Consider the following 70,842-nt stretch of genomic DNA (forward strand, 5'->3'; position numbering starts at 1 on the left):
TGTTTCTGGTACGACTGCTATTGAGTTTCTCTTAGCAAATCCTTCTTCTCCCATAGGAATTTAAAAGTTGTAAATGAGATGTTAAATGCTCTTTCTCCAATATAGAATTAACATATTATGAAGAATGTTGCTTGATTAAATGTGGAACTTGAACCAAGAGAATGATTTTTTTTTTCCCCTTTATTCTTCTGATGCTGGGATGTGTATTTAATTTCTGAAATAGCTTTGATTCTGCAAACGAGAATATAAAAATGTTGAGGAACAGAAGAAAGTGAATAAGCCATTTCTGTATGTCTTTGATTTAATTAGGGATTTAAATCTTAATTACTTTTTAAAGGATATTAAGTTTATTTGATCTTTCTTATTTTTCTCCTTATTTTTTTCTTAATCATTGTAAAGTTTATAGGAGTATTTTTTAATTTACATTAAAGAGTTTTTTTCTCCTTCTGTGGAATGGAGATATCCTTTTTTGGTTACCGTAGTTGTCTTTCACTAAGATATATCTTTTAGAAAAGGAAGTATTTTTTCTTCCATTTATGTGCCACATTTTTTCCTACCCCAAACTAATAACAAACAGCAAATTAAAAGACAAATATCTTTTACTATTTTTATTGTAATTTTTCTGCCTTTTATGAGCTAACTTGAGTTGTTGGAATATGAGTGCTATACAAGATCAATAAATTATATATAATGGATATTTGCAGCTGCGTTTTATGCTTTTTCTAAAAGGCAGGATGAGTTGGGATCCAGGGAACAGTAAGGCAGGAGAAGCAAGTATTCCCATAGAAATGTAGTTTTTGGTTTATCAAAATATAAAATGCAAAACAATATATGAGAATAGGAAAGTAAGGGAGGAAAAAGAAAGGAACTATATTAATTTATTTATTTGATTTTATCAGATTTACTGTTTTAAATTGCGGATTTATATGTTGTAAGCTACCTTGAGTCACCATGGCAAAAAGGCGGCAATACAAATCTAATAAATAAAAGATATAAATGAAGAGTAAAAGGGAACAAAACATTGATTTGATTCTTTTTACTGTAGTACAGTAAGTTAATAATGTACATCCTCAACATTTTATATCTACATGATAATATATACTAGCTATTTCTATAACAACAAACCTATCTACAGTCTCATTAGGGACCCTTCCAAGTTACATCACTGAAAAAAGTGACTTTATGATCATTTCTCACACTTATGACCATCCCCTTTTGCAACCTTCTGACAAGCAAAGTCCATGGAGAAGCCAGATTCACTTAACAAGCATGTTACCAAGTTAACAACGGCAGTGATTCACTTAGCAACTGTGGCCAGAAAGGTCATAAAATAGGGCCAAATTCATTTAACAGCTCTCTTGCTTAGCAACATAACTTTGGCCTCTCGTAAGTCAAGGCTACCTGTAATCCTTTTTTTAAAAAAGTGGAACACAAACTAACAGGAGATATTTGGGGCATTCGGAAGGGGTGAAATACAGAATCCTCCTCCCACCTCCTCTTCTATGGAGCTGGGTAAACACAAGAGTCACCAATCTCTCCCTTCCATGCTCTCTGTCGCCTGTCTCCTGCCTCACGCCCAACTATCTCATATCCTAAGAATAAGCTGACCTCGCAGCTGCCATATTTGCTTCTTTAAAAAAAAAATTTTTATTGGTTTTTAAAAACAAACAAACAAACAAAACATAAAAACATCAAACTGTCTTCCATAGGTGTACATCGGTTGGTTTACAAATTGTTTTGTGCTTCCATTTTGTAGTCTTCAATTACAATTACATTACATATAATGTCAAATGATTGATGAATAATGATACTAAGGTATTTAGTTTTTGATTGATGCTATATTTGCTTCTTGATCAGATCCATTTCCTGGAGAAACATGAAGGTAAAACCGATTCAAATTCTCAAGCCAGGAAGATTCAAAGCCCTTCAAATTCTGGAGCCCTGAGCAACTTTCTTCCTCAGCTAATGCCTGGAAAAAAGATTTCTGAATCCCTCAGAATATTGCCCTCATAATTACAAGAATTTATTTTATTTGCTGTTCCATTCCCTGGAGTGGCTGCTTTTTCATCTCAGCAACGCAATCTGGTGTCCTGGTGCATGAAGAAGAAAAACCCATAACAGAATAATAAGTCTTGCGTTGCCATCACCCCGACTTTTCAGCTGAGGTTCTAGTCTCTCTTGAAGCATGTGAAGTATTGGTACCACTTTGTAAATCCTTAGTAAGGCCACCCCTGGGATCCTGCATCCAGTTTTGGTCACCACATTACTAAAAAAAAAAAGGTTGACACTTTGGGAAAAGTGCAGAGAAGGGCAACTAAAGGCCTGGAGACTAAAACATATGAAGAACAGTTTGCAGGATTTGGGTTTGGCCAGTCTAGGGACAAGAAGGAGTAGGGGAGAGATGAGAGCAGTCTTCCAGTATTTGAGGGGGTGCCCCAAAGAGGAGGGGGTCAACCTCTTCTCCAAAGCCCCTGAAGGCAGGACAAGAAACAATGGATGGAAATGAATCCAGGAGAGGAGCAACCTGGAAATATGGAGGAATTTCCTGGCGGTGAGAACTTGCCTTCAGAAGTTCTGACTGCTCCGTGACTGGAGGCTTTTAAAAAGAGACTGGACAGCCACTTGTCTGGAATGGTAGAGGGTCTCCTGCTTGAGCAGAGGGTTGGACTAGAAGACCTCTGAGGTCTCTTCTAGCCCTATTCTGTATCAAATGCTGTTGGGCAAAGTTTGAGAGTCTCCACTCAGTCAAATCAGGTGACATCAACTCTGGCCTTCTCAGGCTCCTGATTCTCTATCCAGCTGCTATGCACGACATAAAATCTTTGAAGAAGATTCTGTTTGCTGGGTAAGAATCCTACCTACACCAATGGGTGAACAAGATGGCTGGCTTCTTATTGCTGGATTCTCTCTGGAATGAAAAGATGGTCAACATATGCAGTGAAGCTCCAAAAAGTTATGAGATAGGAAAAAAAGGCGAACCAGGATTCCAAGATCTTCTCCCAACTCCAGGGAGAAAGGTTGTTATTAAAGTAATACATTATCACCTGGCCATTGTTAACCTTTCCAGGTTATCCTATCGCATCTGGGCGATAATAATATCCTAATTCTGCATCAATTTCCGGCAGGTTAGCTACAAACACGCCATTTTGAGATACGAAAGGCAGCAATTTGGGGAAAATTTTCCTTGGGGGTTGAAAAGATGACTCCAATTCTCTTCTTTTTGATGCTTTTTCCCTTCCCTACCTGAAAATATCAATCAATCAGAGGTATTTGCAGTCTACTTATCTGCAAGGAACATGGCCAAATCAGCAGAGGCAATGGCAAACCACTTTTGAAAAACCTTGCCAATAAAACTGCAGGGATTTATCTTGCAGTCACCATAAATCAGAACAATGGACCACAATAATATCTACCTTCCCTATCTAACCACCAAAGTACATGGCCAAACCAGCAGCGTGGAAGATCAGAAGCTGTCTCCTTAACTCTTAAGGCTGTTGGGTTGCCAATATGGGCTTTGCAAGGAAGGAAGGGAGTAATCCTGTCTTTTCTCCCAACTCTGCAACTTAAATGCATAGCTAGCCATTTGAAACCCTCAACCGAGGGATCCTGCAATTTAGAGCATGTCCTTCAATTTTTAGATGCGGCTGGACTTTTTGTCAAACTTACCTGGAAGTCCCTCTCAGCTACTTCTTAACCAACGATGGCAATAAAATCTGTGCTTGAAAAATAGGAAGTGCTGAGAAAACAGGTTTTGTGCATGTTTGAAGCACAGAGAAAGAGAGAGAGAAAAAATCAATTCCTTAGTTTTCAAGAAATCCAGAGGAAGAGATCCTGCTTGAATTGGAAAGACTTTCTTGGGGAAATAACATTTAGCTCTTGAATTGAAACAAAAGCTAGAAGGGATCACAGCAGAAATTCATTAGAAAGTAATTGGAATTATTGCTGCTTTGCCGAGTAACAAAAAATAGGAAGTTTGTTGAACATTTGAAATTTATTTATTTGACCAATGACTAGCAACACAAGGCCAATAAAGAAAAAAGAAATACAACCAAAATCAGCAAGAAGTGGGAGCAGTTATATATTGGCAACTCTAATATGGCATACTCTAAATGCCTTATTTTATTTTATTTTTGTAAATTTTATTGGTTTTTAAAGACAAATATAAAGAAACAAAACATAAAAACATCAAACTTTCTTCCATAAATATACAAGCAATGTGCCAGTTGGTTTACAATTTTTTTGTGTGCATCCATTTCGTGGTCTTCAGTTACAGTTACATTGCTCATATTATCAGTCAACAATTGAATACCCTAATATCATTATTAATCATTTGACCATAATTTTATTCATATTTTGCTAGGTAACCATAATTTACTTAGTTTATTTTATAACAATTCATATAATCCTCCCAAATCTATCCTAAAAACATTTTGTAGATATAATAAAAAAAGAAAAAATACATCTTTATATATTTATTATTTTTTAAAATTCTACATATTTCATTATTGTATTTTATTATCTAACCATTGATAGAAAAAGTCCCAAATTTTATAAAAAAAATTATCATTTTGTTCTCTGATTTCAAATGTCAATCTACTCATTTCAGCACATTCCAATATTTTCTTAATGATTTCCTCCTGCGATGGTATTTTCTCATTTTTCCCGTTTTTAGAAAATACAATCCTAGCCACTGTTAATACATTTGTAATCAGGTATTTCAAGTCTTTGCTATATGTATCAGGTAAAATTCTCAATAAAAATATCTCTAGTTTCAAATCTATATGTATTTTTGTCATTTTTTCCAACCACATGTGGATTTTAGTCCAGTATTTTCTAGCATCCGCACAAGTCCACCACATATGGTAATATGAGCCAGGTGTCTGATGATATTTCCAACATTTTTCGGATTTATTCTTGAATATTTGGCATACTCTAAATGCCTTATAATAATAATACCACATTTATTTATCTAACATTAATAAAACTAATATACTAAAACTATGAATTAAAATGCATGCCCTCTAAAATTTATTAGAGAACAACTAAGCAAAATAGTGATAAAATAAGGATCTTTAGTTCTTTAATTGGTTTTTCCTGATTATTAATTGCTGCAAAATAACAGCAATGAAATACAGTATATTGCTTTGGCTTCAATTCTGCTTGAATCCTGTCCTAAAAAAATAGGTCATAATGAAACATATTTTATGCTTAGTGATAATTACTCCACAAATTCATCTCAGCATGTAGAAACAACTTCAAATACAGGGGTCACGGATTATTCAAGTTAACTTCTAAATTACTGAATTCAAACTGCAATCTATCTGAATTCCTAATTAAAGCAGAAGTGTGTCCTCTAGAAACAGAGATGCGTATAAAATCAAAGAGCAAGGACTTTTAAAAAAATCATGCTTTTTTCCAAATGTTCCATGTGTAGAAATAGGAATTATGTGCCTTGTAGCATGCATCAGAATTCCAGAAATGCCAAAATATTCAAAACAGTTGGTGGCTAGGTGTTGTTTGCTTGCTCTTCTCTTTTTGTAATGATAATTTCCATTTAATGGGAGTGCTTTGCATATATAATTGAGCAATCCTTCCGTCCCTTAATTTGCAAGGAAGGGAGGCATTGGCAAGAAAAGATAAGGGGCTTAGTGCATATTCCTCACTTCCCTATGCAGAGGAGAGAACTATGTCTTAATACATCAGGGTGAGCCCCAAAGGGGCCTTTTCCAAAAGGCTGTTGGACTTTCTTGCTGGCTTTCCTTGAAAGCATTTTGCTTCTCATCTAAGAAGCGTCTTCAGTTTTGATGGTGGGGAAAAAAATCAACAATCAAGAAAATCCAGTTGCCTTTTGGAAAAGTACTTTTGGGACAACCATGACCTGGGTGATGGAGAATCTCCATAGACACTCTTTCTTGCTTTCTTGCTTTCTTGCTTTCTTTCTTCTCTTTCTTGCTTTTCTTCCTTCCTTCCTCCTTACTTTCCCTTCCTTCCTTTCTTACCTTTGTTGCTCTTCTCTGCACATGAATTCATGCAACCAGGTGGCCATAAAGGCTTTATGCCTGTGGATTTTCTAAATTTGGATTCCATGGTTTTCTGAATGAATGAATGAATGTAGTAATTTAAGCAAAATAGGGATTACTTCCATAAGGTCCCTTGTTGGTTCCCAGTTTGAGAAAGTGTAGACTTTAAAAGTAACTACAAGAAATATCCCATGAATTATGGCTGGGACCATTGAATATTGCTTGGCTGATAGGTAAAGTGAATTATCTGGATGCTGAAAAAAGAATTCTGTATTTCTGAGGAAAACAGAGTAGAATAGATAATAGAATGTAGAGTAGAGTAACAGTGGGAAGGGACTTCGGAGGTCTTCTAGTCCAACCCCTTGCTCAGGCAGGAAACCCTATACTCTTTCAGACATATGTCAGGAAATACATGCCGTGGAATTTAATGGATTTATTCTGTGTCTACAGTTGCTGATTTATCATAGTGCTTAAGGCCTCAGGGGAGAAACCAGGTGACTGAGTTCTAGTCCCATCTTTCACTCTTTCCCGGCCTTAGGAAGGAGGCAAAGGCAAACCACTTCTGAAAAACCTTGCCAACAAAACTGCAGGGATTTCTCACCATAAATCAGAACTGACAATGGACCAGAATAATATCTACATTTCCTAACTAACCATCTGTGTAGAGAACTAACGTATTATAATCTCTAATTATTCGTGTTTGCCAAGGCAAAGCAGCAAAGGAGAAGTGCAATTTTTATGAGAAAGGAAAAAAAACAAGACTCTTATATTCGAAGACTGGTGCCTTTAAAAATAAAAACCAACATTTAAAACTTCTAACAGAGTTGGTCATACGTGGCCCCAGCTGGCCACATTTTTACTGTTTGGGAAATATTGATCTGTTAGGATTTCAATGTTTTAAGGCTGTAAGCCACCCAGAATCCTTTCCATACGAAATGGGTGGCAAATACACTTAATTGATTCCAAATCTCAAGCAAAGTTATTTCAGGAAAAAAACATTGCATTAACATCCTTACTTCTTCCATGGGTTTGGTATTAAGTTAACCTTTCTTAACCTGGCGAGGGAAAGAACCCTGATTTTAAATAATAGTATCCTGTTGGCAACTGGCATAATAGTGAGTTACTGAAGAGAAAAAGTTTCAAAATGGTTGGCTTTAGAGAACTAAATAGCAGCAACTGAAAGAATCTTTTTATCTTTTCAAAACAACTTAAGGGCACTTTAGGCTTTCATTGAAGGTCATTTGGTTGCAAAATACTTTGGGGATCTTGTTATTTTAAGGTTAGAAGGAAGAAACTTGAAGAGACTTCCAAGGTCAACTTTCAAGTCTTGGGGTTTCTAAATAAAAGGAACATTTTTTTAAAGCTGTTATATATCTGCATTTCCAGTATGAGAAATATTTTATAGGTCCTGGTAAATAGTTAACAATTTATGAATTTACAAGTAGGACTGGCAGAAAATAAAACAGAGGATCTCTGGCACCTTTGACAACAATGGGCAAGTATTTCTAATTTTTTTACATTTAGCCCAGAATTCCTCCTGTCTTCATTTCATATTGTTTTCAGTGTAAACAGTATTGAATTAATCTTATTTGCTTTCAGACAAGACAGCTGGTATCAAAAATTTAAAAAGGAAGAAGTGATAAAAATCGCCATAATGATAACATTCACCCTTGTTTGTAGATGAGAGGATCTAATATTCTTTTTATTTTATGGAGATACGACAAATCTCTAAAAATAATTGGCATGCTACTCCACTGTATCCATATGTTTGAAGATGTTCAGAGAAATTGCTCCTATGTATAGTGCACATGTTTTTAGACACTTTTTAATTTAGTTTATTTTTTATTGAATATATCAAACTTCTTAGTCACCCATTGTCCTCTCACAGATGTAAAGGTTTTTAGGTGTAGTTCAGTCTTTTGCAAGCTGGCGCCTTCCAGATAAATAGCTGCAAGAAGAAAAAGGAATTCTTTTTTTTAACCCTGAAATACAAAATTTTGATGTGCTCCACAGATACATAAATTAAAGGCTGAATGAAAGGTTTTCTATCATCAATATCCTGTATTTTTTGAAATCTCTTTAAAAGTCTGGAAGTTATTTTGTTGCTGATTCTACCTGGATTTTCTTTTAAAGAGCCCCATAGCCTGATTAACAGATGTTATTTAAAGTCTTCATTTTTTGGTTAAGCGGGAGGTAAAAAAGAATTGAAGTTGTCTAGTCTAATTTAATATGTCAGGGGGGAAAATGCTACCAAACTCTTGATTTTTTTATCCCCATGTAGATGAACACGATTCTGCCCCAAGATTTTCTCTCAGTGATGGTGATGATTAATTTATTATTATTATTAAACAAATTTATACAGCCGCCCAACCCACACAGAGGCGGCTTAAAAATGACGGTGAATCTATTTACATGGTATTCCAGCGCCCTTTTGACCTATTGGCCCCCACTGTTCAGGACAAGTAGTGGTGGATGGTGAAGAAATGTTCCTTTAAATAAACTGAGCACCTTTGTGGAAGGATGTCTCAGCTGCTTTCAAAAGAGTTCTTAGTCTCCTTGTATCATTCCTGGAAAAGAATGATATCAGTAGCTTCCAGAAGGCCCAGCTCCTGGGGAGGTGGGGGGAATCTCATCATCTCTCAATGCTGAATTTCTCAAGGCCACTGAGCAAGCTGACCTGCCTTCTTGACTATTGCTTGAGGTTAACAGATTAACAGAGTTGGAAGGGACCTTGTAGGTCATTTAGTCCAACCCCCCTCCCGCCCAAGCAGGAGACCCTACACCATTTCTGATGGATGGCAGTCCAGTCTCTTCTTGGAAGCTTCCAGTGATGAAGCTCCCACAACTTCTGAAGGCAACTTCTGTTCCACTAGTTGATTGTTCTCACTGTCAGAAAGTTTCTCCTTGTTTCTGTGTTGAATCTCTCCTTGTTCAGCTCTCATCCATATTCCTTGTCTGGCCTTCGGGTGCTTTAGAAAATAGCTTGACCCCTCCCTCCCTGTGGCAGCCCCTCAAGTATTGGAAGACTGCTATCTTGTCTCCCCTGGTCCTTCTCTTCCCTAGACTAGCCAGGCCCAATTCCTGCAACTGTTCATTATATGTTTTAGCCTCCAGTCCCTCAATCCTCCTGGTTGCTCTTCTCTCCATTCTTTCTATGGCAGGGGTCTTCAAACTTGACAGGTTTAAGACTTGTGAACTTCAACTCCCAGAATTCTTCTTCCAGTTATATTAGCTCAGGAATTCTGGGAGTTGAAGTCCACAAATCTTAAACTTACCAAGTTTGAAGACCCTTGATCTGGAGTATCAACATCTTTTTTTATGTGTGGTGACTAAAACTGGATGCAGTATTGTGCATGTGGTCTTACCCAGGTTTTATAGATTTCTTGGGGTTTTTTCCCCCCTTGAAAATATTTCACTTCTCATCCCAGAAGCTTCTTCAGCTTATTTATAATGTACCTGTCTGTGGAGATTCTCAGTCATCCAGCTTATAGTTGTCTCAAAGGTGTTCTTTTTTCCCCCTCAAAAGGCAGCTGGACTGTTTTTCCTTGAGGAGGAGGAGGACTGTGGGCTCCTTGGTGCTCTTTAAGCTTGGTGGTTTTCTTGCAGACATTTCATGACCAACTAGGTAACATCATCAGTGCTAGAAGGGAGAAGGATTTGCAGAGAGGAGGAGGAGGAAGGAGGAGAAGTAGTAGTAGTAGCAGTAGTAGTAGTTTCATCTGTTGTGACTGGATGGTGGGGGGAATGGAAGGTAAGTCAGACTAGATCTTAATCATTCCAAGGTCCTAGATTAGGATCTGAATTATAAGTTTCCACCAGCTTTACACACACACAGGAGCATGCAAAGGCAGTCAGATATATAAACACACAACCTGGCCAGATTAACAACCACAGATTATTTAGCCTCACTGATAGGGGTTTGTACAAGGGATCAACTGGGACAATAGTTATTCCATTTCTTTCTCCTCCCCAAACTGAAGTGGCTCTTAAGGGTGAAGGAATTATTTTCACACCTTTTAATTTGATTGTTCTGTTCGTCTGCCAGACCTCAGCAATCAGCTGCCTTGTTATCAGCTTTTTACAAAGAGCCTCTCTGAGCAATTTTAAAGGGGTGGGCTGGGGTGGCGGGGAACACAGGTTCCTTGGAAAGATCACATTTATTTTCCTTTGGTTTAGCTGGGAAGCATTTTCCAACACTTTTAAGAACAGGAATGGTTGTTGTGGTTAGTAGTAAAATAGTGTCTGACCCATCGTGGTCCCATGGACAATGTTCCTTCCTATCCTCTACCATCCTCCAGAGTCCATTCACGCAGCATTTGGCTCTTCTCCAGTGAGACCTTCCTTCTCACTCGGTGGGCAAAGTATTTTGAGTTTCATCTTCAGGATCTGGCCTTCTAAAGAGCAGCCAAGGTTGATCTCCTCTAGGACTGACTGGTTGGATGGCCTTGCAATCCAAGGGCCTAGCAGGAGTCTCCTCCAGCACCTGAGTTCAAAGGCCTCCATTCTTTGGCACTCAGCCTTTCTTATGGTCCAACTTTTACAGCCATACATTGCAATTGGGAAAACCATAGCCTTGAGTCTATGCCCTTTTGTTGGCAGGGTGATGTGTCTGCTTTTTAGTGTGCTGTCTAGGTTTGCCATAGCTTTCCTCCCCAGGAGCAAGCGTCTTTTAATTTCTTGGCTGAAGGATCTCCAATTCCAACCAGTTCTTCCCACGCATCTTGGTTAAAAGCTTTTCAATGAAAAAATAAACAAAAACAAAACCCCTTTTCCTTTAAAAATGCATGCCCCTTCTAAAGGTCATCCTCAACATATAACCAGAATGGAGCCCAACATTTTTTTCCTCAAAAGTTTTTTTTTTCTCAATCTACATATACGCAACAATACAATAACAGTGTGGCATCAATATACCACACATTTTAGTGTAGACAAATTTAATAATACCAATCATATCTCTTAATACATATATTCACATTAAATCAGAATCCTTCATTGCTTATTTTCAGTACTCTATCCTAGTGCCAAACACCATATCAGTTAAACACAGCTAGTAATTTCATTATTCAATTTCCTCCTCAATTTTTTTTAAAATAAAAAATTCTCATTTGGCAAGCAGTGTGGTTCCCGGTTTCACATCTCAATACAAACATGACCATAGTTACCTATTCATTATATTTGTTTAGTTTCATACCACATTAACCTTATTAGTATTAAATATTAAACTTATCCAATTCCAATTCATATTATAACTTCATTTCATTTTTCTTAGGATATTCTCATATCTTATTTTACAATATTATTTAAAATTCTCATCTCATTTCTATTATCTTTTTCTGCCATATTTGCAATTTTATCGATCCTATTTTAATTCAAAATTGTCCCCTCTGGTTAATAATTTGAGCCAGACACCTTCAATCTACCCTAATACCATCTCCCTATTTATACACAACACAAATATACACTGCTCAAAAATATAAAGGGAACACAAAAATAAGACATCCTAGAGCTGAATGAATGAAATATTCTTATCAAATACTTTATTCATTACATAGTCGAATGTGCTGACAACAAAATCACACAAAAATTATCAATGGAAATCAAATTTAGCAACCCATGGAGGTCTGGATTTGGAGTTACACTCAAAATTAAAGTGGAAAAAAACACTATAGGCTGATCCAACTTTGATGTAAGGTCCTTAAAACAAGTCAAAATGAGGCTCAGTAGTGTGTGTGGCCTCCACATGCCTGTTTGACCTCCCTACAACACCTGGGCATGCTCCTGATGAGGTGGTGGATGGTCTCCTGGGGGATTTCCTCCCACACCTGGACTAAAGCATCCCCCAACTCCTGGACAGTCTGTGGTACAACGTGGCATTGGTGGATGGAGCGAGACATGATGTCCCAGATGTGCTCAATTGGATTCAGGTCTGGGGAACAGGTGGGCCAGTCCATAGCATCAATGCCTTCGTCTTGCAGGAACTGCTGACACACTCCAGCCACATGGCACACTCCAGCCACTGCTGACACACTCCAGCCAATGCATTGTCTTGCATTAGTAGGAACCCAGGGCCAATTGCATCAGCATATGGTCAACAAGGGGTCTGAGGATCTCATCTCGGTACCTAATGGCAGTCAGGCTACCTCTGGTGAGCACATGGAGGGCTGTGCGGCCCCCTAAAGAGATGCCACCCCACACCATTACTGACCCACTGCCAAACCGGTCACGCTGGAGGATGTTGCAGGCAGCAGAACGTTCTCCATGGCGTCTCCAGATCCTGTCAGGTCTGTCACATGTGCTCAGTGTAAACCTGCTTTCATCTGTGGAGAGCACAGGGCGCCAGTGGCAAATTTGCCAATCTTGGTGTTCTCTGGCAAATGCCAAATGTCCTGCACGGTGTTGGGCTGTAAGCTCAACCCCCACCTGTGGACGTCGGGCCCTCATACCACCCTCATGGAGTCTGTTTCTGACCATTAGAGCAGCCACATGCACATTTGTGGCCTGCTGGAGGTCATTTTGCAGGGCTCTGGCAGTGCTCCTCCTGTCCCTCCTTGCACAACGGCGGAGGTAGCGGTCCTGATGCTGGGTTGTTGCCCTCCTACGGCCTCTTCCAGTCTCCTGATGTACTGGCCTGTCTCCTGGTAGCACCTCCATGCTCTGGACACTACCCTGACAGACACAGCAAACCTTCTTGCCACAGCTCGCATTGATGTGCCATCCTGGATGAGCTGCACTACCTGAGCCACTTGTGTGGGTTGTAGACTCTGTCTCATGCTACCACTAGAGTGAAAGCACCGCCAGCATTCAAAAGTGACCGAACCATCAGCCAGAAAGCATCGGAACTGAGATGTGGTCTGTGGTCACCACCTGCAGAACCACTCCTTTATTGGGGATGTCTTGCCAACTGCCTCTGCTTTCCACCTGTTGTCTATTCCATTTGCACAACAGCATGTGAAATTGATTGTCAGTGTTGCTACCTAAGTGGACAGTTTGATTTCACAGAAGTGGGATTGACTTGGAGTTACATTGTGTTGTTTAAGTGTTCCCTTTATTTTTTTGAGCAGTCTATATATATATGTTTTTGTCAGATTCCGCATTACATTTTCTGTTACTAAGTGAAACGGAAGTGAAGTGAGTTTTTACCCTGATCTTATGATCTTTCTCGCCATGGTTATTAAGTGAATCAACTGCCATTGGTTAAGCTAGTCACACGGTCATTAAGTGAATTCATCTTCCCCCCCGTTGACTTTGCATCATGGGAAGGTTACAAAAAGGGACACTGACCCCCCCCCCGGGGACACTGCAACGGTCATAAATATGGGTCAGTGGCCAAGGGATCATGAATGTGGATCACCTGAGCATGGGGATGCTGCAATGGTCTTAAGTGGAAAATGGTCATAAGTCCCGTTTTTTAACTGCCGTCGTAACTTTGAATGGCCACTAAATGGACAGTTGTAAGTCAAGAACTACCTGTATTATATTTTCCACAAGAAGGGAACCCAACAATGAATTAAAAACAGTCAGAAAGCACTGGTAGAAATGATCCTTTTGAGGGTGGAAATCAAGAGAACCTAGGATAGGAATGGAATGGAATGGAATGGAATGGAATAGAATAGAATAGAATAGAATAGAATAGAATAGAATAGAATAGAATAGATATTGGAATGAAGAATGGAACGGTACGGAACAGAACAGAATTCTTAATTGGTCAAGTGTGGTTAGACAGATAAGGAATTTGTCTTTGGTGCAGAAGCTCTCAGTGTACGTAAAAGCTACAAGGGATAAATCATGATCATATTGTGCTTAAAATTTTGCAGATTGTTAAGTTCCTATCATCAGCATTTCTTGGCTTTATTCTTTTTTAAACAAAGGACTTTAAAACAGTGTTCGGATCACATTATTACTGCTCCCTATTATTCTGTAAATTAGAATTGTGTGGTCACAATTCAGTAATTTTAAAGAATGCAATTTTAGAGTACACAATTGCCTCTTATAAACTTCACAGGAAGGAAGGAACAGAGGGAAGGAGCGAGGGAGGGATGGAGGGAGGGAGGAAGGAAGGAAGGAACAAAGAGAGGGAGGAAGGGAGGGAGGGACAGAGGGAGGGGGAGGAAGGGAGGGATGAAAAGGAGGGAGGGAGGAACAGAAAGAGGGAGGAAGGAAGAGGCAGAGGGAGGGGGAGAGAGGGAAGGAGGGAGGAAAAGGAGGGGAGGAAGGGAGGGAGGAAGGGAGGACAGGGAGGGGGGAGGGAGGGAGAAACAAAGTAGGGGGAAGGAAGGGAGGGAGGGAGAGGGGGAGGGTGGATGGATGGATTTGACCACAAAGCCACATCCAAAGTGGAAATATGCCACGCAGGGTCTTTCCTTATGCAGAGTTCAAGTAGTTTCTTTCCTAAATGCTATTCTCTGCAGTTTGCCCTTCCAAAATTCCAGCTTTCTTTATCCCTAGAGATAGGACCAAAGGAAGAAGGAATTCCTCTGGGAGTATCTGTGGAGATTCTCAATCCTCCAGGTCCTGGTTGTCCGAAAGGTGCTTTTTTCAGGAGGCAACTGGACTTCCTTGTTTTTCTTTGAGGACATTTAGCTTCTCATCCAAGAAGCTTCTTCAGCTCCGACTAGATGGTGGGGAATGGAAGGATTTACGCTCCTTGCAGACAGCTGGTCATTTGCATCCTTTTAGAGGGTCATTGAGGCCACTTGGAGGTTGATCTGTGTCCTCAGGGTCACCAGAGTAGTGCAAATGGTTCCTGTAGTCTGCAATTTTTCCCTCTGGAAAACCATTCCTATTCTCATACCTTTCCAAGGGCGCCCATCCCAAATTGTATAAATCTTTCCATTCCCCACTGTCCTGTCAGAACTGAAAAAGCTTCTTGGATGAGAAGTAAAACGTCTTCAGAAGAAAAAGAAAAAAACAAGAAAGTCCAATTGCCTCTTGAAAAAGCAGCTTTAGGACAACCTTGACCTGGATAGGTACAGTCACAGATATATGAAGGAAAAGGGAAATCTCCCTTGGCTGTATAATATTCTATGTTTTATAACAATGTCTATTTTAAAGAGCTGGTCAAAATAATTTTCCTGCTATCACCAGTGGAGTGGTTTTACTTTTAAAATAAATTTCCCCTAGACCTTTAGGTGTATTGCTTTTCCAAACAAATAAACACACACACTAATAAATTAGTCCTACTAAAGGGGCCAAGTTCCCATTGTGATTATAGTAAAAAAATTACTGTCTATATTTTGCTAATGTTCGTTTAGTAGAATTCTTCAACCCAACATTAGGGAATCAAGAGTTCAAATCCATTACAGATTTCTCTATATAAATTAGGAGTCCCGCAGCTCCCTAAAGCAGAGGTCGCCAACCTTTTGGACCTCAGGGACCACCAAACTCATCATTTTAAATCCTGCAGACCAGAGACCCTGGGAAAATCCCCCCAAAAGTCTGCAGGAAAATTCCCCACCCCGTTTTCCTACTGATCCATTGTTCTTTATTTGGGTTCGCAGGATACCATCTCCAGCTCTGTTCTCGGGGGAGGGGGAGAGAGAGAGAGAGAGAGAGAGAGAGAGAGAGAGACTGACTGACTGACTTCTGGCTCACTACCTTGTGTTGTTTGCAATGCAAGAGATGCAAGCCTTGTGTTCCTGCGCAGCCTGGATTAATTGCTTTGGGGGTGATGTTTCTCTGGGGACCACCAACATTTTCGTATGGACCGCCAGTAGTCCCCAGCCCACTGGTTGGTGACCACTGCCCTAAAAGCTAACAAATATATTGTAATGTAAGATTTCATCATGTAGCGCCTTTCATAACTGGTTTGTAATCCATGAAATCTTACACAATCATGGATTTTGTAGTTTAGAATGAGTCAGGATCCCTTGCTCTTTGATGTTGCTTGAAAAACAAATCCCAGTGGGAAAAAAATCAACCCAGTAGTATAAATGTGGCCCTTTACGTGTTTGTAATGTCAGCCTTAATGGACATGTTTTATCTGCAGTACAAGGACTGATATTGGTTGAAAATAAATTTCCAAGGCTTAAGGAGTTTGCCTATCAGTTATTCGGTGAATAGCCCTTAGAGCTGTCAAATACATACATTCTTTGAGAAAAGGTTGGGGATGTTATCTACATCTTTATTTTTTTTAAAAAAAGATCTGAGTTCATTTCCAAGCCATGCAATATACAGGCCAACGTATAAAGCACATCCAGCGCTGTATTTTTAATTCTGGCAGACCATTGTTACCTGCATCGTTACCATTTTCCATCCAGCAGTTATGAAATCACGTTAGTAAAAAAACAATCTGATGTCACCAAAGTGGGAAGCTGGGAAGATTGTTTGGCAGAATTGAGGGATTGGGTCTCCCCAACCATTTTTGCAATTTTAATCTGTTTTCATATTTATACATGCTTGGAGATTTGTATAGTTTCTCTTATTTTCTATTGGTCTAGACTGGTGTAGGATTTCCTGTTTGAGCAGGGGGTTGGACTAGAAGACCTCCAAGGCCCCTTACAACTCTGTTATTCTCTGTTCTAAGCCACGCAGTGTTCCCTTGATTGTGAGATAGGGGGAAAATAAATTTCATAATAATAATAATAATGATATTAGACTTTGCAAAAACCAAACACCCACATTACTCAGAACTGCCTATAAGCTCAGATGTTATCTTAACAGCTCTTTTAAGTCCTTGGTTTGAACAGCTTGAACTATTACATTTTTACCAATCCTAGATTGAACTGAAGATTAAATCATCATCAACAATAATAATAGACAATTCACCATCAGTTAATTGCAAAACGTGGCTTTACTTGGAACAGCTTCTATCCTGTGATGATATCTTTAAATCCATCAACCATTCCCAGGTCCTTAGGGAGGACTTGATAGGTAGATAAAAAAAAATCCAGTCTGAACATGTGACGGACCATAATAATAACTGGAAACATTTTATGGATTTTTTGCTAAAGGAAGAAAAAAGTGAAATGACGATTTATGGATTTCAGATAAGAATTAAGGCTCTTGGAAAAGCTAAGAGGATGAGGAGAAAATAGGCTTATTAATATCAAAGAGAGAGTTGGAAGTCGTATTTTGTAAGTTTACTTTATGCTTTTTTCCCCTTCTCCTGCACTTCTTTCTTTTTTCTTCTTCTTTCCTTCCTTTCTTTGCATTTTTCTTTATGCCAAATCCTTAAGAAATATAAATTACCTGTCCCTGCCTAACATCCCTGGATTGTTCTAATCCGAGATAGATTCTTAATGCCTTTTTAAAAAATTGATTGCAAAAGACAGAAAATTGGATTATCTGTGTCAGTCAAAGGAGGTTTTCTTTGAAAATTAAATGACCCTGGAATACTGTGAGAGATAAGCATGGGAACCTTGAAAGAGAAAGAAACGATTTCTTTCTAAATAGTTTCAAGATTATTAGTTCTTTTTCGGAATATGGAACTCTGAACTATTTATCATCTAATGCAGCCAAAGAGGTTTACACTTCCAACTAGATAGATAGATAGATAGATAGATATAGATATAGATATAGATATAGATATAGATATAGATATAGATATAGATATAGATATGTATGTATTTATTTGTAATTCCAGAATTTGTATTTCTGGTTTGTTTGGAGTGCTTGGAAAGGAAAGTTGAAACATCAGAAAACATAGGTAAAGGTAAAGGTTCACCTTGCACATCCGTGCTAGTTGTTTAGGGCTCTAGGGGGTGCTGCTCATCTCTGTTACAAAGCCGAAGAGCCAGGGCTGTCTGAAGACGTCTCCGTGGTCATGTGGCCGGCGGGACTAAATGCTGAAGGAGCACAGAACGCTGTTACCTTCTTCCCACCAAAGTGGTCCCTATTTTCCTACTTGAATTTTTTACATGCTTTCGAACTGCTAGGTTGGCAGAAGTTGTGACAAGTAACGGGAGTTCACTCTGTAACGCAAGTGCTAGGGATTCGAACTACTGAACTGCCGACCTTTTCTGATCAACAAGCTCAGTGTCTTAGCCACAGAGCCACGTGTAGACCTTCAAAAGGTCCTTCATGGCTTTAGGAGATCTGAAAAGGCTGGACTGTTTTAACAAGTCTCAGGAGCCAGAAGCCTCTGGATTTCATTTGATCTTTTTACAGCTCATTTAAAAACATTGCTCATGAATGGTTCAATCTGTTTATGAGTGGGGAATCATACACCATTCAGAGTTGGAAAGGGGAATTATAAATCTAGGAAAAATAAATAAATGTATAAGTGGGATTTCTCTCCCAGCTTCACCCCAGTTCCACAAACCTCACCTTCACTAAAAAGAGTGAAAGTCAACAATGATGAAAACCATCTTCAACTATACTATTATCTACTGCTACCGTACAACTTGCATAAGGACCATTCAACCACGTAGAGGGGCTCTGCATTTTGGTGCTTTCGAACTGGGGTGTAGGAGAAGATTCCTGAGAGTCCCTTGGACGGTGAGGGGATCCAGTCAATCCATCCTAAAGGAAACGAACCCTTCTTTGGAAGGAGAAGATCCTGAAGCTGAAACTCAAATACTTTGGCCACCGAATGAGAAGAAGAGGACTCCTTGGAGAAGAGACCCCGATGTTGGGAGAGATGGAAGGCGAAAGGAGAAGGCGACAGCAGAGGATGAGATGGCTCGATGGTGTCATTGACACAATGAGCACAAGTTCAGGCAAACTCCTGGAGATAGTGGAGAATGGGGGCCTGGTGTGCTATGGTCCATGAGGTCATGAAGAGTTGGACACAACTGTGACTGAACCAACAACAACTGCTCCTCAGAGACCAGGGAGGGGGCCTTAACCACAGCTTGTCACAATGGGGATCCTTTATGGATAAGAAGGGTGAAAGGTTAGCTTTGCACATGACTTCTCAGGTCAAACAACAAAGGAAGGGAGATAAAACAAGAGAAATATAGAAAGACCAGCCAGGAGTGATAGGTGTGGGATACTGACACGAGGAGGTGGCAATCATTTGACCTTCTGGATAAGTGTAAACACACACATACACACCTTTACGGCAGTGTGAGAAGTAGAAGTTCAACAGGCAACCTCCATCTAGCCATAACTTCACTAGGATAGTGCTCAGTCCTACACCTAGGAATTCAAAAACCTTCCAGCTCTATTCTGATTGATTGAATTCCCAGCTCAAGGAAAGATGTGGAGTACTGTAAGAATAATATTAAATTAGAATACTTTTTTGGCCAAATGGGGTTGGACACAGAAGTGCTCAATGTACTTGCAAAAGCAAGAGAAATAATAATAACGATAATGATAATAACAATAATAATCTATTTTATTCATTAAACATGAAACTCAGTCAAAATGATATTTTTGATACACTTTTAAATCTTCACTTGACTGAGTTTCATGTTTAATGCATAAAAGCAATAATAATAGTAATAAAAAATAAATAAATAATACTGAAAGCATCCAACCAGTAGAATGGAGAAATACAGGTACTTCTCCACTTACAACACTTCATTTAGTGACCATTTGAAGTTATGACACTGAGAAAAGTGACTTACGCCCGTTTTCCACACTTAACCATTGTGGCATTCCCAGGATCCCATAACCCAAAGCTGAGATATGCTTGGCAGCTGACTCACAATTGTGACAGTTGTGTAGAGTCCCAGGATCACACAATTCCCCTTTTGCAACAGATCCGCTTACCAACCGGGCCACTATCTGAACCACTGCAGCAATGTACTTTAACAAGAAAGGTCATAACCAACGTCTCGTCTCGCTTAGCAGCCTAAATGTGCGGCCCAGTTGTGGTCTGTAAAGTTGAGGACTCCTCTGTTTTACACGTTGTGGGAATGACACTGCAGGGTAGCAGAGCCGCTTAGGTATCCAGGAAGGAAATGGCGTCAGGACATTTCATTTATTTGCCTTTGTGTGTGTTGGTTTCACATCAGGTGACTGGAGGAGTCACGAAGGAGACAGTCTCAAGGTTTATATTTAATTATTTCCTGCTTCAAAGGGGAGGGACCTGGCAGCTTGTCTCTCTGATCCCAGGCGCTATTATTGTCATCTATCAACTGATTATCTTCTGTTTGCTGAATTATTCCTGCTTAGCACATCGCCTGGGGCCTAAAATAAAATATTAAACCCCGCTTTCAACCCCATTGTCTTTCAGGCAAATTAAACATTGGTCTGGCTTCTGATGGAGCAATTGATTGCCTGCAAACTGTTGGGGTTTGTTGGCTAAAGAGGTGGCTCTTTTGATTTAGGAAGAAATGTCAATCTTTAAGAAGGAGCCGGGTGTGTCTGGCCTAGGGAAGAGAAGGGTGAGCAGTCTATGATATGATAGCAGTCTTCCAATACATGAGGGGTGTCACAATTGTGAGTCAGCTGCCAAGCATATCTCAGCTTTGGGTTATGGGATCCTGGGAATGCCACAATGGTTAAGTGTGGAAAACGGGCGTAAGTCACTTTTCTCAGTGTCAAACTTCAAATGGTCACTAAATACTTGAGGGGTTCAGTGAAGAAGATGGGGGTCAGTCTATTCTCCAAAGCCCCTGAGGGCAGGACAAGAAGCAACGGGTGGAAACCAGTCAACGAGAAGCGTTGCTGCAATGTCTACAAGAAAGAAAAAATGGTTACAGAATTATAGCTGTGAATTTGTACCAATTTTTAGAGATAGAACAATCTTTGGAAAATGATATTTACACACATACTTATTGGCTGTCCACTCATATAAACCAGGGAGTGGCACTAGCTGTTTGAGAGCATGTATGTTTTTATCCACTATTAATGTATTATAATGTTTTTATCCACTATTAATGTACGGGATGTTTTTATCCACTATTGATGCATTATAATGTGTCAGTATTATTTTTTAATGTATTGTAAATAGTGATGTCTGTTGCTAGTCTAAGACTGTAATAAAGTTATATTCTTCTTTTTCAATCAAGGAGAGAAGCAACCTGGAATTAAGGATGTCCCAAAAGTGCTTTTTCAAGAGGCAACTGGACTTTCTGGGTTGGTTTGTTTTTTTGAAGACATTTCATTTCTCACCCAAGAAGCTTTTTCAGCTCTCAGATTCAGAGCTGAAGAAGCTTCTTGGATGAGAAGCGAAACGTCTTCAAGGAAAAACCAGAAAGTCCAGTTGCCTCTTGAAAAAAAAAAAAAAAAACCATCTTTGGAGCAACCTGGAGATTCTCCAGAGAAAACTAGAACTTAAGGAATTTTTTTTCCTGAGAGCGAGAACAATTAATGAGTGGAAAGGCTTTCCTCCAGAAGTTGTAAATGCTCGAACACTGGAAGTTTTTAAGAAGAGATTGGGTAAGCATTTGTCTGAAATGGTAGAGGGTTTCCTGCCTGAGCAGGGGGTCGGACTAGATGACCTCAAAGGCCCCCTTTCAATTCTATTGTGATGCATAATTGGGGCTCCCCTCCTCCAGTTTGTGTGTATGAACATGCACACGTATCTTTGAGCCAGTTTTTGATTTCTGGCGGTTGTCTGGGCAAGTCCCTGCTGTTTTCTTGACCAGATTTCTGGGTGTGATTTGTCATTTCTTTTTGCCAGGACTGAAAAAGAATATAATAACTCATCCAAGGACACACAGTTTTATTACAAAAGCCGGGATTAAAATTCATAATCTTCCAGCGCTTTAGTCAACTACACTGATTTGATTTTAGTGATAATGTACACTTCTTAATGCAAATGATCCTGAGGTGGAATTCAGGGGGTGAATGACAAAACCAGGGAGGGGAAAAAGAATAGACACAAACAGTGTTAGGAAAGAGAGCTAAAGTTATTTATTCTGAGTCTTAGGCTCTCCAATGTCTTTTAGAGTCATTTCTCAATGCATTTGTGTGCGTTCTGAGATTGTGAGTCAGTAGGGTGCACTTCGGGGACACAATACAAGGCCTCCAATTTAAAACTCAGTTATCGGTGGCTTTATAATAAGTGATGGTTTAATTTTAGACCCTCAGGATTCTCGTTCATTTCTGGCCATCCCTCTCAGTGATAGCTCCATAAAGAGCTACTCTGCGTATTTTTTTTTGTTGTTGTTTTCTGACCAAGATTATGGAAAGTTTTCACTTGGAGTTCAGCTTAAACCTGGAGAAGAACAGCTGCCTAATTTGCAAAGGCAATTCTCTCTCCAAGAGCACCATCTTGAGACTTGAAGCTGTTCTACAAAAGATTCTCCAATAGTCACATGATGGAAATCATGACTCACCTTGTTGAACTGATAGGGATCTATTCATGGTACACCCAAACTGAAAATGCAGACAGGCAGGAATTTAGTCAATCTTCCAAAGAATCAGAGTCAAGCTGGGAGGGACCTTCTAATCTTCAACCTCAATGACCCCTACTACATATCCCCTTTTAGCCCGATGGACCAAGAACTGACAAATTGGTTCCCCCTTCGTGAACTGTTGAGGTTTACCTGTATAAAATGTGGCCAAAATACTGCAGTGTGAAGCAATAGAAAAAGAATGGAATAGAATAACAGAGTTGGAAGAGACCTTGGAGGTCTTCTAGTCCAACCCCCTGCTTAGGCAGGAAACCCTATACCATTTCAGACAAATAATTGCCCAATCTCTTCTTAAAAACTTCCAGTGTTTTTGAGTGCATTTACAACTTCTGGAGGCAAGTTGTTCCACTGATAATTGTTCTAGCATTAACACTTCACAGGATCTGGATGCTATCACTCTGTTGATGCAGCTCAGGATTGCATTGGCCTTTTTGGTGTCTGCAGCACATTTCTGGCTCATATTTAAGTGATTGTCCACTAGGACTCCAAGACCCATCTCACGGTTGCTACTGTTGAGCCAGGTACCTGTAGATTTGGGGTGTTTTCCCCGCTAAATGGAGGACATTTACTTTTCTCACCACTTGTCCTACCGACCACAAGCCAGGTGCTCCACCTCAAAACTGATAGATACCTTTTCTTTTAAGAAACCAAGAATGGCATGTTTTTAGGACATCATCCCAAAGTGTATTGATGGGGAGGACAAATTTATATCCTGACCTGCATGAATAATATACTCTGTTGAGGGTTATAATAAAATAAAAGATGTGAATGTGATGTTACATCATTCAGACAGAGGGAAGGGGAGGAGGAGTGTTGAAATCTGGGCTTTTATCTCCCAACAAGGAGAGGCAATGTGGCCTAGTGGTTGAGGCTGGAAATCAAGAGACTCTGAATTTAAGTCTCACCTTAGGTTTGAATGTCAGCTGGGTAACTTTGGGCCAGTCACTCTCTCTCTCTCTCTCTCTCTCAACCCAACTCACTTTGCAAAGTTGTTGTTATTATGAGGAAAATAGGAGGAAGAAGACATATTAGATATGTTCACCACTTTGTTGTTTATAAAAATAATACGGGTGGGATATAAATAGAGAAGTTTAATCAAAATTGTTGAGAATCCCTGTATCTTGTCCTTTTCACCGTTGAATACCCTACTTCCATATTTTTCTTTCAATTTTTAATACATTTCATCTTTCCAAGGTTAAAAATGAAACACAATGGGGGGGAAAAACACTTTTTTTTTTTTGGTTCCTATAGAACAAAGCTATTCATGTTTGCACTTTTAAAAAAATCTGTCCCAACGCAAAATGTTTTTTATGGAAATGCTCCCCCAGGTGTTCCTTTCTGGAATCCCCCCCTCAACTTGCTGCTTTCAATCAGGAGAAATTGAAAATGTTCTGAAATTGCAACTTTAAAGCAATACACACATCTCAGGGCCAAGGACATTTTTTTCAGCTCCAAATTTGCAAAACTGCAACCTCCAAAATGAGAAGTGAATATGTGCCAAGATTAATTCTCCAGAGCAACAAATAAAAATTAATGATTTTATTGGAACAGGAAGTAAACAGACAGACAGAAAATAAATATAGTATATGGTAACAGGTAAAGGTGATTATATTATTAGTAGAAGAGGACTTTGTTTTTTTTAAAAAAACCATAAAGGTGGCATAATTAAAAACTAAAAAAAGTCACTTTGATTCCTCACCCCAGAACAAAAAGTATGTTTATTAAGCCATGTTTGGTCCAGTGGTTAAGGAGGCCCTGAGTTCAAATCCCAGCTTCATCATGAAAGCCAACTGGGGGTGGATTTGAACCAGTCACTTGCTCTCTCTCTTTCTCTCTCTCTGCCCAACCCCCCTCATAGGATTGGGGTCCCCCCTTTTCCCCCCCCTCAAATATTTTTATTTTTATTTTTCAATATGAACATTCATATTTTGTGGGCATTGCATTGACAGGGTCAAATCCTTTTTAAGCAACAGTAACATGAATAATACAAATAAGTATATGTAATTCTAATCTTCCAACTTCCACAACTTCAACAAAGCTAATGTCTTTCCATAATCCATTTCTCCTTTTCCCATTAGTTCATTTAAGCATAAATAACATTTCTTTGCGCCTTGTATTTATAATCCCTAAACACTATTATTTAATATTTTTAAGAATTATTCATGTTTCCACCATAATGTCAATATTCCAATTGCCTAGGGTTAATAATAACGCTAAATATTACCAGAGAAAAAGCTACGTAGGATTAGGTTAACAACTTTTAGTGCCTTTTTGGCTATGTAGTTACAGTGGGCTCTAGCACTTAGGTCATTAGAGATGAGTACTCCAAGATCCTTGGCAGGGTTTGGATCATCAACAAAGTCTTGACTATTCAGCCTGTATTTTATTTTCTAATATTTTTTTTGCCAATATGTAAGACAGAGCATTTGTTTGTTGAGATTTGAAGTTGCCATTTGATTGACCATTCTGATACACAGTCGAGGTCCTTGGGAAGTTGGTTGCCTCGCCAGGGAGCCTTAAGCACCCGAGTGGTTTTGTATGTATGTATGTATGTATGTATGTATGTATGTATGTATTTATTTATTTATTTGATTTGATTTGTCAATTGTTTACAAGATAATAAGTATAAGTGTATACATAGTTATGAATACATGAAATGGGTACATATAAGATAAATAAAAGAAACTTCTCCCATTTCATAGAAAAATAAAAAGAGGGACGCTTCCTCCCCCCCAAAGCCCTCTCCGGAGAGAAAAGGCGCAGCAACCCGCGCCGCGCTCAGCATCCTCCGGACTGCCGCCAAAGAAGCCGCAATCGCCCCCCGCAGAACCAGCCCGCCGGCGCGCCCGCCACCCGTCCTCGCCCGACCCGGCTCTGCCATTCCGCGGAGGCCAAGGCGGAGCTCGGAGCGGCTCCTCCTCGGGGCCGGCCTGGCAAAGGCTCTTCTTCTTCCGTGACTCGGGCAGCCGTGAGCAGAGCCAACCCGGAGGAGAATGGCATCCCGCTCGGCGTCCGCCGCTCGGTCTCAAAACCCGGCCACCTACTTCCGAAGGAGCCGGCCGTTTTTCGTGGCGGTGATCGCGGGCGCGATGCTCTACTACGGGGTAAGGAGGGGAAACAGAGAGAGAGAGAGGGAGAGGGAGAAAAGAGAGAGACAGAAAGAGAGAAAAGAGAGACACAGAGAGGGAGAAAAGAGAGACACAGAGAGGGAGAGATAGAAAGAGAAAAGAGAGAAGAACAAAGAGAGAGAGAGAGACAGAAAGAGAAGGGGGGAGGGAGAGAGGGAGAGAGAGAAAAAGAAGGAAGAGAGAGGCAGACAGAGACAGAAAGCGAAAAGAGAGAAGACAAAAGAGTCAGAGAGAGAGGGAGAGATAGAAAGAGAAAAGAGAGAAGAGCAAAAAGAGAGAGAGACAGAAAGAGAAGGGGGAGGGAGAGAGGGAGAAAAAGGAAAAAAGAAAGAAAGAGACAGACAGAGACAGAAAGAGAAAAGAGAGAAGACAGAAAAGAGACCGAGAGAGAGGGGGAGAGATAGAAAGAGAAAAGAGAGAAGACAGAAAAGAGACCGAGAGAGAGGGGGAGAGACAGAAAGAGAAAAGAGAGAAGAGCAAAAAGAGAGAGAGAGAATGAGAAGGGGGAGGGAGAGAGAGAGAAAAAAGAGGAAAAGAGAAAGAAGAGAGAGAGAGAGAGACAGAAAGAGACAGAAAGAGAAGGGGGGAAGAAGAGAGAGAGGGGAGTGAGGGAGGGAGAGGGAGATAGAAGCCAGGGTGGAAGCCAGGGAGACAGGTGAGCCAGGTGCAACATCCTTTGAGAAGGGTGCCCCAAACCCTTTGCCCTCCTGTCCCCACCTGCTACTTCTGGGTGGGGGCGGGGAGACAGGGATTTCCTCCCCCAAACAACAAAACCCCAAGCTAAAAATACATTCACCATAAAACATCAGCTACAACATTTAGTGATAGTTATAGGCTACCAAATAAGCAATTACATAAATCATACTAGGTTACGAAGTAAACCATTTAAATCGTGAAGATACAAGCGACAAGTGTGCACATTTTACAGGTGCACATTTTATAACCCATGTCTTCCCCCCCCCCACCCATTTTTGGGGGTTGGTTTATGTTACAGGTTACGGAAAAACATAATAACAGCAGAACCTCATTGTCTTAGCACTCTGTAAAATTTGGTTGTGAAGGTGAGAAGGGGATTGAAAAGGCAACCGGTGTGAAAGTTGGAACGCTTCGTTGAGAAGCTTGAGTGATGCTTATAAAATGGGCCTTCTTCTTTTCCCTTTTCAGTGTGCTGTCTTGGCACCTTTAATAATCCCCTATGACAGTCTTGGTCCATTAGGAAGATTCACAAGATATCTGCAGGAGAACCACAGAACTGTTTTCCGTGGAGGGTAAGTTGACTTCAACACTTGGGGACCCACTTCCCTTGCAGGGGCTATTTAGCTCTTAGCAACAGCAATAGCCCTTAGACTTATATACCGCTTCACAAGTGCTTTCCAGCCCTCTCTAAGCGGTTTTGAGAGACAGCCTCTTGCCTGCGACAATCTGGGTCCTCATCTTACCCACCTCAGAAGGATGGAAGGCTGAGTCAACCTTTAAGAGGAAGGAAGGAAGGAAGGAAGGAAGGAAGGAAGGAAAGAAGGAAGATAGCAATAGCCCTTAGACTTATATACCACTTTATAGTGCTTTCCAGCCCTCTCTAAGCGGTTTTACAGAATCAGCCTCTTGCTCCCAACAATCTGGGTCCTCATTTTACCCACCTTGGAAGGATGGAAGGCTGAGTCAATAACAATAACGATAGCCCTTAGACTTATATCCTGCTTCATAGTGTATTACAGCCCTCTCTAAGCGGTTTACAAAAATAATAATTTTCCCAACAATCTGGGTTCTTATTTTACTGACCGCAGAAGGATGGAAGGCTGATTCAATAGCCATATAGCCCTTAGACTTATATACTGCTTCACAGTGCCTAACAGTCCTCTCTAAGCAGTTTGCCAACCTCAGAAGGATGGAAGCCTGAGTCAACCTCAAGTCAGTCAGGATCGAACTTCAGGCTGTGGGCAGAGTTTGCCTGCAATACTGCATTTTAGCCACTGCACCACCATGGCTCATAACCAAGCCAGATGTTTATGTGGACATGTGGGAAAGTTGGTTTCCAGATGGTTGGGAAACGGACAGACATTACAAAAGTAATATGCATCTTCAGACAGCTTCTCTTGCTGCGGAAAACAATGTTTTTAGGAGGATGGTATAGGACAGACAGAGCCCGAAGGCAGAGTCAAGAGAGTTATCAGCCTGGAATCATTACATTTCCACAAATAATGATCTGTGTCCAGTCCTCTTGAATTCTGTTCAGTCTTATCGAATACCAATTTAACACTGATCTTAGTTGACCAGATTCTTGTCTATAGATATGAGCAAGAGATCAACTTAACTGGAATTTAACACATGCTTGACAGGCAGCAATGCAATGAAATGGGAAAACCGGTTACCTTTGCCAAGAGAAGGCTGGGCTCTGATCCATTTGAGGTGGTGTTTCCCAACTTCCAGAGGTGTTTGTTGCAACTCTCAGAATTCTTAGCAGTGCCTTGACTTCTGGGTTTTGAAACCTAGTTTTGTAAAGTCTAGGATTATGGGGAATGATGGAAATCCAAGATTTTTCCCCACCAGAATGACGTTTCGAGGTCAAGCCATCCCAACACAGGACATAGAAATATATTTCTATGACCAAACATCCTGTTTTGGAAGTCATGAGAAACAAAACTCAGAATGGTTTTCTGAGTTCCATCAAATGTGGACAGATCCCAGAGAGGTTTTACAGGACAACCTGGGACACATATTTCTCCTTCTCTTCCTTTTTCCATCTACTCCCCTTCAGGCCTTCTTTCTTCTCAGCCCTTTCCTTCCTTTCCTTAACTGATGCCCCCGGTTGGCTACACTTTTTCAATGACCTGAGGCCAAATAACAAGGCAAATTCCAAAGTCAAATGAGATCAGAAGACAAAAGAAATCTAGAACCTGGGCAAATGCAGACTCATTCAACCTCCCAGAGAAGCAAGACCAGTTTCTGGTCATCGTAGGAGTTAGAGACATTCAAAGTTGAGGAATCAAACTTAGAAAAGCTTCCATCTTAAGAATGCTTCTGTGGAAGACTTCTGGGGAAGATGGGGGAAAAATATACTTGCCAAGTGAGTGTAGATTTAGAATCTGGGGTAACCCATCACCCAACAGTGGTTGACTCCATCAAAGGGGTTATTCTATGTGGTGGAGAATGCAATGAAAAGATAACCTAGGGTAGAACTCAACTCCCAGTATGTTTTGGCTTTAAGAATTGGTTTTAAAAAAACAAATATTGCTTCCAGAGCAGCTGGGAACTTCTCACAGACATATTTCACTACACAACTATAACAACTAGCAGGGCAATAATTTGAATTTGGAGGAGAAAGATTAAGAGGGATGAACACGCATACACTTTTCATACTGTCTTAAAACGAGACTATCCGTCCCTGATGCTGGACAAATCCAGGAAAAGTTGTTTTTCAAAGTGTTGTTGGAAAACCCTCTGGTACCCTTTTTTTAAAAAAAATAAAAATTACTGTATAACCCTATGGGTGATTGAGACACAATGGAGAGTTTCACCTTTTTCCTTTTCTGAACTGACAACTAATTTATTCTTGGCAACCCTGATGCTGTTTTTCTTAATTACAGATATGCGGTGGCTTGGTTAATTCATGTCGGAGAAGCGTGTTTAAGTATCTGGTTATGCAAGTAAGTTCTTCTAACTTCTTCAGGAGTTGAAGGCGACACACTTTGAGTTGGGTTGGTACGGTAGTTTTCTACTTCTAGAAATACTCTTTGTGAACAGAATAGAATATAAAACAGAACAGAATAGGATGCAGAATAGAGAATAGAGTCGAGCCAAGTCGAATAAAATGGAAATAGAATAGAAATAATGGAATGGAATATGGAATAAGAATAGAATAGAATATGGAATAAGGATAGAATTGAATTGAATTGAATTGAATAGAATGCAAAATGGAATGGAATGGAATGGAATGGAATGGAATGGAATAGAATAGAATAGAATAGAATAGAATAGAATAGAATAGAATATTCTTTATTGATCAGGCGTGATTGGACGCATAAGGAATTTGTCTCCAGTACAGAAGTTCTCAGTGTAGGAAGGAAGAAGTGATAAATCATGATCATAATCATAAAATTCAGTCATAAATCTATAAGACATAATGCTCAGTGGTAATCATAGAATACTAAATAAACATAAATCATGAGATAACAAACAACAAAGTTGTCATAAGAAGCTAAGGAATTAGACAAGAGGAAAGATGAAAAGATAAGAAGGATAATGGCTAATACAGCCTTACTAGGTGGTTTGACGTCCCAGGGTGTAAGACCGTGTTGTAGGAATTCATTGTTTAGCAAGGGGGGAAAAAACTGTCCTTGTGTCTAGTTGTTCTGGTGTGCAGGGCTCTATAATGTCGTTTTGAGGGAAGGAATTGAAATAGTTTATGTCTGGGATGTGAGGGGTCTGTAGATATTTTCACAGCCCTCTTTTTGACTCGTGCAGGATGCAGGTCCTCAATGGAAGGCAGGCTGGCTGCAGTTGTGTTTTGTGCAGTCCTAACTATCCGTTGGAGTCTGGGTCTGTCCAGTTTGGTGTCTAAGATAGGGACAACTGCCTCCCACATCTAAAAGGTTGCAGGAAGGACTCCCACATTAATTGTGGAATAGACGTGTGGGAAATATTCAGAAATAATACGATTTTCCACTCCAGTACACATCAGTCCTCGACTTACGACCCCAATTGAGTCCAAAATTTCTGTGGCTAAGCGAGACCGTTGTTAAGTGAGGCTTGTCCCCTTTCCACAAACTTTATGCCGTGGTTGCTGAGGGAATCACTGCGGTGGCTCAGTTAGTAACACCGTTGTTAAGTGAATCTGGCTTCCCCTTTGGCTTGGCTTGGCAGACAGAAGGGCAAAAGGCGACCACGTGACCCTGGGACACTGCAACCATCATAAATGTGAGTCAGCGGCCTGGGATATGAGTTTTAATCAGGTGGTGCAACAGTTTTCGTAAACGTAAAGAATGGCCCCAGGTCAGTGCTGTTGAAACTGCTGTAAGTGGACAACGACTTGTACTTTCATTGCAAGCTTGGATCTGTAAACAAAATATGGTTACTTAAAGACTTAAATTGCTCAGTGTTACATGGAGATTGTGTGGAGATGAAACCACAGGTAGCTGATCTCAGTTGACCTGCCTAACAAGTTCCCTTGGAGGAGACCTCTTACTCAATAGAAGGTGGAGTGTGCCAAATACGGCAGATACCTTTGTGGGATTTCACAACCCTCTTTTGGCACGTTATATTCATCTTGCACTTCATTTCTTTCCCATCCTTTATCTGAGCCCGCAGAAGCAATTACTGGCCCAACTCAGGATGTTCTCGTTGCACAAAAACACATTCATATCTCAGTTGATTTTTCTGCAGGTTGCATGCTTACCAATAATTAATGCAAAGGAATTTAATCTGAAAACATAAGCAGGGTAAGAAGTTGGGTTATACAAGAAGGAGCAGAAGAAGCCGATGACTGTTGGGGGTCCTTGGTGATTTTCTTGCAGACGTTTCATTAACCAAACCTAGGTAACATCATCAGGTCCTTAGTTCTGAGTTTGGTGGTTTTCTTGCAGACGTTCCATCACCAGACTAGGTAACACCATCCGTGCAATTTTCAGTGCAGAATAAGAAGAATAAGGAAAAGAACTGAAGGTCCTCCAGATTTATATGCAGATCCAAAAGAGGTTTTTGTAACTGGGAATTAGGTCCCACGCTGTGAAGAATCAGGAAGGAGGTTAGCGTAGCTTGTTTTTCTGATCGCGGAAATACGTGCCCAAGATCACACGTCTTTATTTAAGCTTGAGCTATTTTCCCAACTCAATAACTACCACTGTCATGCGCCTCTCTTTTTTTTTTCCTCACAGTAAGAAAGGCATCACGGACAGCAAGACGCAGCTTTTGTGGTTCATTCAAACGCTGCTCTTTGGCTTCGCTTCGCTTTATTTCTTGGTAGTTTACAAGCCACCCAAGAAAACCCAGTGAAGAATTGGAAGCGGAAAAGGAAACCGAAATGGGGTGATATATTGCCCTAAACACCGAAGGATCTCTCGGTATTTTGGCATTTCACCGAAAACACCTTTCAACTGTTGCCTGGAAAGACAAAATAAATAAATAAACTTTGGTTTGGGGGCACCCTGGTGATAAACAGACTAGCTGCTAAAGGGGAAATCACATTTTAAATGGGGAATCAAAAGTCCTCACCTTCTTACAGAAGACCTGCTGTTGAAAGGTGGAAGTATCCTGCCTTTTCTATTCTTGTCTTTAATAATAAAAAGAGACCTCGGTATTAGGGTGAGAGCTGTTACACTGTTAATTTGGGGAAATAAAATCCTGTTTTCAATACAGGTAGTTCTTGGCTTACAACAGTTTGCTTAGTGACAGTTTGACGCTAGAACGGCACAGAAAAAAGTGACTTATGACCAGTGGTGGGATTCATTTTTTTTTTTACTACTGGTTCTGTGGGCGTGGTTTGGTGGTGTGGCTTGGTGGGCGTGGCAGGGGAAGGATACTGCAAAATCTACATTTCCTCCCCACCCCACTGCCTGCTTTCCAGCTCTGTTCTCCTGTGCAGGGCAACCAAAGGAGACCCAGCGGATCAGCTAGGACTCGATGGGAGGCAGAGAAGAGATGGGGTTGGCGGGGCCAGTCAGAGGTGGGATTGGACGGCTCTCCGAACTACTCAAAATTTCCACTACCGGTTCTCCAGAATTGCTGAATCCCACCTCTGCTTACGACCATTTTTCACACTTAATGACCATTGCAGGATCTCCATGGTCAGGGGATTTACATTCAGATGCCTGACAACAGACTCATATTTACGACGGATACAGTGTCCCTACCTTTTTTTGTGACCTTCCAACAAGTGACATCAATGGGGGGAAACCAGATTCGTGTTAATGACTGTGTTTATTTAATTTAATTACTAATTTAACGAGGACCCAAATTGTTTGGGGGCCAGAGGCTGACTCTGTCAAACTGCTTAGAGAGGGCTGTGAAGCACTATAAAGCGGTATATAAGTCTCAAGCAGGAAGCATCCTCACTCCCCTTCGGAATGGCAGCATTCCGAATAGTTCATCGGAATGCTGGATATGTAAACCGACTCAAGGAACATACTATCATACGTGGTGGACATGCCCAGTAGCAAAAAAAAAATGTTGGATAAGGATAAGAAGGTGGATAGAGGAAATGATCAAACAACAAAGAGTGAAAACCAGAGATATTCTTACTAAGCATACCGTGTTTCTCCAAGAATACGGCCTCCACCAATAGGAAGGCCCAGCATGTTTTATTGGCATAAAATCAAATTAAGCCCCTCCCCCCCAAATCAAGACCTATATTAAACATGCAAAATGGGGTGGGGGGCTTGCCGTTAGGAAGTACTTTTGTTGCATACCTGGATATGGTGCTGCCTGCATTGGTGGGGCACTTCGTATCGGGAGACCTTCCGCCACCATTGTTTTCCCTTCTCCCTTGCTGCCACTACAACAAAGCCTCCCCTGCCCGAGAGGGCAGCCCAACCCCACGTGGGGAGGCGAATCTCCCGGGGCCGCAGCGCAGGATCGGCCCACCTTGGGAGAAGCACCCAGCCACCATCCCTGCCTGGCGCCATGCAGAGCGCGAAGAGCTTCTCCTGGGGCACCCAGCACAGCTGACAGGCGGGCCCTCCTTCCCGGCAGCTTAGCTCTCGCCAACGCAGTGAGTGCCTCCCTGCTGGGCCCTTCGCTCATCCCACCAGGACTGTACCAGAGCCATGCGGGCTGGGCAGAGCTGGGAAAGCGAGCCATGGGTGCGTGCCCACTGCCAAGTGAAAGAGCTGGGCCGACCCAAGCTTGGCTTACTTCCCAAGTCCCTCCAGCCCAAACCCGAAGGGGCCACCAGGAGAGGCTGCCCGAGGCAGTGATAGCACCCACCCATCCGTGGACAGGGAGGCAAGGAGACTGCCTGCGCCGCGTTCTCCGAGCTGAGCCCTGCCGAGTCAGCACCTCTGCCTGATGCCCGTTCCATTGCAGCGTTTGGAGCTGCGGGGGCATTTGGAGATGCGTGGGGACGGGGACGGGCTGGGCAAGGGGTGGAAAGGACGAGGGGCTTCGGGCTCTCTCCGATGGCCAGGGAAGCAGCGCTGCCATCACCTTGTCTCCCTGTCCGCAGATGGGTGGGCGCTATCACTGCCTCGGGCAGCCTCTCCCGGTGGCACCTTCGGGTTCACGCTGGAGGGACTTGGGAAGGAAGCCAAGCTCAGGTCTGCCCGGCTCTTTTGCTTGGCAGGCGGGCGCACACCCATGGCTCACTTTCCTGGCTCTGCCCAGCCCGCATGGCTCTGGCGCAACCTTGGTGGGATGAGCAGAGGGCCTGGCGGGGAGGCGCTCTCTGCCTTGGTGAAAGCTCTGCTGCCGGGAAGGAGGGCCCGCCTGTCAGCTGCACTGGGCGCCCCAGGAGAAGCTCTTCACACTCTGCCCGGCGCCAGGCAGAGATGGTGGCTGGGCACTTCTCCTGAGCTGGGCTGATCCTGCGCTGCAGCCCCGGGAGATTCGCCTCCCCATGTGGGGTTGGACTGCCCTCTTGGGCAGGGGAGGCTTTGTTGTAGTAGGGCGTCGTTTTTAAAATAATTGGCTTTACCTTCGAAGGCAAAGGGAAGGCGGCGACAGGAGCACCTGAAGCCAAGTGTCTCCGCCGGGCACCGGTTGCAGGGAGGAGCCCTGGCTGGCCGCACGTGGCTGTGCCAAACACCGTGGCATTGCTCTAAATGCCACGGCAGCAAGGGAGAAGGGAAAGCAACGGTGACGGAAAGTGTCCCAATACAAAGTGCCCACCAACGGTGAGGTCAACATCCAAGCTGTTGCCGTCTGCCCACCCAAGGATGCAAGGGGCGGGGAATTAAGTCACCCCCGAAAAGACGGCCTAGCCGTTTTTTCAGGGGTCAAAAAAAAAAAAGGCCCAGCCTTATTTTGTGAGAAACACAGTATTATTACATTGCTCATTTTATAAAAATGCACGAGGTTTCATATTCCATTTTTTAAAAACTAAATTTCAGATCTATCAAGCTTATTTTACATACAGAGGTTGCTAGTCAACGAGTATATTTAGTTTCTTTGAAGGTAGCCAAGTCTTGTTTCATTGGTTGTAAAACCTGTCATAACCAATCATTTCTTAAATTATCATTTTCAAATTTTGTTGATGCAAGCTAGGCGGAGTCATTCTTGCAGCCAAGCAGCCTCTAAATCTCATCAAGAAATAAAAAGTAGCAATAGCTAAACAATCGAGATTTATTTTATTTTATTTGGTCGAATGTTTAATTTCTATCTTCTTTAAGTGGAATTGGGGTCATTGGCCCGAATAAACGGACTAACCAGAGCTGTCTAAACTACAGTGCATTGGACGGAGAGCTGTCTCACAGAATTACTGCTGTCAAGAAAAATTGGAAGAGCTATGCTTCCTTGCAACCCTATACAAAAGGCAGAATATGAATCTAACAAGCACATTATAGTTCCTGTTCAGCTCCAAAGTATCCTTTTTACAGGTCTTTTAAGAAACCCAAAACATTTTCAACAGACAGAGAACATTTTCAACAGACAGAGTTTGCATCTTCTTAGGATCCCCAAACGCAGTAGCCAAACATAATTTAGGTAGAGAATGATTTTTAGTGGGGGGCGGGGAAGAAATTCTTCAGGTCATGCAAATAAGTGGGATCTTTAGACAGTTCAAGAGAGTAGGGAAGTTTGCTAAATTGCCTCAGGCAAGACTCAATTTTTCAGCCTCAGAAATTGGAAATGGTGACAAGTTCAACAATTTACCGTAGATGAGGAAAGAACAAGCGATCAACTTACAACTCAGAAAGAGGTGACTTTGTGCAATTAATTTTGTGACTTTGTAATTAGCATACACACACATACACACACACATATTCATACATACGTACATACATTAATTACAAAGTCAGTTTTAATTTATATATAAATATCAAGAGCAATGGACTCAGCTGTGTTGGCAATATCAATAGTTTGCTACCATCGACTAAGTAGTAGCAAACGGTTGATGTTGCCAACACAGCTGAGTAAGTACTAAGTAACAAAAGTGGCGGCAGCCTCAACTCAGATATCTGCAGATTTTGGAAATTGCACCCAATTGTGGCTTTCTGTGTTGAGAAACAAAATGTGAGTTGATTACAAGCGACTGAACTTTCTGCCAAGAGTACATAAATGTGGAAATCCTCATGTGGTCACCACCTTAATGGGTTTACTTATTAATTTTCCTTCTTGAATGTTCTCTCTTCCAATCAGGCTGAAACACAAGGCAATATCTGCATGATTTGACTCCTTAGGAATAAACTTGCTTTGAAGTCTGAATGTATTTTACCTTAAAAACAAACAAACAAACCGAGAGCAGACTCCTAAGGAAACCTCTAACCCAAAATGTAGCCCAGTGTTTTCTTTAAAAACCTAACATTTTAAATTGAGCTGTGGCAAGGTTGGGCCCTAATACAAAATACTTGCCAGGTCCAAAATGGTGAAGAAAAGATTAAAACAATTCAGACTTGGGAAAAAGTATTTAAGAGATCAACTCTTCTAAAAGATGAAGAAGACAGATCGTTTTCTTCCAGACTGGTTGCCAGAAATAACTAATAATAAATGTTCAGATTAGTAAACATTTAACTTGTAATTTTTAGGGACTACTGAAATAGCAATATTGGACTGACCCAGAAATTAGGAAGATAGAATGATGAACTGGAGTTTAATGTACGCCATTTATAGATCTGTGCGAAAACTCTCTTGAATGAAATAAATAAAACTACTCTGTACTGATAGTTCTTTCAGACTGCAATCTGTTGTGGAGATGTACGTCAACTCTGTCACTGATGGCTCACCAAGTATTAAGATGTTCTAGGAAGAAATGCTACTTGCAATATATTTAGCTTTCCATGTATTTCTTTTTTTTAAAGTGGAGCTTCTCATCAGCTGTCATCATCTTCACCGTTCCACCCATGTTATCATCGGGTAACGATCTGTGAGGATCTTTCTTAATTGAGTAGTATGGCTTCTGTCTCTGGTTTCTACCACACAGGACACCTGGGAAGGAAAAGTGCATTACATTTCAGTAAACTAAATCAGGGCTATTGAGAACTTTCTTTTTTCTTTTAAAGACTCTGTAATCCCTCGCATCAAGGCAAAGTGAATGGAGCTGAGCGTTTGCTTAAAGCTAGTCAAAACCAAATGGATGGTTTCAGGATTAACTGACTAAAAAAGGATTATTTATGGGAAAAAGGAGACCAAGATATGTACTTTGGGAGGATGAAGATAATGGCACTTATTTCCTTTGTTAACTGCTGCAAAAAACATTAGAGATTGTCCTGGATATTTCCCCCTTTCTTTCTGTTTTTCCTTGACTTCGACTGTCTCGCTTTTCTTTCTGTTTTTCTTCCTCATCTTTGACGTGTCCATAGTTTTAATCTGACGTAAAACTTTCTCAGCCAAAAAAAATTACATATTAAAAAGGCGGCTCCAATCAATTTGCAAGCCAAATACTATCACTGGTTGTGGATGGAGCCTGTAATTTAAGAAGACTTCATGCAGCTTTCAGCTTTCTCATCTTGAATGCAAAGCTGTTTAACTGGATTGCTAGAAACCTGACTCTCTAGCCAGCTCAGAAGCATTACGTGAAGAACTTGGTATAGCTCAAGTTAAAATGGAATTTAGCCGACTTTCTCATCTCTTGCTTACCTCACTGGTGAACAAATCAGTTCTCATGTATGGCTGCTCCTGTTTCATGGTCAAGATTCTGGAACAAAGAGATGTTTTTATGTAAGGTTGTAGCTAGTTCAGTCTCACAAGCATGAGGCAATAATGGAGTTTTTGGCAGAATTTCGGCAAACCACCTCAAGGCCAGTTTGAATAAAGAATAATGGAAATTTAAGACTTTAAGACTTTAAAGAAAGTCTACGCCAGACCTTTCTGTGGCACTGTTTCCATTGCTTAGACAGTAAGATTATTTTGTCAAAGCATTTCTTGGTTTCTGTGTATTTGTGTTAAATGCAGATTTTTTTTAAAAAAAGAAAAATATGAAGTTTCTACGTGGAATGGACACCTTCAATTTTCTAGACCAGCGGCCTTCAAACTTGACAGCTTTAAGACTTGTGGACTTCAGCCCCCAGAATTCCTCCTCCAGTCATGTTCGCTCAGGAATTCTGTGAGTTGAAGTCCACAAGACTTAAATGTGCCAAGTTTAGAGACCCTTGAACTGGGAACTAGGGCAAATAAACTTAGTGACATTTTCATCTCCAGATGCAAAATGTCCTTTCTGATGTCCTACTTGTGCTGGCAGAGAGGGCCTACTTTGGATCCATTGGTCAAAGAGGTCTAACTTCTGTGGTCCAGAAGAAGAGTCTCTGCTGTAGCTCTTGTCCTGTGGAAACATCTTAAGCAAGATCCACTTCCACCCATCTATCTTTTCACAAGAACCTGAAGTTGGTCTTGGGTTCAAATGGGGCCGTTCCACACTGGAGGTGTCTGCTGGATTGATGGCAGATCCCACCTCCTTCCTTCCCCTCTGCTCTCCACCCATCCATTGGTTATCATACTGGTGTATTCTTATGGTCTACTTTTGTCAATTGTTTGTTTTATTGTTCTATTGTTTTACTTCTGTTTATATGCCTTTCCTTTTCCTTCCTTTTTTTATTGTTGTAAGCCGATAATAGAGTAGCCCCCATGACAAGATAGGAGGCAAATAAATCTAACAAATAATTAAATGTTCTATGCATACATGTATTCTAGACATGGAGGATTTTCATGGGCAAAACTTGACTTCCTCCACTAAAGATGACAAGATACCAAGCCAACTTCGGGTCCAGGTTGGGAGATTATGGTTTCCATCAAAATGAAACCACGTTTAGATTACCTTGCCTCCTCACGAGCTAAGGTCTCCAGTAGCTTTGAAATCTCTCCTGGACAATCAGTGACCGTGACCCTGAATTTGCACACTCTGTTATCAAGAGTAAGGGCCTGATCGATGCACTGCTTCATCAGAGAGAGCTCGATGTTTCCACTGCTCACAGCCACAGCCACTCTGAAACAAGGGGAGAAAATGAAATAGACCACTTTTCCCTTTAGGCAAACACATTTCATAGCTTGTTTGATAGACCTTGTTTGATAGTTTGACAGCTATTTTCTAAAGCGCCTGTAGGCCAGACAGGGAATAATGGATGGAAACTGAACAAGGAGAGATTTAACCTGGAAATAAGGAGAAACTTTCTGACAGTGAAAACAGTCAACCAATGGAACAGAAGTTGCGGGAGCGCCATCACTTGAGACTTTCAAGAAGAGATTGGACTGCCATTTGTCAGAAATGGTGTAGGGTCTCCTGCTTAGGTGGGGTGGGGTTGGACTAGATGGCCTACAAGGTCCCTTCCAACTCTGTTATCTGACTTAATAGGATCAAGGATTAAAATACGCCGTATGGTTTCCTTTTGGCCATCTCTAACGATAGTCTTCTACTAGATAAGTGTGCATAAGCGCACAATCATGCCTTACCAACCCTATTGTCCCCTATTATTAGTTCTTCTTTCTTATATTTAAACTTATGTTTATTCTTATTTCTATTATATTGTAAGCATTTGACAAAATAAATAAATAAATAGGTGCCTGTTTTATAACCCTTCTAGATTTGTAGACCTTTTTTCTCCATATCTGCCCAGCTTCTTCTACATTCTACATATGTAATGATCCATTTATTTGGATTTCAATTTCCATCATTCTGTTCATGTGGGCTCAACTACCAGAAGAATACAAGGCTGGGGAAAAACTGGTCTCCCAGTAAAAATTAGTTCCTGATTTTCATTCCTTTGAATAAATCCTGGACAACCAGAAGCCAACAAAGCAGGAGATTTTGGAGAACAACGTTATCCAGAGTGGAACGGATTAAAATCTCTCTTCCTCTTGTCTCATTCTAAGTCAGAGTCCTTCACCCATTTTTTTAAAAGAGGAAAACGTATAAAGAAAAGCAACACAGGTTTTGTTCCATCTTATTATTATTTTTTTACACCACCTGGGAGAGTAAAGATGTCAACCTAGCAAAGAGATGAGGGACATCATTGAGTCCAAGTCAACTCTCTTGGGATGGTTTTGCCATTCTGCAGTCTAGGGTACAACCTTGACATTCTTCCTTGGGTAGTCTTTCCAGTCCAACAAACATACAAAACCAAGCTTTCGGGTAGATTGTATACCTTTTGCCCTTTAATTCTGGCAGTTTCCCAGACACGAGAGCAGCCAGCGCAAGGGCTCCTTCGGCGTCAACAGCCACGTGTTCGTATTCCAGCAACCTCAGCATAGAAATCAAGACGTCTTCTTCCCTGAGGATGGGGGAGAACAGCTGGGTCAAACAGAGGGGCTTCTGCCCCCCCCCCCTTTCTCCCCCATGAAAATACGACCACTTGAATGAGTCAAAACTATTGCACGGAGCACAGCAAGCGAATCGGAATGGTTCGTTTTTGTAATGAACCCAAGTTTGGGTGACCATCTAGCCAAGATTCTGTGCAGTTCGGTGCACCCGTAAATCCCACCCCTGGCTGACTCCGCTTCCCCTCCTTGGAGTCCCCACATGGCCCATTTTGGATGCCAGGTAAGTCCCGTGTGGAGGCGCAGGGAGGGTGAAAAACAGGCCTCCCAGAAGGCCGGAAACAGGCCTGTTTCTGGCCTCCAGAGAGCCTCTGGAGCCCAGGGGAGGCTGTTTTTGCCCTCCCAGAGGCTCAAGGAAAGCCTTCGGAGCCCAGGGAGAGCGAAAACAGCCCTTCTGGTGTGGTGCAAGAAGCCGACTAGACCACACCCACCATGGCCACAGCCACTCATCAACCAGGCAGAGAACCGATTGCTGAAATTTTTGAAGCTCACCCCTGGTCATGCCCAATGCGGGCAGTCCTCAACCACAAGGGAGCCCAACTTTTCTGTGGCTAAGCGAGACTCTTGTTCAGTGAATGTTGCTCCATTTTACGACCTTCCTTGGCAAGGTTGCTAAGTGAATCCCTGCAGCTGGTAAGTTAATAACCCAGTGGTTAGGCAGATCTGGCTTTTCCATTGACTCGTCAGAAGGTCGCCAAAGGGATCATGTGACCCCAGGGCACTGCAACCATCATAACTATAAGTCAGTTGCTAAGTGTCTGAATTTTGATCACATGACCATGGGGATGCTTCAACGGCCATAAGTGTCGAAAAAATGGTCGTAAATCACTTTTTCAGCGACATCATAACAGTTACTAACTGACCTGTTTGTAAGTCTTGTCTCTTTTCTGTAATCAATGTGCTGCTAAAACTCTCATTCCTCTAACCTTTAAACTGGGCAAAATAGCTCTTCCTATGGCAACAATTTTTGAACCAGCGTACACCAAATGGGTGGGACGTGGTGGCTCGGTGGCCAAGACACTGAGCTTGTCAATCAGAAAGGTTGGCAGTTCAGCGGTTCGAATCCCCAGCGCCACGTAACGGAGTGAGCTCCCGTTCCTTGTCCCAGCTACTGCCAACCTAGCAATTTGAAAGCCGGTAAAAAATGCAAGTAGAAAAATAGGGGCCCTTTTGGTGGGAAGGTAACAGTGTTCCGTGCACCTTCGGGCATTTAGTCATGTCGGCCACATGACCACGGAGACGTTTTCGGATAGCGCTGGCTCTTCAGCTTTGTAACGGAGATGAGCACTGCCCTAAGAGCCAGAAATGACTAGCAAGGATGTGCGAGGGGAACCTTTACCTTTACAGCAAATGGATTAATTTACAGAAGGTGTCCAAAATCTGGGACTTACTATTGAACATGAAAAAGCAAAGTCCCATTTTCAAATTCAGAGCAAGTGGGGGAAGGCAGGGGGACGACTAAACCTTGGACGGTGAAGAGCCTCAAAAGAGACAAGCTTAAGATGAGCATTTTTTAAAAAGGTTCTTTTAAATTCCATGTTTTAAATTGCCCCCCCAGACACTAAACAATTGATCTACTCATCTAAAGACTGCCAGGGGAGGGGAAAATGTCCTTTTAAATCTGTTTATCTAGATGGCATATGCAGAAAGGAAAAGCCACTGGTGTTATACGAAAAGATTTTTCAAGAGTTTGAGTAAACTAATAAAAATAGTTTTAAAAGCCTTACAAAAGACTTGGACAAACATATCTCTCTCTATGCTACCATGTGGCCATCAGACTTGACAAAAATCACACTGTTTATCTTGCATTGTTCGCTAATCCAATCTTCGTTACGTTGCAAGGTAAGGTGTACCCCAGTGGCCTTTACTGGTGTTTGCTTACAAAACGGTTGGGGATGGGGGATTCCTTTGTGAGTGCCTCCCCCCCCCCCAACCAGGTACTTTCCCTACACTGTGTAAAGTCTTCTCCTGAGTAAATTCTTTTTTCCTGTTCTGCTGGGCGGGGTGAGGAATTGAGTTCATTTTCCAATAGTCTTTTTGGCAGGATATATACGTTTTTCACAACTACAACTACACTTGGTTTAAGGCCTGGTGGCTGGCTGGCTTCCTAAAAATGTTTTTTTTTTTTTTTCAAATTGGGGGGTGATGCCCTTCAGGACATTGGCTCTCAAGATCAATGGCCTCTAAGTTTTACTCTGAGGGGTAGAGCTTACAGACTAGTAACACTGCAAATACCATGCCTTCCTGCAATGCTGCACCTTAGTCACCCCAAAATATAAAATCCCGATCAATATTTTAGACTGCCCAAATCCTTGGAGCAGATATGAGAAATACCAGTTAGAGGATCCAAAATGGGAGGCTTCTTGACCTCAGATCTTGTAGCTGCAGTGGATTTTAATTCTAGTTTTTTTAAAAAAAAAAAACTTAAGTGATTTGAATCACTTCATTTCCTTCTTCTTAAAGCTCTGTGGTCTGGACTTAAAGAGATGATGTTCATGTACTGCATAGCTTGCAATTACAAAGGAATTGCACTCACATCTGTGAAAGCAGTTCGGAACTGGAACTCAGATGTGGGATATTCAAGTTTAAAGAGGAAGTGACATAAAGAGGGTGCAACTAACCATAAATGGTACGCCCATCCTTAAAATACAAGGTTTTCCTGCATAACTAGGGGCAGAAAAAGAGCAGGAACCCTGTGTTTAGTAGGGACACAGTGCACCTCCTGGAGGCCCAGGGAAAAGTGCCAATGTTCTGTTGCTTCTTCTCACTCCAGTACTTCTGGATATGAATCTAGCTTAGATTCTAAGGTGAGATATGGCAGGTTTCGTGCAGTTGCATCGAAAGAAAGATTGTGGGTTTGTGGAGTACCAACCATTGGAGAACACTGGACACATTCATTTTGACTGCAAACTGTACTCTACAGAAAGGGCTGCTTACTTAGATTATTTCAGAAATAAATAATACTTGGGGCACCTGGGGAAAACTTTTTAAAAAAACTTTTGGCAGGGAACAAGCCTGCATATCACGAAGGATAGATTCCTAGGGCTGGAAGGGACCTGGAAGGCCTTCTAGTCCAACCCACTGCCCAAGGCAGGAGTCCTTATAGCATTTCTGGATAAATGGTTGTCCAATCTTTTCTTGAAAACTTCCAGCGATGGAGCACCAGACGGCATTGGTATTCCATTGATGGTTCTATCAAGGAAATTCCTCTCTAGTTCCAAGCTGAATCTCTCTCTGAGCAACTTCGATCTGTTGCTTCTTGTCCTTAGATGCTACGGAGAATAAATCGATCTCTTCTTCTCCGAGATAGCCCTTCAAGTATTGGAAGATGACTACCAAGTCAAAGGCCATTTCAAAGAGGGTGCAATATTTAGATCAGATTGGGGTTACCTTGCAGGGATAATGACTTGTTGTGAACATGTCCTATTTTCTGTGGATTTTTATTAGCTGTATCTTTGTGTATTTGTATTAGTTTTATATTTTAAATGACTACATCAATGAAACTTCTTTTCTATGCTCTACTGGATGTCAATCAATCATCTTGCAATTTCCCTGCTGCCAATTTCCTCCATTAAATTCAGATCTATTTTGTACCCAAGTCAGAAAACCCAACTTATGTGGATTGGGTTTTAAGGTCACCTGGAAATGTCCAAGAAAATAACCACACCCCAATGCTAATTTTTAATCAGAAAAAGCATTGCCTTTACATACCTCACAGTTACAACTTTATCAACCCAGTTCCCTGTCAGTTGAAAAGAGTTGGTGCCAAAACCACTCAATTCTGAAAAATGAAGCGACAAAAAAAAAAAAAAAAAAAACAAGGAATGTGTGAATGGTTTTACTCACTGGTTATAAATAAACGCTAAATCAGTGTACAAGGTTTGACCATTTTGTAGTCTAATTCAGGCAAAGCTTCTTCGAATGTCAAGAAAAATTATCAGCAGTTATTCTGAGACTGAGGAGAAGGATCAGTCAAAAGAGGAACACAAAATAGGACATAGGAGGGACCATCAAGGCAGAAAGACACCAGAGGTGTAAAAAGATGGAGAGAAATTGGGAATGGGAAAGAAACGAATACAGCCATCTAGATTTAACAGTGACAATTGCATTTCGAAGCAGCCATCGAAAGCACTGTTCTTAAGTCCATGGCATCAGTATTAATGAAAAATATTTTGGCTATGTTTCTCAGAGTAATCCTTTTGCAATAGAATATAGTGTTTTATAAACTTATTTGCTTTTTAGCCACATGCACAGAGGGAGATGAGGAGGGAAAAAAAAACACTTGAGAGAACATACTAAGCCAAACAATAGACTGAAGGGAAAAAAAGCAAGATTTTTTTTCTGCAGTGGCCCTTGCTTTGTGGAACATCCTCCCTTCAGAAACCAAAATGGCCCCAACACTGTTAGTCTTTCATAAGGTCCTAAAAACTTGGTTATTTTCCCCAAGTCTGGGACACTGAATGTGCCAAAGGACTAGTTTCCTGGCTATATTTGCTAACAAGCCCAATATCTTGCTCTCGTATATCTTGAATTGGCTGTTTCTAATGTTTTTACTCTTTTTGTTTTAAATAGAGCAAAATAGAATAATAGAGTTGGAAGGGACCTTGGAGGTCTTCTAGTCCAACCCCCTGCCTAGGCAGGAAGCCCTACACCACTACAGACAAACGGTTATCCAACATCTTTTTCAAAAAAACAACAACAACCTTCCAGGTTTAGAGCATTCACAACTTCTGGAGGCAAGTTGTTCCAACAATTAATTGCTCTAACTGTCAGGAAATTTCTCCTTGGTTCTAAGTTGCTTCTCTCCTTGATTAGTTTCCACCCATTGCTTCTTGTCTTGCCTTCTGGTACTTTGGAGAATAGCTTGACTCCCCCTTCTTTGTGGTAGCTCCTCAAATATTGGAAGACCGCTATCATGTCTCCTCTAATCCTTCTTTTCATTAAGTTAGATAGCAACCATTCTTCATATGTTTTAGTCTCCAGTCCCCTCATCACCTTCGTTGCTCTTCTCTGCTCTCTTTCTAGAGTCTCAACATCTTTTTTACATCGTGGCGACCAAAACTGAGTGCAGTATTCCAAGTGTGGCCTTACCAAAAATGCTTTTGTTTTTTTTTTTCATTTTTAATCATAATATATTTTCTGAATTACAAGATGTCCAGAATCATTGACTGAGATGAGTGGCCATAGAAAAGGAACAAACAAATCCTTGTTTGGAGAATGAACTAATCAAAGATTTAAAAGATTGCTATCTTTTTTGATAGCAATCACTTGAATCTTATATATAAACCATCACTGGTGGTTTTAATTATAGCTCTGGAGTTTAAGATGTGGGAAAGTAGATTTCAATGGAAAACTGGGTGGAAAACTTCCTAACAGGGTGACCAATTGTTCACAGAATAACTGTTGCTGGAAAGCTATCAATACTATCTATTAACTTAGTAAGTGAGGAGTGTAATATTATGCAATTCATTTTGTTAGTTGTTAGTATATTATTGTATTTATTTGGTTCACTGTTTTTGTTCTTTTTCATTTTGCTGGATATTAACTGAATAAATATTACTGACTGAGCATCATTTGAGATTAGAGTTTAATTAGATTCCTGCCCAGAGCAGAGGTAGAATCCCATGAGATTAAACAGCCTTTCATTGTTGTAATTGCATCATTGTTGTAATTGCATTTTTAGCAACTGAAGAATTGCAGTTGCTAAAAATGCTACTACATCATAATGTTTAGAACTTCAATTGCCTGCTGTGCAGAATTCAATTTTCTCATTTTTTCATCTTTGGCATGTTTCCCTGTTTAAAAGCTGTCTCAAACAGGTAACCTGAAATAGGGTGAAAAAGGGACAGACTGCTTCTATTTTCCCCTCTAGTTTTTACTCACAGTAGAGTGAGACAGAAACCACAGTTCAGGGGCTCTAACCAAGAATTACCCGTTTTAAATAGTGCTATAAAAATAAAACACTGCATATAATATTGTAGCACAAAATGTTATTTTTGCCGTTTTGTTGCAACAAAGTAAATAGGTATTGAATCACTGAAAGTCCTTTAGCTATTCACTGAATTAGCCACAAGTGGTGCTTAAATTCAAATTAAACCAGAGATTTCTATAGGATATGAGCAGTTTCTGCAAGCTAAACTAGCTGAATGAAAGAAATCCATCCCTGCGACTGTTTCTGGTAGGAAAATTAAACATCTAAAACCGGAGGCGTTTCTGCTTTTCAAAGAAGAATTTGCAATAGGAAATCTCCACCTTCTTACAACTCAGCCTAAAATCTGCTACAGACTCTCACCAAACTTTCTAACGTTAAACTTGGTTTCTGCAGCTCAAACAAGTGGTTTTAGTTGGGGGTGGGGAACCCACCCATTCCCCACCCATCTGGCCACTTTAAGCAAAACTTCACGGTTTCTGTAATTTAAGGAAGCAGTTGTGTCTGAAAATCCCAGCTTTCTGCTCCCCCCACCTCCAAAAAACCCCCAGCATTTTAAGTACACAGGACCAGTTTTTCCAATCTACAAGCAACACCCTGGAATGCTCAAAATTTATAGCTGACTGAGAACACCTCACATCTGTACGTACCAACCAGGGGAGAGCTGGTCCGTCCTAAGAATTTAGAGCTGTAGAGAATTGATCTTTCCCTCTTAGAGGCCGAGTTCCTTGTGCTCTTTAAGCTGATTTGTTTGGAAGGCTGAGTAAAGGGAGAGTATATTTGGAGTAAGCTACTTTCTCCTTTTGGGGAGCAAAGGACTGGAAGATGGAATCGTGAAGCCCCTCCTCTCTGTAATTTTTTCTCTCTCTCCCATCAGGGTAAATGCCCCCAAATTGCATTTTTTTAAAAAATTTACAAAACTTCCCGAAACTTGGCTGTGGGTGATTTTTCTAGTTGCTGCAGAAAATTAGGACTGGCTGTTAAAAATCCTTCTATCTCCAGAAGACTAATTTGAAAGTTATACTCTGTTTGTGCTATGATACTTATTTATACATCTTTCTGTTAGTTATCTTAAAATATATTTTTCAAATGCTGGCAAACAAGCAGTTTGTTTTCAGGCAGACTACTGCCTGGCCTTCTTATTGAAAAACATCGTGCAACTTTTTAAAAAACCCAGTTTTTCTTTAATTGCTATGAGAAAGAAAGAAAGAAGAAAAGAGGTAGAGAACAAGAAAGGAGATAGAGAAAAAGGAAAGGAGATGGAAGGAAGCAGGAAGCAGAAAGAAAAAGAAAGAAAAGGAAGGAAGGAAAGAAAGAAAGAGGAAAGAAAGAAAGAAAGAAAGAAAGAAAGAAAGAAAGAAAGAAAGAAAGAAAGAAAGAAGAAAAGAAGTAGAGAACAAGAAAGGAGATAGAGAAAAAGGAAAGGAGATGGAAGGAAGCAGGAAGCAGAAAGAAAAAGAAAGAAAAGGAAGGAAGGAAAGAAAGAGGAAAGAAAAGAAAGAGAAAGAAAGAAAGAAAGAAAGAAAGAAAGAAAGAAAGAAAGAAGAAAAGAAGTAGAGAACAAGAAAGGAGCTAGAGAAGAAAGAAGTAAGAAAGGAAGGAGAAAGAAAGATAAAGAAGAAAGGAGATAGAGAACAAGAAAGGAGACAGAGAAAAAAAGAAAGGAGATGAAGGAAGAAAGGAAGGAGAAAGAAAGGAAGCAGAAAGAGGAAAGAAAAAGAACAAAAGAGAAAGAAAGAAAGAAAAGAAAAGAAAAGAAAAGAAAGAAAGAAAGAAAGAAAGAAAGAAAGAAAGAAAGAAAGAAAGAAAGAAAGAAAGAAGACTTTCTCTCTAAATGGTGGGGTTGTAATCCTGGAAGACCAATTACCTAATAACTATAAATATAAAGTTATGGTCTAATGTCAATTGTTTTGTATGTCTAGAGATGCCGTCAAAGGCATCTTTTAAAGAAAGAAAAACTGTAGCTCAACTTAGCAGTAGCTGGTCCTGCTAACTAAATCTGTTGTCAGATTTCAATTCTAGGAAAATAAAGTCAGAATTACTCCAAATATTAGTTACACCTAGAACTCTTAGCCCTGTTCTGTTTACAACATGGGGTGAGCAGAAGAATGGGCAGTGGCAAGTTGCAACAAGGCAACTCGGATTAATTGCCTTGCCTTCCATCTTATCATGAAATGGCCCCTTCTTTTATGATTTAGAATTACATTATGAAAGTTAAGCTGTCTTTAGGTTTTTCTCAGTGGCTGAATGTTCTTCACTTATCTGTCCTTCAGTTGGCAGAAATTCCTCAGTGTCAAATTCCTCACTTCCCAATCACTCCAGTCTCCTGATTTTCCTCTGAAGTCATAAGGGATGAAAACTCAACAACATTTATAGGCCTTCAGGATGTCCTTAGAGAGGGCTGGAAGAATAGGGAAATATCTTCAGAGATGCTGCTGAGCCTCATGGGCTAGGGAGTTAGGAGGAAGACAACGTTGTATGGGCACAAAAGAAGTCCTCGGGAATATTTGCACAACTGCTACAGTCAAGAGAGCAAAGGTCCAACTCTCTTACCTCTGTAAAATTGAGGATGGCTGTAGGTGTGATCTTCAACAGGTTGTCCCATCTTTAACGACTGCTGATCTACAGGGATGTTCTCCAATTCTACACCCTGAGAAAGAGGAAACAAATAAGAATGATGCTCCAGTTGAGCTCATGTGTATCGCACCCTCAAATGTCAGTGTCTTCTACATTTCCACAGATTTCCAAATATTTTACATTAAGAATACTCTTTCACGAATGAAGGTGAATACATGTCCCAGGATAATAGCATTCTAGTATCTTTCCATTCTTTGGAAGTTGTGGGTGCTCCAACTCTGGAGTTTTTAAAGAAGAGACCGGACTTGTCTGGAATGGTCTAGGGCAGGGGTCGTCAAACTTGACAGCGTTAAGACTTGTGGACTTCAACTCCCAGAATTCCTCCTCTAGCCATGTTCGTTCAGGAATTCTGGGAGTTGAAGTCCACAAGTCTTAAACTTGCCGAATTTGAAGACGCTTGGTGTAGGGCCTCCTACTTGGGTGGGGGGGTTGGACTACATGACCTACAAGGTCCTTTCCAACTTGATTATTCTGACCCATATATCTAACCCAATCTGGTTTGACCCAAGATTAAAAGCTGAAGTATAGCCTTCAAAATGCACACACACGCACACACACGCACACACACACACACACACACACACACAAACACATTAAAGCTGTACGGGTACCTACCACCACAAAGACTTGCTGGTTGAGATGTTTCAAAATAGCAGAGTTGCTGGCCAGCAATCCACTGGGAATCCCTGCTGGCAATATCACCGCGTCCAGTTTAGATACCTGTTCGTAGATCTCCAAACCCATGGTCCCCAGCCCTGATTGATAGATAGCACTATCATCTCTGCAGGCACAAGCAGAAAAACAAAGAGCAAATACCATAAAATTTACCTTCCCAATGTTACACACCTGTTTCCTTAACCTACCTCCTTCTGCCTTTCTTCTTCGGTTGGCGTTCTCTGGACAGGTGAGGGCACTGATATGGTACGTCTCAAACCAAAACTTGCTGGGCCAAGGTACAGAGGGTTCTCCCATTAGAAAGGCGAATATAAAACAAGGGCAAACCCTACTCCCTCCTGATGATATTACCTATTTTGGTCATGAAACGTCTGCGAGGAAGAGAACGTCAAGGACCACATATTCAACCCACAAAGCTACAAATATTCTTTCCTATCAGAAAGGCTATTGACTGTGAACTCCCCCCAACTCCCTATATGTTGAAACAGTCTGGCTGGTTTTTTGATGTGGATCAGGACACAACACAGCTTTTAAAGATTTTACTCTTGTGACTCCTCCAAGCTCCACACTCTGAAGAACTGTTCCATTTGATTTGTTGTTGCTGTTTTGACTCTTCAGTTGGGTCCTACTCTTGGCAACGTCATAGGCCAGTGCTCTCCGTGCTCTCCCTGTCAAACACAGCTTCTTTCAGTTGTTGGATGTTCACCTTTGCATCAATTTGATGTTATCAAGCCAGCGTACTCTATCCTTGCCCCTTCTTGTTCCACTAACCATTCCTAGCCTTCTCCAATGAATTTGCACCCATGTCATGGCCAAAGTAAATAAGACCTTGTCTGTGTTTTTTGGTTTCTAATAATGTGTCTGGTTTTAACACTTTAATACCATTTTTGTCAGTTTTTCTGGCTGTCCATGGTATATTCCATGATTTACGCCAGCCCCACAGTTCAAAGGTGTCAATTCTTCTTCGATCAGCCCTTCTTAGTGTGCAACTCTCGCACCCATACATCGTTATAAGGAAGGCCATTGCTCTAACCTGCCTGCTTTATTTTTTGTATTTATATCAATATCTCTGCTTTTCCAGATCTCATTCATGCTTTGCAGTGCGGCCTAAGGTTATCCTGCATTTGATTTCAGGAGTAGAACTGCCACGGTGAGCAAATTTGGATCCAATTGTTCCATTTGATTAGGCTAAGGCAATTCTGCATGAGAGGTTCACAAGTTACCCAGTTCAGGAGCATCACAGAAAAACTTAGTGACTATTAAGCAAGGTTGCAAGTTTTGTACAGATGCATGCAAAGTTTAACATTTTTCCCTCTTGCAAAAGAGTTTGTTTGTTTTTATAATTTTGGCCAATTGCTTCTATGGGCATAAGCCCAATACAAACTTTAAGCATGGTATTGGCATGGCATCTCTCTCTCTCTCTCTCTCTCTCTCTTTTTTTTTTTTCTTTCTCTCTTTCTCCCTGCTATCCAAATAGCAAGCAAGAGAAAACTCAGCTATTTTTTTTTTAACACTTTCCGTCATTCCAGGAAGAGAGTTAAAAACAGCTTGGCATAAAAGGTGGCCAGGAATTCAAAAGAAACACGTTTAGTCCATTTTGCACGTCAAGCTCAGCTATGTAATGCTTTCCACTCTGCAGAGCCAAAATCTGAAGCTTTAACCTCCATCTCTGAAGACTTTGATCTTAAACTGGTCTTTTTTTTAAAAAAAATGGTTCTACTGAAGAAATTATGAATAAATACTAGGAAGAAAGTTTAAAAGTCAGGATAAGGGGGGGGATCAGAGCTGGAACATGTAACAGACTATTTCCAAAACATAATATCTCCTGTTTTAGTGTATTGACCTGGAGCAAGGTGGGAAACCTTCGAAGGCCCCTTTATGACTTGTGGACTTCAAGTCCCAGAATTCCCGAGCCCAAAGTCACCTAGATGCTACAATCTGCAGGTAAGAATGAAAACTGCTACTCAGGCTCTTCTGCTGTGCTCATTTCAAGGATGGGTTTTGTGAACACCATCTATAACTGAGTTCTCCAAACAGAAGTGGCTATTCAGCAGGTTCGGACCAGTTCTCGAGAACCGGTAGCGGAAATTTTGAGTAGTTTGGAGAACTGGCAAATGCCACCTCTGACTGGCCCCGCCAACCCCATCTATTCTCTGCCTCCCTTTGAGTCCCAGCTAATCGGCTGGGTCTTCTTTGGTTGCCCTGCACATAAGAATGGAGCTGGAAAGCAGGTTAGTGGGGTGGGGAGGGAATGGAGATTTTTGCAGTATCCTTCCCCTGCCACACCCACCAAGCCATGCCTACCAAGTCACGTCACCAAGTCATGCCACAACCACCAAGCCATGCCCACAGAACCATTAGTAAAAATTCTTGAATCCCAACACTGTCTCCAAACTTGGGCAATTTTAAGATTTGTGGACTTCAACTCCCAGAATTCTCCAGCCAGCTATTGCGAGTTGAAGTCCACAAGTCTTAAAGTTGCCAGGTTTGGGGATCCCTGATTTACAAGATAGCAACTTACTCTTCAAGGTAGAAGTAGTTGTTTTCTTGAGCCAGTCTCTTGGCATGCAGCTGTGAGTCTCTGACAGTAGAACCATAGGAAATGACCATGGCACCGTACTCACGACACGTCTTCACTCTGGTCGGCGGAGTGCAAGTGGACATGATGACAAAGACAGGAATGTGCAGCTCTGAAGCATGATAGGCAACAGCCATAGAGAAGTTGCAGTCTGAGGCCACAATCACGCCATTTCTTTGCTGGTCCTGGAAAACACTTAGGACGTTAGTTAGGAGCAGGATACAAGCTCCCCCAATCTAACGTGTTAAAACAATTTTTGGGGGGAATCAGCAAAATAAGACTGCCAACAAACATGGTTTTAGAGCCATGGTGGCACAGTGGTTAGAATGCAGAACTGCAGGCTGACTCTGCCCACTGCCAGGAGTTCAATACTGACCAGCTCAAGGTTAATTCAGCCTTCTGTCAGGGTTCCAGCGATTGCCCTAATTGGACAATCGCCCAAGGATGGACACCTTCCATCCTTCCAAGGTCGGTAAAATGAGGACCCAGATTGTTGGGAGAAGAGGACGGAAGCTGACTCCGTAAACCGCTTAGAGAGGACTGTAAAGCACTGTGAATTGGGATATAAGCCTTAAGGGCTATTTACATACAAATGTTCCTCAATCACCCAGTTTTGGTGGCCGCAATATAAAAAAGATGTTAAGACTCTAGAAAGAGTCCAGAGAAGAGCAACCAAGATGATTAGGGGGCTGGAAACTAAAATATATAAAAAAACGGTTGCTGGAATTGGGTCTGTCTAGTTCAATGAAAGGAAGGACTAGGGGAGACATGATAACAGTCTTCCAATATTTGAGGGTCTGCCACAAGGAAGAGGGAGTCAAGCTATTCTCCAAAGCACCAGAAGGCAGGACGAGAAACAACAGATGGAAACTAATCAAGGAGAAAACCAACTTAGAACTATGGAGAAATTTCCTAACGGTGACAACAATTAACCAGTGGAACAGCTTGACTCCAGAAATTGTGAATGCTCCATCACTGGACATTTTTAAGAAGAGATTGGACAGCCATTTGTCTGAAATGGTGTAGGGTTTCCTGTTTGAGCAAAGGGTTGGACTAGAAGGCCTCCAAGGCCCCTTCTCATTCTGCTATTCTGTTTTTTGAGTTCAGCAATAATATATAAAATATATATATAAAACTTTTCTTTAATATACTGTACTCCTTAGAGTTATCAGTAGTCTGTTCCCTAATTTTCCCTGCTTCATCATTTATATTACTTTCTGGGTTTCGGGTCTTCCAAGGGGAATGGTGGCTTGACAGCTTTGAAGCTCCCCCTCATAGGAACCACTGGGATTTTATTCCATATAACCAGGTAAATGAATAGAACACAAATTAATATTTCACTCAATGCAAAGGCTTTAGAGAAGGAGCAAGGTGAAAAAAGCATGAGACAGTGACTAATTGTCTATTGATTTATGGAAATCCAGCTTTGTATTCCAATTCAACCGCAACACTTATAACGGCAATTTTTCTGGCAGGAAAAATTACCTCCTTGGAAAATGTTGTGAAAAGATAATTAGGGAAGTTGGAAGCCTATTATCTTTCAGACAAGTTTAGCTCACTTCTCACCGCTCTTTCAAACGTTAGCAGGTCATTCCTTCACTCTGGTGCCTGTCTTTCACTTTTCTGATTTTCCTACCTCTCTTAGAGACATCAGAAGATAAAGGACGCCTCGCTCCTTCGCAGTTCCTGTATACTGAAGAAGTTCTTTCTTTAGATATATGTCCGTTCCATATTGCTTCGAAAGCCTAGAATACTGAAAACAATGGGACATTGTTGAATAACTTCATTTACTCTTGCAAACACATACAGAGAGTTCTCAGCTTACAATCATTCATTTAGTGACGGTTCAAAGTTACAACGGCACCGAGAAAGGTGACTGATGACCATTTTTCACACTTATAACCATTGCAGCGTCCTCGTGGTCATGTGTGATGACCCAAAGGGGCGTGGCACAAAAGCAGCAAAGTCACAAAAGTAGGTAAAGTCCCTTGAATTCCTCCAACTTGGTCCCCCAATGTCCAGTTATCATCGGCTGGAGACAAAACTCTCCCAAGAACAGTTTTTGAAGGGAAGAAATTCAGTCCGACCCCAAAGTACATATAGATTATAAATAAAAACCAACACAAACCATGCTGCAGCAATTAATGAGACCTTGGAGGTCTTCTAGTCCAACCCTCTGCTCAAGCAGGGAAGATACCATCTCAGGTAGCTGGTTATCCAGTCTCTCCTTAAAAACTTCCAGTGAGGGAGCATCACAACTTCCGAAGACAAGTCCTTCCACTGGTTAATTGTTCTCACTGTTAGGAAGTTCCTCCTTATTTCCAGTTTGAATCTCTCCTTGATCAGTTTCCATCCATGATTCCTTGTCTGGCCTACAGGGTCTTTAGAAAATAGCTTGACCCCTTCCTTTTCTCTGTGGCAGCCCCTCAAATATTGGAAGGCTGCTATCATGTCTCCCCTGGTCCTTCTCTTCCCTAGACTGGCCATGCCCAGTTCCTGCAACCGTTCTTCATATCTTTCATCCTCCAGTCCCCTCATCATCCTGGCTGCTCTTCTTTGCGCTCTTTCTAGAGCCTCAACATCTTGTTTTACATTGTGGAGACCAAAATCTCTTTCAACGTCTCTTTCAAAGGACTTTATCTGTTGGCATCCGCCAGATGGAAAAGGTATCACACGCACCATGATGGCATTCCCTAAGAGCTGGGAATAACTGTGTTGCTCACAGCTGACTACTCAGGAGCAAATCCAATCCATGGGGTGTACAACAGATTTTGCAATCCCATCCACGGCTTGCAAATTGTGGGTGCTCCATCACTGGAGGCTTTTAAGAAGACACCGGACAGCCATTTGTCTGGAAAAGCCTAGTGTTTCCTACTTGAGCAGGGGGTTGGACTAGAAGACCTCCAAGGTCCCTTCCTTTATCCAGTAATCCCGATTTTTAAAATGGTTCAAAACCTCACTTTGCATTGAAAAACAACCAAGAACTATACCGTGCAAGGGGTCTTCAGGACTCCATACTGGATCTTGACTGCTGCAGCGCTAATATCTTGAATTTTTTTGCAGGTCATGTAAACCGGTTTGCTAATGGCCACCTCTGGGCAGGTGGCCGAATCATTCAGTTTTCCTTCCTCTTGGCTAATTATCTTCATTTCCCATGTCTTCACTCCCCCGTTTAATTCCTCTTCCTCCCCAAAACCTTTCAGCCTCTCTGGGTGGATGGACGATCGCCTCTGGTCAGCCCGGCTGCTCCTTCTTTGCCGATCCTTATGCAAATATAAGTCAGAGCTGGTAGAGGCCGCTAGCTTTGGGGGTTTACTTTCACCGCTCCTAAGGAAAGAGGGAATGAAATGGGTTATGAACTGTTAAGTATGGATGGTGGGTCCCATTGAGACACGAGGCTTGAGTAGTGAACAACAGCTCTTTGTTAAGGAGGCAGATTCTGAAACTGACAAGCCTAGCCGTGGCAGCCCTTTTTATATAGAGCTGGCCGCGGCCAGGCAGCCTATGACAGTCTTTCAAGCTTGCCGCGCTTGGTTTCACCCAATCGCGACAAACCCCATACGAACCAATCAGGAATGCTTATATCGTCCAATCACGGCCCGGCTATTCCGGACCAATAGGAATGCAGGTCTACGAGCCTGCTTAGTATGGAACATGAACGATTCACCGAGTTGAAAACCCAACCACGGGAGATAGGAGAACGTTATCTACTCAGGGATCTAGATTCTCACTCGCGTCCTTCATCCGTTCATTCATCCTGATGCACACGTATATACGTGCTGGAAGTGAACTGGTTAGTTAGTCGGAAGTTGTGAGTAGTCCATGAGAAAATTATGAAAAAATCAGGTGCCACAGCTGTCAGTTAAATGGATGCATTACATGCAGGAAGGTAAAAATGTTTGATGAGACCTCCACCATGGAGGTCATTTTAGATTAACAGGTTTAACAGATCAAATTTAGCAGTGATGCAATGATTCAACAATGACCTTGTGGAACTTCATTCTTGGTGACTACATGGCCATAGAAGGTTTCTACGCAAGAATACCGAAAGCATCAGAGATGGCATTCAGCAGGTTCTGACCAGTTCTGAAGAACCGGTCGTGGAAATTTTGAGTAGTTCGGAGAACCGGCCAATCCCACCTCTGACTGGAGATTTTATTTATCCTTTCCTTGCCATGCCCACCAAGTCACGCCCATAGAACCAGTCGTAAAAATATTTGAATCCCAACGCAGGGGTTCAGGAGAGCCCCTGGCTAAGATTCTGCGCAGTTCAGAGAACCCCCCAAATCCCACCCCTGGCTGGCCCTGCCCCGCCCACCCCACCCTGCCCCTCCCCTCCCAGGAGTCTCCACACAGCCTTTTTTGGATGCAGGTAAGTGCAGGGTGGCGCATGGAGGCTTGGGGAGGGCGAAAATCGGGCCTCCCGGAAGTTTGGAAAGGCCAGAAATGGGCCAGTTTCTGGGTTCCAGAGAGCCTCCGGAGTCCAAGGAGGCCATTTTTGCCCTTCCGGAGGATCGAGGAAAGCCTCCGGAGCCCAGGAAGCACAAAAATGCCCCCACCACGGTGGTGCAGGAGGCCGACTAGGCCACGCCCACCGAGCACCCGGGGAAGAGAACCCATTGTTGAAATTTTTGAAGCTCAGCCTTGATGGAAAGGTCTGACCCCTTCCTGGCCTCTTATTCAAGTAGAAACCAAGTTCAGCCAGGTAGGTTGTACAGATTGCACTATACACTGCCCATATTTGTGTATTTATTGCTTCCCTTCCACTGCACTGAATTAATATTTAATATAGGATCAGAATCCTGTATTCTTCACCAAAGGCTAAGAGTGGGGTCCTGTGCCTTTATGAAAACATGCTCAAGAGACTCCATTTGCAAGCAATTGCAAAAATCACAATTCTGCTTATTTTCTACATGCATCGGTTTTAAATGTTATATGGAACATTTTTAATTTTTTAAAAAAATTGTTAAGGTTTTACAAACACATACACACACGTACACAAATACACATCGATGCGTGTTTGTGTTCTAATTTTAGTGGGTTTCATAAGACAAGCGATGGGATTTTAAAACCTACTTTTTTGCAAATAACATCTTTCCAGAGCTGGGGACAAAAACGGAGAAAAGCCATCATATAAAAAGTTTTATGTAAAATAATAACAACAGCAAAAGAATAATAAAACAGAACAGAGGAAACCAAACCTTTTCATTCCACAAAACTGAATTAGCAGCTATTCATCATCTCCTGGTATAAACTGAACAAAATCTAAAGATGTTTTCACATGAGAGCATTTTCAACGTACAGCCACAACGAGGCCAACATTTCTGTGGTTAAAGGGAGACCTTTGTTAAGTGAATTATGTCCCATTTTACAACTCTCCTTGCCTCAGTTCTTGAGTGAATCATTGCAGCTGATGTTAGTAATCTGGTTGTTAGGGGAATCTGGCTTCCCTGCTGACTTTGCTTGTCAGAAGGGTGCAAAAGGGGATCAGGTGACCTTGGGATACTGCAACCATCATAAGTACATGCCAGTTGCCAAGCCTCTGAATTTTGATCACGTGACCACGGGGATGCTGGAAAGGTCGCAACTGTGAAAAACAGTCCTAAGTCATTTTTTTTCCAGGGTTGTTGTAACTAACTAAACGGTCACTAAACCAATTATTGTCAGTCAGGGACAACCTGTGTTTATTTATTCCTTACTAGCTCAATACCTGTGCTTCGCTATGTGGTCGGGCTTAGTTTTTTGGGAGGAAAATAAGGGGGGAAAATAGTGTCTCTGCTACCAGCATCCATCAGTATTCATCTGGCTAGCGTCCTGTCAGTGTGTGAGAGAGTTGAGGGCTGTTTGGAAACTGAAACAGTATTTACTTTGTGAGCAAGAAGGAGACAGCAAGGAGCCTGGGCGTGGCTTAGCTCAACTGTTCTGTACTAAAGGTGCTTGGTGCTGTGAAACTGAAACTGAAACTCCTCTGCTTGTGTTTTGCATTTGGAAGAGATTTATTTTCAGCCTGGGGAGGGGGAGTAGAACTCCTTAGCATCAGAGCATGTTAATAATAATAATATATAAATACTAACGCTTTGATGGACATTTCAAAAAATCCTCTCTTAGCGAGCACCTAGAAGCCAAGAGGAACCTACGCGCCAAATTTCAAGTCTGTAAGCTTTATGGTTCTAGAGATTTTTGTGATGATGTGTGAGGGGTATTTCTCTTTTGTCTATATAGGTAAAAAACAGGAAATGTTTTTAAAAAGCCAGGTCCAGTCCCTACGCAGTGTTTAATATTAAATGTTTAAATAAAGCAGCAATTCCTCGGAAGATTTTCATATCCGATTTCTCCCCAAATCCTGATGATTTTTCAGGATTGGACAGCAGCTCCTCTTTGCACCAGGAACTTGGACACTGTTGTGTGTTGCTGAATGGGATTCGGCAGTTCTACACATAATCAAATTGTACCTTTTCTCATGCACAAATTATGTGCCCGTACTATAAACATACGCCATTTAGACAATATGTAATTGGACAGGCAATGTTGTATCTGTCATTATAATGGATGGATGAATGATTAATTGCCTTTGAGAAAAAAATAATGTCATTATCTACCTTTCCTTTCTATAATCAAATAATGGTAATAGCTATTTTTTAAAAAAGTAAATAATTGGATAGTGAAGAATTCCTAGGGCAGTTAATACATTATTCTTTTATGTTATTTTACTAATTTTGCTAATGCTTTCCAGAGCTTCTCTGGCTTTAAGCAAAATGTACTTCTCGGCTGGCTCAGCTCATTTTATTGCTTTCAGTCTTGATATTTTAAAAATATTTCTACATGAAATTAGGTCGTAATTATTCTTGTTTTGTATGAGCTGTGATGAGATGTAATGTTTGCTGCTATTTAAAAATTGTTTTCTTAATTACTGATTCTGATTGTAGTCACTTTTTAAGAACAGTGTTGTTTTATAATGTTATCAGAACTGTAGCATTGCTAGATGCTAAAAGTAGAGAAGGTATAAATGCACTTTATAATGTGAGAAAGGATTAGAATTAGTCAGTCTGTAAGTCGCCAGCAAGCTCCCCTTGCTGAGTATAACTTGTTTATGATTTCTCTTCTAGAAACATAAACACTAAACCACAACTTTGGTGCTATCATACAATTAGCTTTGAAATCAGTCCAGAATCAGCTGTCCAAATAAAAGATATGGTATGACGTTCATACAGAACATGAAGGAATTCAGATAAACACATAGAGGCCATAAAATGGCTTCTTGATTTCATTTTGTTTTTTGCAGCAAGAAGTTAGAAGATAAAAATCCTAGAAGCTAAGAGGAAAATGACAAAAAAAGGGAAAAATCTACAGCATTAAATGTACAACAAATCTATCCACTAATCCCTGGGAAACTGCCATATAACTATTAATATATTTGGAAAGAGAGAAGGAGGGAGGGAGGGAGAGAGAGACAGGAGAAAGAAAGAGGAGAAAAAGAAAGAAAAGGGATAGAGTGAAAGGAAGAAAGAGAGAGAGAAAGGAAGGAAGGAAGCAGAGAAAAAGTAAGTAAGAAAAGTGATAGAGAAAAAGGAAGAAAAGGGAAAGAAAGAGAAAGGAAGGAAGCAGAGAAAAAGAAAGTAAGAAAAGTGAAAGAAAAAGGAAAGGAGATAGAGAAAAAAGGAAGAAAAGGGAAAGAAAGAAAGAGAGAGAGAGAGAAAGGAAGAAAGAAAGAAACAAAGAAAGAAGAGATAGATGGTAGGAAGGAATTAAGGAATTAAGGAAGGGAGGAGATGTTATCCATTATTTGCAATATTCATGCTATCTACAGTTTCGCAGAAATGAGAGGGAAAAGAGAAAGAGAGAGAGAGAGAGAGAGAGACCATCAGATTGTCATGATTACCTATAAAGCACAGCAACGAAATAAACGAAGAAGCGAACTAGCACTCCAACTATGGCACTATAAGAGGGCAGGTGGGTTCCACGGGAGGTAAGAGCCCCTGATTTGGCCGCAGGTACAAAGGTGGGACCGTCCATAATTTTTAAAGGAGAAAAGGCAACACTCTAAGTTCTACATCACAGGGGCAACGTAGTCCAACCTTTGCCAGAATGGGTCGTATTCTTTTTCTTCTTCACTGTCTTCCCGGGATAATCCATTTTTTAAACCTGTGGAGTAGAAGAGTTGCGCGGCAAAATTCATAGCCACCTCTCGGTTTTATCTCCAAAACGACAGGATTCCCCCAGGGAAGGATTAAAAAACAACCACAACAACCGCAACTCCCCTGGTCTTCAGATGGGCTCCGAAGGTCCTCAGGTTGTCTGGTTTAAAAGTCCGTCTGTCCTCGGATTTGACAGGGTGGGACAAAGAAACGACTTTGAAGCAAGGTTGACGGCTGCTATATAAAGAGATTATTTCCACCTGTCCCTGTCAATTTCAATCAGGGCCTCAGAGGTGCTTAGTTCAGGCCGGACTGACGGTTTGCAGCTTTAGATATTCTCAGCTTCTCTGTTGGGGGTAAAGTGACTCTGAAACCATCCAACTCGTTGTCCAAGTAGGGCACCCTACACAGGGGGTGTCAAACTCAAGGCCCAGGAGCCAGATCCAGCCTTAGATCCAGCCCGCAGAACCACCCTGGAAGCAATGAAGGAACGACTCGTGGCGCAGTGCATCTGCCAGAGAAAATGGAGCTCGCAAGGTCCGCGTGCTGAAAACGGAGCTCGGGAGCCTGTTTTCACTGGCAGAGCATTTAACTCACCACAGGTGCTTCCCGACATGAGTGACATCATGCTGGTGATCCCCCCCCCCCCGCCCTAGAGGTCAAACACAACCCTCAATGAAATTGAGTTTGACAGTGATGGCTAACCTTTTTGGTTTCCTGTGCCAAAAATTGTGTGCACGCTGGCACTCACGCGCTCACGTGCCAGCACCCAGAAGGCAATGCATGCTCCACCCACATCCCCTGCACCTGTGTGTGCAATCTTGTCTCTGGGAGGCTGAAAAAGGCCTCAAACCAGGCCTCGCAGCTGATTTTTGGCTGGTTTGAGGCCTTTTTTGGCCTCCCAGAGGCTTGAAAAAAGCCCCCGCAGGGCGAATAGGCCCATTTCATCACATTACAGGAAGTGACAAAATGGGCCTATTCAACCTGCATTTTTCAAGCCTCTGGGAGGCCGAAAAAGGTCTCAAACCAGCCAAAAATCAGCTGTGAGGCATGTGCATGCGCAGTGAGGTAAGTTTGCCTGTGGCTCGCGTGCCGGCACAAATGTGTGCCACCTGTGGCACGCATGCCATAGGTTCGCCATCACGGCCCTAGGCCGTTTTAGACAATAGCTCCCCAGTCTCTTCTGAAAAACCTCCAGCGATGGAGTGCCTACAACTTCTGGAGGCAAGTTGTTCCACTGGTTAACTCTCCTAACTAAAGTCGTTCTAAAGGCGCCAGTCCTCTGGAATTGGATCGTTTTCGAGAGCTCTTTGGCCAAATGGAAAATGCCAGGCTGGAACAGAGGAGAGTTGGTAAACCCTGAAGAACACCAAGGAGCAGACACCCTCAATCGGTGGAGAGATGACCAACCAACACCAACATGAGAGCCAAAGAGCATGTCATTCTTTTGGCTCAGGGCTAGAGTGTTTTTTTGCCTACCCCACACCCTGCGAAGAACAGAGGATTTGACCGGATGCCAAGTGCAAATAGTGCTGGGGTACGAGAGCAGTCGTACGGCTGGAAAAAGTGTGCAGGGCAGGGTTGGGAAAAAAAAGAAAAAGAAGGAAGGAATTTTGAAAGGCAGGAAAGAAACCACGTTCACAGCAATGTTGCCTGAAAGCCCTTCTGTCTGAAAGCAGCTTCAGTTTTGGAAAGGAATCAATGCACAGAGAGGTTTTGAAGAGTGGAATTTCTATCAGCGTTTAGGATTAGTAGCCTATAATTAGGACTGCCACATCTAGGGTGTAAATAACCAGATTACTACTAATTGACAGCAAAAGTAATTTTCTCTCTCTCCCTCTCTCCCTCCTTCCTTCCTTTCCCTTCTCTCTTTCTCCCTCCCTCCCTTTCTCCCTCCCTCTTTCACTTTCTTTTTCTTCCTCTTTCCCTCCCTCCCTCCTTTCTTTCTCTTTCTCTCTCTCTCTCCCAGATATGGTATTCAGCCGGTTTGGACCGGTTCTGGTGTACCGGTTGCGGAAATTTTGAGTAGTTCGGAGAACCGGCAAATACCACCTCTGGCTGGGCTTGCCCACTTGCCCCCCGCTTGTAGGTCTCCTATATTCCCTTGATTTTTAGCTGTCAGAATCTATAGGAAAAAAATTGGAAATCCACCACTGCTCTGTCCCTCCCTCTCTCTCTTTCTTTTTCTCTCTTCCCCTCCCGCTTCTCCCTCCCTCTCTCTCTTCCAGTCATCGATAAACTGGAGTTGTAATGAGCTCTTCTTTCATGTCTAAATGCAATTATCGGGGAAGAGTAAAGTGGACTGCTTGTTCAAGCCACTTGCAAGTAGCACAGAATTTTCAATTATTCAATAATAATAATAAAAATAATAACAACTACTACTACTACTACAACTACAACTACTACTACTACTACTACTACTACTACTACTACTGCTACAAATAACAATGCCAATTGAGTTCCACTTCTGCATTCATGGAGTCTTCATGCAATTGGAAATTATTTGTCTTTTTTTGCATTTTGGGTGTCTTTTCAGTGTTCAGTGTAGCTGATGGTCTCCCGTTCAAGTGCTAACTGGGGCCAATCCTGCTTCGCTTTTTTGAGGCCAAGTCAGACCAACTAAATACTGCCCTCTGGTGGACATTCCACAAAAAAGGAATCTGTTTTTCTCAACTTTGGCAAATTTAAGACCTGAGGACTTCAACAGCGCTAGCATTTAGACTTATAAACTGCTTTACAGTGCTTTACAGCCCTCTCTAAGCAGTTTACAGAGTCAGCCTCTTGCCCCCAACAATCTGACTCCTCATTTTACCGACCTCGGAAGGATGGAAGGCTGAGTCAACCTTGAGCCTGGGGAGATTTGAACTGCCGAATTGCAGGCAGCCAGCAGTCAGCAGAAGTAGCCTGCAATACTACACTCTGACCACTGCGCCACCGTGACTCAAGTCCCAGAATTCCCCAGTCAGCAAGGAATCTCATTATGTAATTCCTGAATTCTTTTTTGAAGAGATAAACAAGTCTAACCAAGGTTTATCTAATACAGGTAGCCCTCGACTTACAAAAATTCATTTAGTGACCATTCAAAGTTACGATATCACTGAAAAAAGTGACCCAACTAGGTAATATCATCGGTGCTAGGAGGAGTGGGGCTCTTGGTATTCTCCAGTTTTGAAGAACAAGTCCTTCTTCTCTGTGACAGCCCCTCAAGATAGGTGTCATATCCTTTTTTCAATAGACTGGGCATACTTAGTTCCCTCAACAGTTCATGGTTGAGAACATTTAGTTGGATGGTTGGAGAATATTTCAGTTCAACAATGAGAAAAGGCTTTCTCAACAATGAACTATAGTCACAGCAACCCAAAGGAATAAAGATTTGGGTGGTAGATTTATGGCACATTAAAAAAAAAACACACATTAAAAATGTGGCACATTAAAAAAAAAAAACAGGATTCTATTCCAGCAGGAAAAACAACTAGATCTTGTTTTGGAGTAATCATATTTCTGAGGTATATTTAGATCTCCCATTGCTCAAAATTGCATGAAGTATTAATACTGCTTGATAAATCCTTAGTAGGACCCCGTCCGGAACCCTGCATCCAGTTTTGGTCACCCCATTACAAAAAGATGTTGAGAGTTGGGAAAAAATACAGACAATTGCAACTAAGGCAATTAAAGACCTGGAGACCAAAACATATGAAGAACGGTTGCAGGATTTGGGTTTGGCCAGTCTAGAGAAAAGAAGGATTAGGAGTGACATGATAGCAGTATTTGAGGGGCTGCCCCAAAGAAGAAGGGGGTCGAATTATTCTCCAAAGCACCAGAAGGCAGGACAAGAAACAACATATGGAAACTAATCAAAGAGAGAAGCAACCTGGAATTAAGGAGAAATTTCCCAACAGTGAGGACAATTAAACATTAGAAGACCTTGCCTCCAGAAGTTGTGGGTGATTCATCACTTGTCTGGAATGGTGTCGGATCTCTTGCTTGAGGGAAGGTGGTGGGCTGGGTTAGAAGACATCTAAGGTCCCTTCCATCTGTATTCTGATTGATTGATTGATTGATTGCTCCAAATCAAGGAATGAAGGAATGAAGCAAACCTCCCCAAAAAAGGAGACCAAAGGAGGAGACCAAAGATTTATCAGCGTGAGAAGCCATTTAGTAGATACTGTTAGGCAAATCTCTCTGCCTCACCTCAAGGCTACTTCAGATCTCACTTTTTCTAGAGATAGTGCAACTCCGAGACTTTTCCAGGTCATGCGGTCTCCTAGACAGAGCGGTTTTTGATGAGATTTTGGACAAAGTTTAACTATGGTGATAGTGATTACCTTGCCAAAGAGTAGCCATCCTTGGTTTAAAATTAACTGTGCCTGGGGTCAGATCCCTTTAGCTTCTTAAGACAGGATAAACTGGAAAAGGAGCTATAATTACCCCAACTCTTCGTTCCTTCCACGGCTCCTAAGAAATCCTCTTATTTTGTACCAGACAGATGCAGCAAATTTTGCATGTCTTGAAAAGGGAGCATTTGCCCAGAATTACCAGAGTAACATTTAACTATCCATCTTAGATTTGGAAGCAAATTGAGAGCCTTATTATTCAACGGCACAACATTCAATAAAATTCATGGCCTTCTTCCCTGGCATACCCTTGGCTTTCTTTCCCCTTACCCTGACCTTCTAATCTTGTTCAATCCCTTCCAATCCTCTTCAATATTAAAGAATTAATATTGAATGTTCCTGTTGCTCCATCATTGGAGGTTTCCAAAAAGAGATTGTGCAGCCATTTGTCCCAAATGGTCTCCTGCTTGGGCAGGGAGTTGGACTAGAAGACCTTCAAGATCCCTTCCAACTCTGTTATCCTCGCATGATGTTGATGGCCGTCTGAACGTTCTGTTGAAGATTTGAACCAGAAACTGGTTCTCTTCTCTTCTCTTCTCTTCTCTTCTCTTCTCTTCTCTTCTCTTCTCTTCTCTTCTCTTCTCTTCTCTTCTCTCCTTTCCTCTTCTCTTCTCTGTTCTCTTCTAATCCTCTTCTATATTCTTTTCTAATTCTCTTCTCTCTTCTCTTCTAATTCTCTTCTCTTCTCTCTTCTATTGTCTTCTAATTCCCTTCCCTTCCCTTCTCTTCTCTTATCTGCAGTCCAACCCAACTTCTTTTGGGTAGTGCAAAAATGGAAGGTTGTGTTAATTCACACACTCCCCACGTTCCCAGATGGGTAGGAAATGCTGGTGTCACTTTATACTGAGCTGTTTTCCTAATATGGTGAAAATATGAGGGACTCGCTATGTTTTGGAATCAAAAGGGAGGCCAGCAAGCATTAAAATAATATTCATTCCTAGCCAACACTTAATTCCATCCAAAAAGACATCAGCAACATTTTCAGCAAATTCCAAAACAGTTAATTTTCTGTGTTTTGCTTTCATGTCTACAGGAAGTCCTTGAAGTATGACCACAGTTGGGACTGGAGCTTTCGTTGTTAGGCAGTGCAGCCATTAACTGAGTCACCCCTGATTTTACAAGCATTTGTGCCCTGATCAGGAACCATCATTTTATTTCTTGTGAAATGAATCTGGTTTCTCCCATTGACTGTGGTTGTTGGAAGGTTGCTGGAAGATTGCAAATGGCAATCACATGACCCCAGGATGCTTCAACTGTTACAGATACAGATTAACAGAGTTGGAAGGGACCTTGGAGATCATCTAATCAACCCCACCCACCCCCTGCCCAAACAGGAGACTACACCATTTCTGACAAATGGCAATTCAGTCTCTTCTTGAAAGCTTCCAGGGATGAAGTTCCCACAACTTCCGAAGGCAACTTCTGTTCCATCGGTTGACTGTTCTCACTATCAGAAAGTTTCTCCTTATTTCCAGACTGAATCTCTCCTTGATCAGTTTTCATCCATTGTTTCTTGTCTGGCCTTCGAATGCCTTGGAAAATAGCTTGACCCCCTTCCTTTCTGTGGCAGCCCCTCAAATATTAGAAGACTGCTCTTCTGTCTCCCCTGGTCCTTCTCTTCCCTAGACTAGCCATGCCTGGTTCCTGCAACCGTTGACTGTCATTAATATATCCCAGTTGCCAAGCAACCAAATTTTAATTAATGATTATGAAGACACTGCACCACTCATAAGTGTGAGAACTGGATGTAGCACACCTTTTTCAATGCTCTTGCAACTATAAATAGTCATTAAACAAAGCACATGTTGTGTCTTTAACTCAGTTGTACATGGAACTCACGTACCAATGGCTTACACTCACTGCTGAACAAAGTTAAGGATCAATTAGGTTTGTTAATCAGGATTATACAAAGAGCTAAAATAAAGGAGAATATTTGTACCTTTGGGTTGAAATGAGAGGTCTTCGGTGCTCTCTGAGCTTCGTTATCTTCTTGCAGACGTCTCATTACCATGCTAGGTAACATCATCAGTGCTAAGGACCTAAAAGAAAGTTTCTTTTGGTCGGTAGGAAGAGCTTTCTTGGGATAATATCAGCTTTAAGTGGACTTGCAATTTGTATTTGTTTGTATATTGCATTTGTTTATTTGTCTCAGCAGGTGGCAGCACAAAGCTGATTTTTTGGGGATTTGGGAACTAAGCAGGGTTGGAAGATGTTAGCATTTGGATCAGGAACCAAAAGGAAATGCCAGATTTAGGAAGTAAAAAAAAATCTAAACATCATTGCCAAGAAAAAAATAAATATGTGGACATTTTGACCTTCCTTCCTTCCTTCCTTCCTTCCTTCCTTCCTTCCTTCCTTCCTTCCTTCCTTCCTTCCTTCCTTCCTTCCTTCCTTCCTTCCCTCCCTCCCTCCCTCCCTCCCTTCCTTCCCTCCCTCCCTCCCTCCCTCCCTTTCTTCCTTCCTTTCTTTCTGTTTTATTTGTAATTTTCCTTTAACAACCATACATATTTTGTGGACGGTGTATTGACTGGGTCAGTATACTTTTTATACAATGATAACAATAATAATACAATTCAACACACATAATCATAGTCTTCCAAATTCTAACCTTAATATGCACATTGTAGTTATGCTAGATTCTTTTATACATCAGTGTATATAATACTGTTTTCCCAATTTGTACTCATCCCTCCCCGGATTTGTTGGGGTTGTTGTACATCTTTGTCTTTAAATAATACAATTCTTTCTCCCTTTCTCCCTAAATATATTTAAACATCAATAACATTTCTTCATACAGTGTATTTGTTGTCCCCTCCCGAGTTACTAATATTTTAATCTTTTGAATGTTACTCAATGTTCCACAATAATTCCAATATCACAACTTTCTAGAAACTCCAATAAGACCAATTATTGATCGGGTTTAATCAGTCCTGGGATTTTCTTAATTTCAAACAGGCATGTTTCTACAGGTTTTCACCCTCATGCATGCACGCTCTCTGCATGCCCTCTGCTGATCTGTGAATGCCGTACGTCTTGTTTGAATTCCTTGAAGGAATTCCATTGGGACACCTGGCCCGAAACCCCTGGAATTTGATCAAACATCGTATTTATGGGCTGTCACCGATTCTCTGCTTAAAACCGTTCCATGCAAAATGAGCAAATGCTTTTCCAAATTTGTCCCAGACTTTTTCCAGAGAGATGAAGGGAAGTTGAAGTTACTGTTGCTCTATCTCTGGAAGCTTTTGAGAAGAAACTGGACAGCCGCTTGTCTAGGATGGTAAGGTCTCCTGCTTGAGCAAGGGGGTGGGACTAGAAGACCTTCAAAGTCCCCTTCCAACTCTGTTATTCTATGTTCTATGAATAGCTCTCATCCCCAAAGACCCTTTTGGCCTTCTACTTATGAAAGAATCGTTGCATGGCTTAATTTATGATCGTCACGTTTTCTCCCCTAGTAAACAGGATGTCAAGATTCAGTGCAGTTCAGTGGTAGGACTCAAATTTTTACTACCTGCTCTGTGGGGTGTGGCTTGGTGGGTGTGGCTTGGTGGGCGTGGCAGGGGAAGGATACTGCAAAATCCCCCTTCCCTCCGAACCCCACTAACCTGCTTTCCAGCTCCGTTCTCCTGTGCAGGGCAACAAAAAAAGACCCAGCTGATCAGCTGGGACTCAATAGGAGGCAGAGAAGAGATGGGGGCGGGGCCTGTCAGAGGTGGGATTTGCTGGTTCTCTGAACTACTCAAAATTTCTGCTGCTGGTTCTCTAGAACTGGTCAGAACCTGCTCAATAACCACTTCTGGTGCAGTTATAACTTCAGACCATGCCTAAGTGAATGGCTGTATGATGAGAACTACCTGTATCTAGTTTTTTGACACTTTTTTTGCAACTCTATAAAAGAGCAATAGCACTTAGACTTTTAGACCACTCCAGAGGTGGTATTCAGCTGGTTCTGACCAGTTCTGGAGAACTGGTAGCAGAAATTTTGAGTAGTTCGGAGAACCAGCAAATCCCACCTCTGACTGGAGATTTTACAGTACCCTTCCCTTGCCATGCTTACAGAACCGGTAATAAAATAATATGTGAATCCCACCACTGGGTCGCTCCATTGTGCTTCACGGCAGTTCATGGATTCATCTAGCCATTCTGTTACCCGCCTACAAAATGGAGGCGTGGAGTGGAATACAACAGAAAAAAACGAAATAAATCCCTGCTGTAGGATTTTATTTTATTTTTATTTATTTATTTTAATTTGTCAAGCATGCATGAGAAAACAAGTATAAGTGTGAACACAACATATAAACATATACGTATAAACGGGTATGAGTATACACATAGTAAATGAGTACGAGTAAATGGGAACAGTAGGACAGGGATAGTAGGCAAACTGGTGCGCTTATGCATGCCCCCCTCTGAGGAATGGGGTGAGGTCCGCGGTAGACAGTTTGAGGTTAAACTTTTGGGGGGGTTGAGTTTGTAACAACAGAGTCAGGGAGTGAATTCCAGGCACTGACCATTTCAAATTCAGGTTGCCCTTCAAAGTTGAGCTGAATTCCTGTTAATGGTCTCTGCTTCTTTCTCTGCATGCTAAAAATTGCCTCACATTATAGACCAATTCCCTCTTCGATGTGACCAGCAGAATGTTTTCAGTGCCTTCCCTTCACCAGCAAGCAAAAATTCAGAAATCCATACTCTTTCCTGCGGCAGATGTGGCTCAGAATGAGCTCGATGGAGAACTAGACCCTGTGTTGTTTGAAGGTGGGGAGGAAAAGGGAGGGGAGAAAGCAAGAGAGCTACGTAAGAAATTTGGCTGAGCTCAGAGCTCTTTTTTTTTTTTACCAATCCCAGCTATTTGGCCAAAAGTTGATCCTGGGGAAAAAAGCTATTCATTTCTCGTCATCTGCTAAAGCAAGAGAGAGGGACAGAGGCTGCGAAATTATGCTTTGCACTGTGTCTCTTCTTTTACTCTTCCTATTAAACCATCAAGACCCAGGTAAGTGTTTTTAAAGCTTGCGATTCTCAGCGTTAATTTCCAAAGGCAAAATAATCGAGAGGGTCTGCAGTTAAATAAAGGTGTTTGTTTAGATTCGTTTAAGTGGATGGCTTTCCCAACAAAGGAAACCTGCTCTTTAGTTAAAGGGAGGCTATGTTTTACAGGGGAAAACTAATACATTTAGGGAAGATTGGCAAGTACTTGAAGACTTTCCCAAATCTTAAGAGATATATCAACAAAAAAAGTAGCTAAGTCAGAGGATTATCCCCTTTGTAGATGCAACTGCTGTTGCTGGAAACACCTTTGAGTGTGAGAGTTTTCCGAGGAAGCTTTATGGATAGGAAAGTCTTGGTGGCCCCCAATTAATAGCGAAGTTAATCAATCAACATTCCATCTTTTCCTTGGCTAATACATTAAATAAGAATTTGCTGTCATGATGTCTCCTGAAATAAATAGCACAGCAGCTATGTGGAATGTTTCACAAGAGAGCAAATCGGATACTCAAATGGGCAGGAATGGTTTTGAGGCGTGTTTGTGTCAGATAAGTTTGACAAGTTGTCCTATAGCCAAAGCCAAATTTTAGGAAGGTTTCAAGCCTGTCATTATTTACCTGGAAGTAAATATTGTTATATCCAGTGTATACACACAGAGCTCAAAGCAATGTTTCCATGTCTTTCAGTGGGGTATTTAGCCAGAACATAAAAGTTCTCGCTGACATGACTCATTGTATATACACAGATACAAATGCACAAATGACATTACAACATTTCTGTTTTCTTCCCCAAGGAGAACATTTCTAGTCTTGCATAGAAAGTTCTACAGAAAAAGGGAGGGTCGCTACCATCACCAGTATCTCTGAATAGCAATGACACCATTTTATCGGAGAGTTACGTAGGCAATCCTGTGCAATGTTCAATTTAAGTCAAGTCTGATTCTTCACAGATCCATTGATGTGGTTTTCTTGCTTGATGTGGAAGTGGTTTGCCATTGTCTTCCTTCTAAAATATGCTTTTGGGGATTCCTGATGGTCCCTCCTCCAAATCCTGACCAAGGTTCAACCCTGCTTGGTTTTCTTAACCAGTCAAGGTCAACTAGATGCTTTGTTGGCTTGTCAAAAACACCAGAATCCTATAAAAACTTTTGTGGCTCTTTCATGGTACCAAAGGAAGTTTTGAATTAAACTTTCGTCTCTGCCAAATCATTTTTGGTGTTCTAAAAATTGCTCACCTGTCTTTACAAAGCTCAAAGCTATACTCCAAAGGCCAAAGGTCATCAAAATCGATATATGCATGCCCCAATCCTAGTTTAGAGGCAAAAAGTTGAAAGGTTGCTAAAAAGTAAGCAAATCTTTTATCAGTGTGATTTTTCCCATGCTATTTTTCCCTGCGACAAACAAGAAAAACAGGGAAAACTTTGATCTCACCTTTGTAGTTGCCATTTTGATTTGACTACACTTTGTCCATTCTCCACAACCAGGAAGCCACCAAGATCTGAATTTGATTTGGAGCTCCAGCTGTTCCTTCCCTCCTTCCTGCCTCCCTCCCCCTCCTTCCTAATTTCATTTAATTCCTTCCTTCCTTCCTTCCTTCCTTCCTTCCTTCCTTCCTTCCTCCCTCCCTCCCTCCCTCCCTTCCTGCCTGCCTGCCTCCTTCCCTCCTTTGAGATTTATTGATTTATCACAAATTCATTTAATCATTTTAGGAGAACATAGCATTGTAAAG

General features: G+C 41.5%; 3 protein-coding genes across 7 annotated transcripts in view; 2 read left to right on the top strand and 1 right to left on the bottom strand.

Moving 5' to 3' along the window:
• Positions 1-24,981: 24,981 nt before the first annotated feature.
• Positions 24,982-31,749, top strand: TMEM254 (transmembrane protein 254). The gene is made up of 4 exons (XM_026711046.2): positions 24,982-25,371; positions 26,560-26,663; positions 28,980-29,039; positions 31,266-31,749. The coding sequence occupies exons 1-4, from the start codon at positions 25,261-25,263 to the stop codon at positions 31,381-31,383; spliced, it is 393 nt and encodes a 130-aa protein (XP_026566831.1). The 5' UTR covers positions 24,982-25,260; the 3' UTR covers positions 31,384-31,749.
• A 2,902-nt stretch (positions 31,750-34,651) lies between these two features.
• On the bottom strand, positions 34,652-59,977 carry LOC113443064 (uncharacterized). 5 transcript variants are annotated; one of them, XM_026711041.2, is made up of 12 exons: positions 59,485-59,975; positions 56,682-56,708; positions 54,596-54,932; positions 53,242-53,358; positions 51,549-51,790; positions 48,968-49,133; positions 48,269-48,365; positions 43,498-43,567; positions 39,615-39,740; positions 38,291-38,458; positions 37,117-37,174; positions 34,652-36,465 (listed from the first exon to the last, which is right to left on the bottom strand). In XM_026711041.2, the coding sequence occupies exons 1-12, from the start codon at positions 59,616-59,618 to the stop codon at positions 36,367-36,369; spliced, it is 1,641 nt and encodes a 546-aa protein (XP_026566826.1). In that variant the 5' UTR covers positions 59,619-59,975; the 3' UTR covers positions 34,652-36,366. The 5 variants fall into 5 exon arrangements, with proteins under 5 accessions (XP_026566826.1, XP_087789954.1, XP_087789956.1 ...); XM_087933828.1 differs by having other exon boundaries at positions 59,681-59,974; XM_087933830.1 differs by lacking the exon at positions 53,242-53,358 and having other exon boundaries at positions 59,485-59,977.
• An 8,842-nt stretch (positions 59,978-68,819) lies between these two features.
• Positions 68,820-70,842, top strand: part of PLAC9 (placenta associated 9) — a 12,511-nt gene continuing 10,488 nt past the window's right edge. The window contains exon 1 of the mRNA XM_026711047.2: positions 68,820-69,121. Within this exon, the coding sequence (XP_026566832.1) occupies positions 69,067-69,121 (55 nt within the window). The 5' untranslated portion in view covers positions 68,820-69,066. The remainder of the gene's footprint in view (positions 69,122-70,842) is intronic.

Source organism: Pseudonaja textilis, chromosome 4, assembly GCF_049901715.1.
Source record: "Pseudonaja textilis isolate UNSWEBS1 chromosome 4, rPseTex1.2, whole genome shotgun sequence".
Lineage (NCBI taxonomy): Eukaryota > Metazoa > Chordata > Lepidosauria > Squamata > Elapidae > Pseudonaja > Pseudonaja textilis.

What these genes read in the sequence shown, in the direction of transcription:
- LOC113443064 (XM_026711041.2), bottom strand. Translation starts at nt 59,618, where the DNA reads ATGGACGGTCCCACCTTTGTACCTGCGGCCAAATCAGGGGCTCTTACC. An exon ending in TCCTGAAGACCCCTTGCACG is followed by an intron (nt 53,359 to 54,595) that starts GTATAGTTCTTG and finishes CATTGTTTTCAG; the next exon opens with TATTCTAGGCTTTCGAAGCA. An exon ending in CCATCCTCAATTTTACAGAG is followed by an intron (nt 43,568 to 48,268) that starts GTAAGAGAGTTG and finishes TTCATTTTTCAG; the next exon opens with AATTGAGTGGTTTTGGCACC.
- TMEM254 (XM_026711046.2), top strand. Translation starts at nt 25,261, where the DNA reads ATGGCATCCCGCTCGGCGTCCGCCGCTCGGTCTCAAAACCCGGCCACC. An exon ending in GCGCGATGCTCTACTACGGG is followed by an intron (nt 25,372 to 26,559) that starts GTAAGGAGGGGA and finishes TTCCCTTTTCAG; the next exon opens with TGTGCTGTCTTGGCACCTTT. An exon ending in AGAACTGTTTTCCGTGGAGG is followed by an intron (nt 26,664 to 28,979) that starts GTAAGTTGACTT and finishes TCTTAATTACAG; the next exon opens with ATATGCGGTGGCTTGGTTAA.